Source organism: Malus sylvestris, chromosome 10 (genome assembly GCF_916048215.2).
Source record: "Malus sylvestris chromosome 10, drMalSylv7.2, whole genome shotgun sequence".
Taxonomy (NCBI): domain Eukaryota; kingdom Viridiplantae; phylum Streptophyta; class Magnoliopsida; order Rosales; family Rosaceae; genus Malus; species Malus sylvestris.
Genome location: NC_062269.1, coordinates 19,214,664 through 19,286,752, shown reverse-complemented (window position 1 = coordinate 19,286,752; position 72,089 = coordinate 19,214,664). Strand labels below are relative to the sequence as shown.

The 72,089-nt window shown below is 38.3% G+C and overlaps 3 protein-coding genes and 1 long non-coding RNA gene across 5 annotated transcripts in view; 1 reads left to right on the top strand and 3 right to left on the bottom strand.

The window, feature by feature from the left end:
* LOC126586166 (uncharacterized) overlaps positions 1–18,149 on the bottom strand; it is a 26,927-nt gene extending 8,778 nt beyond the window's left edge. Inside the window, exons 1-2 of one of the 2 annotated variants that reach the window (XR_007610760.1) lie at positions 17,550–18,149; positions 17,290–17,331 (exon numbers count right to left, since the gene is read on the bottom strand). This is a non-coding gene — a long non-coding RNA (uncharacterized LOC126586166). Of the gene's footprint in view, positions 1–17,289; positions 17,332–17,507 lie in introns of both variants that reach the window. The other variant, XR_007610759.1, reaches the window with a different exon arrangement.
* Positions 18,150–38,020: 19,871 nt separating this feature from the next.
* On the bottom strand, positions 38,021–38,912 carry LOC126584296 (uncharacterized). The gene is made up of 3 exons (XM_050248727.1): positions 38,546–38,912; positions 38,234–38,420; positions 38,021–38,063 (listed from the first exon to the last, which is right to left on the bottom strand). Exons 1-3 carry the CDS (start codon positions 38,910–38,912, stop codon positions 38,021–38,023), a joined length of 597 nt encoding a protein of 198 aa, XP_050104684.1.
* A 5,126-nt stretch (positions 38,913–44,038) lies between these two features.
* LOC126586535 (vacuolar-sorting receptor 3-like) lies at positions 44,039–50,500 on the top strand. The gene is made up of 12 exons (XM_050251389.1): positions 44,039–44,576; positions 45,140–45,832; positions 45,923–46,011; positions 46,914–46,983; positions 47,054–47,137; positions 47,230–47,306; positions 47,407–47,488; positions 47,717–47,799; positions 47,910–47,976; positions 48,853–48,981; positions 49,076–49,185; positions 50,002–50,500. The coding sequence occupies exons 1-12, from the start codon at positions 44,273–44,275 to the stop codon at positions 50,098–50,100; spliced, it is 1,887 nt and encodes a 628-aa protein (XP_050107346.1). The 5' UTR covers positions 44,039–44,272; the 3' UTR covers positions 50,101–50,500.
* A 9,052-nt stretch (positions 50,501–59,552) lies between these two features.
* Positions 59,553–61,775, bottom strand: LOC126585231 (transcription factor bHLH139-like). Its single transcript, XM_050249646.1, has 5 exons — positions 61,163–61,775; positions 60,739–61,038; positions 60,449–60,514; positions 60,289–60,354; positions 59,553–60,032 (listed from the first exon to the last, which is right to left on the bottom strand). The coding sequence occupies exons 1-5, from the start codon at positions 61,730–61,732 to the stop codon at positions 59,934–59,936; spliced, it is 1,101 nt and encodes a 366-aa protein (XP_050105603.1). The 5' UTR covers positions 61,733–61,775; the 3' UTR covers positions 59,553–59,933.
* Between the last annotated feature and the right edge of the window lie 10,314 nt (positions 61,776–72,089).

Genomic DNA, 72,089 nt, shown 5'->3' with positions numbered 1-72,089 from the left:
ACTTTTTAGGGGTTTTCAAGAGGATGCTTCCAAAGGATAATTTTCTGCCAAAAGATCATAAAAGTGCAAAGAAGGTGCTGAGTGGTCTTGGATTGGGATATGAAAAAATTCACGCGTGTAAAAATAATTGCATTTTGTTCTACAAAGAGAATAAAGCATTGGATAATTGCCCTATATGTAATGAGTCGCAATTTAAAATGACTTCTCAGAATATAACAATGAAGATTTCACAAAAGGTTATGCGTTATCTCCCATTAAAGCCTAGGTTGCAACGATTGTATATGTCGACGCACACTGCAAGCGACATGAGGTGGCATAAGGAAAGATGAGTGGGTGACGATGTTATGAAACATTCTGCAAATGGAGAGGCCTGGAAAGAGTTTGATCAGATGTACCTCGATTTTGCACGTGAGCCTCGGAAAGTTAGATTGGGACTTGAGACAAACTAGTTTTATCCGTTTAGGGTTCTAAACCAAAACCACAGCAATTGGCCACTCTTCGCAATTCCGTATAATTTTCCACCTTGGAAGTGCATGAAAAAAAAATATATATATGATGATGAAATTGTTGATAACGAAAGATTCAGGCACGTCTAGTGATGTTTATTTACAACCGTTGGTCAATGAACTAAATGATTTATGGAAAACCGATGTTCCCACGTATGATAAACCTACCAAGAAGATGTTCACTTTGAGAGTAAGAGTGATGTTGAATATAAACGATTTTCCTGCGTACGATATGATGTTTGGGTAAAGCACTAAGGGTTATTACGCATGCCTAGTTTGCAAAGAGAACACTACGTCTAGTAGGCATGCGAGAAAAGTTTGTTACCTAGGGCATCGTAGATGGTTACCGTGGGACCACCAGTGGCGTTAGAACGAGACAACCTTCTTCAAAGGCACATAGCTTCGACCAAGACCCAAAGAATGGTCTGGAGATGAAATTTTGGCTCAGGTGAATCATTTGGATTTTGCTCGGTTAGGAAAATCTGTAAATAAGACAAGACCAGAGACATCTAAACTGGACACATAAGACAAAGTTGTTCGAGCTCCTGTACTGGTCCAAATTAAAATTGAGACACAACATCGATGTAATGCATGTTGAGAAAAATGTGTTCGATACATTGGTCAAAACTATACTAAACATTGAGGGAAAAACAAAGGACACAATAAAAGCTCGGATCAATCTGGGAAAAATGGGCATTAGGCCAAGTTTATGGATGACGAAGGACGGAGACATAGCAAGAAAGAAGCTTGCATCATTTTCAGTGAAACCGGATAAGAGGAAAGTTTTTGCAGTTTCTATCTTCTGTACAGTTTCCGGATGGGTATGCTTCAAGAGTTTTGATTGTCATGTGATATTTCCATACCTTCTCCCAATGAGAATTCGATACCTCTTGCTAGAAGATATGGTGAAGCCGATAAGGGCAAATTGACCACTTAAAAAACTTGACGGTAGGGGGGAAATTGGCCACTTAAACATAGTCTAGAGGATCAATTAGCTAAAGAAAAAAAGGTTCAAGGGGGAAATTGACATTCACGTAATAGTTTAGAAGGTTAAATGGCAGTTTACCTTTTAAATTAAGCCACATAATAGGTCGAGACAAGCTAATCTATGAGCCCCCACGTTGGCTTGATGATAAATGTGGGTAATTGAAGCTTCAGTAACTGTCGGAGAGAGCATTTTGATGTCTTCAATTATTTGCCCGACAAAGGACAAATTAACCAAAGAATCCCATAGTGCATTGACAATTTGAAGCAAATCAGACTTGCATAAAATATTAGTAAAGCCCCTTTCATGAGCCCAAATCATGCCAATTCTAATAGCCATAGCTTTTGACTGGAGGAAACATCAAAGAAATTCCCACATTTTGCAGCAAAAAAAACCTTCAGTATCATTACGTACAATTAAACCAAATCCCTCTAAGCTTTTCTCACGATTCCAAAAGTAGTCAATATTAAGTTTGAGGCATCCATAATGAGGGACGCACCATTTTGCAAAAGATTGGCAAGAGGGAAGAGAGGAAATTTTCCCCTTATTAATCAACACAAAGCATTACCACCACTGGATTGCTCTAGCCACAATGACATCAGGAGGATCACACTTGTTATTCCACAAAATCTCATTTCTAGCTCCCCAAAGAGCCCAGTAGATCACCATAAAAACTCAAAGAGCGCCGGCTTGATCAGCTTCGCAATGACCATAGCCTAGAAAATGAATGATGAAGAGGAAGAACCTCATAACAAACTACCAAAGTGGGAAGACAATCAAACACATTTAGCAAAAAGGGCATTCCTTTAATAAATAGAAGATTGATTCCTCATGGTGGTTACACACCACGCACGATAAATCAATCATGATGTGGCATTTAGTGAGATCCGATTTAGTAGAGATAATGTTGTTATAAAGCCTCCACACAAAAACTCTAACCTTAGGAGGAACATTGGCATGTCAAATCTTGGTCCAGAAAACAGAAAGTTGATTAAGATTCAGAGGAAGAAGGAGAGCCAATGCAACAAGGTTGAACCACTCCTGCACAATATGGTAGGCACTCTTCACCGTAAATCTGATGTTTGTTTCATAGTGCCAATTTAGTTAATCATTAGGCTATCGTATGCTCACTAGGATATACTAAATAGAGTTCACTTCCTTCTCAAAAAAAAAAAAAAAAAACAAAAAAACAAAAAACAAAAAAGTCAACTCAGCATTCCACTTTCTAGAAATATAGTCAATTAACTCATTAAACGTCTAGAGAGAACAACTTACAGGTTTGGGTAAGAAAATCCGAAATAAGGCTGGTAATGGAATCCTGGGGCCATCCCAAATTCTCAGCGAGACACCCCTACCCACTTGCCACCTAGAGCCTAGAGAGATAATATTACGAGCAACATATATACTTTTCCAAGAATATAAGGCGTTCGCATCCACAGGGGCAGAGAGGAAATTAGCGTTGGAAAAGTATTTAGCTTTAAGCACCCTCGCAACAAAAGTGTGATGTTTCATTAGGATTCGCCATCCCTGTTTCGCCAATAAACTGAGATTGAATGCATAAAGATAAAACACCTTTGACTTTCGGTATACATAGCTTTTTCCAAGAGAGCCAATGAATCTTTTTTCCTCCATCATAATCATTCCACCAAAAGGATGCAATTAAGTGATTTAAGTCATCACAAAAGTATTTGGGCAACAGAAAACAATTCATCGTATATATAGGGATGGCAAGTGCAACGGATTTAATGAGAAGCTCTTTCCCAGCGGCACTAAAAATTTTCCCCTTCCAACTTTGAAGCCTCTTCCAAAAGTGTTCCTTGATGTACACAAAACACTAACTTTTATTTTTGCTCACTAGAGTCAGCATACCCAGGTACATGGCATGTTAGTCCACCCTTTGAACACCTAGCAGATTAATGGACTTAGATTGCACAAGATGCTTGATGTTACGACTAAAACATACCTCACTCTTGAGGAGATTAACTTTCTAGCTCAAAGCACATTCATAAGAAGTAAGGATCTCAGAAATTTGAAAGCATTCAACTTCGTTGGCCCGACAAAAAAGAAGACTATCATCTGCAAATAGGAGATGGTTCATTCACGAGGCATCAGAATAGATGAAGACACTCTAAATTTTACCTTTCTCTTTCTATTTACCAATAAGAGCGGACTTGCCATCTGCACATAAAATAAATAAGTAGGGCGATATAAGGTCCCCTTGCAAGAGACCTCGAGAGAGAAACACATATCCTCTTAGACGCCTGTTGATAATAAAGGAATATGAAACATAGGAAATGAACTCCATCACCAGATCAATCCATTTTAATGATAAACCTATTCTAGTTAATGCTTCTTAGTGCCATTTAATTATGTCGTAAGCCTTGCTAATGTCCAACTTTTAGGACAAGAAGCTCTTCTCTCCACGCTGTCGCTTAGAGAGAAAATTAGAAATCTGATAAACAAGCAGAGAATTGGCCGATATAAGTCTTCCAAGAACAAATGCACATTGGGCAAGTAAGATGATAATGGTAAGGATGAACTTAAGACGATTTGCCATAACTTTTGATGCAATCTTGAATATGACATTGAAGAGACTTGTGGGCCTGAACTGTGTAACATTCTTGGGTGCTTTCACCTTGGGAATGCGAGAAACATGGGTGTAGTTAATTCGCTTCAACACCTTGCCAGAATGGAAGAGACTTTGGATGGCGATAATCACATCCATACTGACGATGGACCAGAATCTTTGAAAGAACATTAGGGACATGTCGTCTAGCCCCGGTGCCTTGGAATGAAGCATCTGGAACAAAGCCACCCTAACTTCATCCACAGACATCGACATCTCCAAACACAGATTCATCTTAGGACTGACTCGAGTTTTATTAACTGGAGAACATCACCATCACCCAAGAGACCAGCTCGAAAAATATCCTCAAAATAATTTAAAACCATTATCTATGTGCCCTTATCATCAGTAAGCCAAGTTCCAACCCCATTGGACAATCCTTTGATATGATTTTTGGACTTTTTGTTTCTAGCTCTCTGGTGAAAAAAAAATCGAGTATTCATATCCCCCTATCGCAGCCATAAGGCATGAGACATTTGGCGCTAATAGGTCTCTTCCTGGCCGAGTAAGACATCCAAATGTACCATTAGATGAGCCCTTTCAATGATGGTAACCTCTGATAATGGTTTAGCCAAGATGGAGCCAAGTTTTGAGCAGACCTTATTAAACTCTTCATGATGCCCTTTGAAAACCACATGTTGCTACTTAAGAACAACAACTATAGTAGCCTTAATTTTATGGACTACTTTAATATTAAGCATATTGTTGTAGTCCTAATAGTTTAGGAATGTGATTGTGTAAATCCTAGGAAACCCTTATGGGATACTACCTTATCTTATACTTTAGATATTATCTTATTACAGTTGTAATCCTATTAGGGTAAGGAATTAACCTCCTTACTACTATAAATAAAGGCACAATGAGGTGAGAAATCACAAATCAAAATTCACTCAATTCTCTCTATGGTTGCCGCACCCTCTCTCTCAATTTCTCTATAATTCTTTAGTCAAATAAGCTTACTACAGGTTATTAGCACGCTCCTGACACTGCGCTAAAGAGAGTTTGTTCATCTTAAATCAAGGAATATTATGTTTTAATCATTCTTTTTATGATTAACTTATTATTTTATTGATCTATATGCTATTGATTCAATTTATTTTTCTATATTAACATGATACAACACACTGGAGATAGAATTCCAACTTTCTGAGAATGATCTTCTACAAATTCAAAGGTTCGATTGTTTTCTGCCAATCAGGTTCCCCTAAAATCTAGTTAGATATTTTTAGCGACCATAAAGTAGGAAAACATTCTACTTGATGCATGAAACCCCTATATTTATATTTACCTTCCTATATATATTGTATATTTCATATATTTGTCAATATATATATATATATGTTCATACATAACGCAAATATAAATTTGCTATGTGGAATTTGAGAGTCAAAGAATGGAAAGAAAATAGAAGCAATTTTGGATTTTTGAAAACCCTAGAGATCGAAAAGAAAATTTAGGAATTCGCGACTGAGCCATGCCACCGCATCGAGTCGACGATGAATCGTTGCCTAGCTGGCCTGAAGCCAAGTCGTGCCATGCTGACCATGCCGACCCATCAACTTTGGCCTGCACCATGCCTCTCGAATGATGTCGCCCCAACATCTAGAAACAAACGCGAAAGGAAGAAAAGAAAAAGAGGTGAGAAAAGAAAGAAAAAGGAGAAAAGAAAGGCTAGAGTGAAGATAGAGAAATATTGAGAGTTATCTTTGTACTCCTATTATTTCTTATAATGAAAGAAACAATTACGGCCACACCGTAGACATAGGCACACTTGATGAATCTTGTAAATACTGTGTCTTATTTACTTTATATTCTACTGCACACATATCCTCAATTTCACAACAATACGTGCATATTAATTCAATACATTGGCATGGCAATTACTTGTGGCTGTGGGGATTGATGCAAATGATAATATGTATCCCATTGCTTATGAACTGGAGACTAAAGAGTCATGATGTTGGTTTCTCCAATTTTTAAATGTGGACCTTGATCCAGTTAGTAACATGGTTGGACTTTTATTTCAGAACAACAAAAGGTAATTATTTGCCTTGTTGTAAAATCGACTGTGGGTGCAGTGGAATAAATGAAACAAGACACAAAATTTACGAGGTTCCTCTACAGTCAGTGTGACTGGAGTACGTCCTCGGGGCAGCAGCGGTGCTTTCATTATAATTTGAAATAATAGGAGTACAAAGATAACTCTCTCTATTATCTCCTCTCATCTTCCTCTATTCTCTCTCTTCCTCTTCCTTCTCTCTCTTCCTTTATATAAACAAAAGAAAGCACTATTCACTTTACAAATTTTCCACAAATGAATAGTAAAAATACTGTGCATAAATAGTAACAAACTATTCATGTGGACCATCCACATAATATTTACAACACTCCCCCTTGGATGGCCACAAGTCTTCGATTGACTCGTTAAAACCTTGATCTGTCTTGGATGCTCCCCCTGATGAGTATCTCCCCCTGATTTCAAATCATTTAGGTTGATGGTTGATCGTTCTGATTTAGTCTCTTAGTAAGAAGAGTTGCTGAAAGAGTTGCTCTACTTATTGTTAACTTTCCACAGCCTTTTTCTTGAACTGGGTTGTAGGACTTTCTGCTAGACTAGCATTGAAGATCGGAATTTACTCCTTTTATCTGGAGCGGAATTTGATTCAAGGGTGGTGGACACTTGATCTTGAATCGGACTTGTGATTTCTTCAAGGACCTTCGAGGCTTGATCTTGAATGAAATTGGACCATGAGGAGCTTCACGTGACAAGTGTTCTTCGGCTTAGTTGGGGATGCATCAACACGTGTTCATTGCACTTGTCTCCACATGCTTCAATGTATCATTTTCACTTTCCTTACTTGCTCCCCTGGCTTCAGTAGTATTTTCCCTGGTTTTCCCCCATGCATGTGTGGCATCTTCTCTTGTAGGATTTGTCCCCTGATGCATGAGTGGAATGCAAACCCTTGCATTTGAATGGTTCATCACTTCTTGGTGACTGGGGACCCAACTCCAACAACAGTTGAAGATGACTACTCGAGAGCAATACTAGGTAAGCAATCAGGAAAGGTTCCAGGCAATCGGTTCCTTACCGGGAGTTTGAGTGGAGGTTCCGACATATTGCTTTCTTTATCCTTGTCTTTGCAGGCAAGAACATGGACAAAGGAAAGGACAGGGAGATTGCATGATATGAGATCATCTTGCTCTGGTCCCTGAAGATATGTGATAATCTTGCTCTGGTGTGACATGTTTGAAGAGGTATTCTCGGAGAGGAAGAAAACTAAGTATTTCGAGATGCTATGTTGAAGATGCATTCTCGGAGATGAGGAAGAGTTAGGTATTCTTGCAGTGTTGCAGGTCTGCCTTGTTATGGAGAACAGAGGTCGACATATATAGAGATTTCTCAATAGCAAGTGGTGGTGCTGTGCTTTTACTCTTGTCAGCAACTGTGGTGTAAATAGAACAGTAAGATTTACGTGTTTTCAACTTTGTCAGAGATCTTTGACAAAATTGCACGCGACATCTGAAAAGCTGGGATTGCGTCTGAAAGATGCCAACGAACTTTATTCAGGAAAATCTGGCTTTTTGAAATTCGGAGAGCCGTGTCGCTTCGATCTTTGAACAAGCGGCTCTGTTGCCTCTTCTTTTATAGAGACATCAATTGTGTTCAAGAGTATGCTCAGAAAGTTGCTGCCTGTAGAAATTTCCTCTATCTTGCACTTCTGAAATTTTATTTGACCTCTGTTTTTCCTTCATCATTTCTGAAAAATGACTTGCCCATCTAACATTTGCTTAGATTTGAGTCTTAGGAGTGATACAGACGAGCAGCGTCATGATAATATATGGCGCCCGTCCTTCTTATCTTCTAATGGTCCTCTTACGGTTGGGGACTCTGTGATGAAGAATAACATAACTGCTACTGTGGTAGCTAGGAATCTTCTCACTCCAAGGGATAACAAGATCCTTTCAGAACGGTCTGAAGAGTTGGCCGTTCAAGACTCATTGGCTCTCAGTGTTCAGTGTGCTGGCTCTGTTTCCAATATGGGCCAACGCCTACTTGCTCAAACTCACCAAATTAAATCATTGATGGCGGAGGTGGCAAGTCTTAAACAAGAGATCAGAGGGCTCAAGCACGAGAATAGGGTGTTACACGTGCTTGCAAATAGTTACTCTACGAGCATGAAAAGAAAGCTCGACCAACTGCAAGAATCCGAAAGTCGGATTCAAAGTGATCACCAGAGGTTCGTTGCTAGATTCCGAAAGCAACTGATGCCTTCCCCTTCTGGTGTTTTGCTAAGTACTGGGGTGCCACATGATCAATCTCCAGTGCCTCCCCCTTCTGGGGTACTTTCGAGTACTGAGGCTGCACATGAGTAACCTTTGTGAAGGCTCCATCCTGTTTGTTTGTTTTAACTCATGTGTATGTATATATCTGTAATTTCTTGGAGATATTAATAAATAAACTTTATTTCATTCAATGTATTGTGCCAAATACAATAAAGCATATACTTCACTAAGATATGGTACTTCTGGACCAAATATTAATTTATCTTTACCCTCACGAAGATAAATGATTATTCTTAGTGTCTTCATCATATGAGTATTCAACTCATAATCTTCAATCCATATGATTCTTTTAATATCATAAATATCATGGATAAGATTCGTGTTGGTAGATTGTTCGATCTGCAGCTCGAGACAATAATTCCTTCAACACTTTATAATTTTTCTAGACTCTTCAGGAGTCCCAATTTAATATCATCAACTCTTCAAGAGTTCTAATTTAATGTCATTGACTCTTGCAAGAGATTTTAGTATGTTGCAACAATATCATAATGATAGTACTCACTAAGGCAATTTATATCATCCATTGATATTGAGTACATAATTTATGCTTTACCCTTCGGGGGCTTACTTCAAGCAATTTGAATCCTTCAGGGATTTTCTACACTTCATGACACATTTTCCTTTGAAATTTATACAGAGCAATTTGCTCCCATGTATATTTGAGGGATTTACTTATGGAGATATGATGTGGGTGACTCACAACCCTTCATATATAATTCTCCATTTATATGAACTCGTTTACAACCTTGTGTCATATCATGTAAGTGTATTACACTGTATTACAAATGCCCATTTATATAATCTCCTTGGTTCAACATCTTTTGGCTATTTGTATTACATTCAAATATATAGGTCCATTTTTCCACGTTCTTACAAAATTGTAATGGAATTGCCTTTCTCCATTTTGGCCAATAATTTTCCTTTTGTCGACGAACAAAAGAACGTGACTCAATATTAACACAGCTCATTGATGAATTTAGTAGCTACTTGTAAAAACCAAAATTACCATTGGTTATCATCAATCTGTGATCCCATATTCTCATGTGCATGCGCATGTATAAAAGCTTTTCATTTCTCTGGATATCCATTGCCTCTTCAAGGGCATTACACTATCTCTTCCAGGATAGTCATAGTTTAGAGAATGCGGATCATAACCTCTTCTTGAGCGTTATAGAGCTTGGATTTTAATCTCCACTTCCAAGAGTTGAGTCATTTAGAACCTATACGTCAATCATGCTTCATGCATGAGACATCAATATTCCCATGTTTGTGGATTGTCCTATCTGGGACGTGTATCCACGCGGCGACTGTCATGCTTCTGGCATGCAACAGTTATGCTTCGGGAATGCAATAGTTCAGTAGTGCCATATTATTCTTCTTTTGAATAACTGAACCTTTTGAGTTTAAAAATCTGCCACGCTTCAGGCGTGCAACAGATAAATCATTTACTGTCTCATTATTTTATCCAACAGAGACATCAATTCTTGTAGGCACATTTGCAGTAAGTATATATGATTTCATCACTTTCGTTGCATCATTCAATTATTCATATTTCATTTTCTTATTGATTGCTTCGTGAATCAAAATAAGACAAATTCTCTTCGTTCTTCTGGAACGGTCTTTTCTCATCATTCTTTTGGAATGATATTTTCTCATCGTTCTTCTGGAACGATATTATTTTCTCCCCCTAATGTCAGGAAAATTGTCTTATCAAAATGACAGTCCGCAAACCAAGCGGTAAATATATCCCCAGTCAAGGGTTCTAAATATTGAATGATAGATGATGAATCAAATCCAACATAAATTTCCAGTTTTGCGTTGATGCCTTATTTTAGTATGTTGTGGCAGTGCAATAGGCACATTGATAACACAACCAAAAACTCATAACTGTATAATGTTTGGCTTGTGCCCAAACACAAGTTGTACTGAGTAGTATTGATGGTTGGAAACTGGTCTCATCCGAACTTAATAATGCGTCATGTAAAATGACATGTCCCCATGTAGAAAACTGGTAATTTCGTTTTCATGAGCAGAGCGCGGGTAATCAATTTCATCCGCTTAATAAATGTTTCTGCTAAACCATTTTAAGTATGGACATAAGGAACTTCTGGTCCTTATTAAATAGTCTATGGACTGAGATTTTTATGACCTTTATTATAATTAAGTTGAGGCACTGTGGCACTTCAAACTTACGGTACTCATCAAGGAATTTCATATCCTGATCTTCAGGATCAAAGGACTTCATGCCTGATCTTTTTTGTATGATGGAACTTCGGGTCCTATCATTTTATGTGATGAGGATCAAGAAACTGCAGGTTCTGATCTAATCAAGGAACTCTGGGTCCTTGTTATACTCATTGTAACAAAAGATAAGTACAATAAATAAATTAAAGCAATAGACGGTAATTCCAGCCATAATGAATAAATTGCATTTAAGTAAATAAAGCTTGTGACAAGGGCTTTAATTCAGCACCATCAAAACTTAAAGCAATAGGCGGTAAAACCGTCCATGGTAAATAAATTGCTTTAAAGTAAATAAAGCTTGTGACAAGGGCTTTAATTCAGCACCATTCACATAAATATCAAAGCTTTAAAGCAAAGGGTAATAATTCTACCCACTTGTAAATAAATTGCTTTAAATAAATAGAACTTGTGACATGGGCTTTAAACCAACACCATGCACATAAATAAATACATATTTTTGTTTCTTATTCATTCACATGTGCCGTGTACCATCCAATAATCTTTGTTCTTTTCTCCTTTTGTGTCAACATCATGCACCAAAAATCCACCTTTCCAAATTTTTTTTTTCATCAGAATGGTGCAACTCACCATTCCAAAACCTTTTTGTTTTCTTTAAATAGTCCAACCGACACACCATCCATTTGCTCCCTTTTTCAATTTATATATATATATTTTTCTTTCTTTCCAACTATCCAAAATAATCACACTTTTCTTTGTCTGCCACTTATAAGAAGATCAAACCGTTAGATTTAACTCAAAATTTAGTATGATATGGATAAGAAGATACCAAACAACTTTCGTGAAGAAACAGTTTCGAGCTGAGCTTCTGAAAATGAAGGGTTGGTACTCATAAGATGGCTGTCCAGTTTTCTGGAAGTTGAAGTTTTCAAAGCTCATATGATTGTCGGATTTTCTGCCAATAATAATAACAATACTTATATAACCACATGTATGTTTACTTTAAGAAAATTAGTCATTTAGAGATATAAGAATGAAATGAAAAGATTTTCTTATCTGTGAGATTCCAGCCGATAGAGGTGAGAGGTAAGTAGTGCTTTCCACTGACATGAGAGCTTCTCGTGCTGATATCGTGTTGTAAAATCGACTGTGGGTGCAGTGGAATAAATGAAACAAGACACAAAATTTACGAGGTTCCTCTACAGTCAGTGTGACTGGAGTACGTCCTCGGGGCAGCAGCGGTGCTTTCATTATAATTTGAAATAATAGGAGTACAAAGATAACTCTCTCTATTATCTCCTCTCATCTTCCTCTATTCTCTCTCTTCCTCTTCCTTCTCTCTCTTCCTTTATATAAACAAAAGAAAGCACTATTCACTTTACAAATTTTCCACAAATGAATAGTGAAAATACTGTGCATAAATAGTAACAAACTATTCATGTGGACCATCCACATAATATTTACAACATGCCTTAATTTTTTTGGAATATCTTTATATAATAAATTGAAATGTTTTAATTTTTCGTTTCTTTCCTGAAAGTCCACCCATTCCATGACCCATGGAAACAAATATATAAATATGCATACATACATACATACATACATATGTATATATATGTATATATATATATATATATTCATAAAAAAAAAGCTTTATATCATTGATTGTTGTTAACTCCGCCGTGTAAGTTTATCTTACATTGCCGGTCCCAAGCCCGGATAAAGGAGGAGGGGGAGGGCGTCAGGTAGTCGACAGCCGGCACTCCATGATTACGTTGAATCCTTATGAAAATGAATCCAGAACGAAATCGCGCTAAAGCTAGGGCGTCACCCGTAAGTGGCGCGCTGTGTGGCCCGAGCACAGTGATAAGTGAGCAAGGGTCGCTGTATCTCCATCGGCACCCGGATGCAGTGTTAAATGAGCAAGGGGGCTATAGAAACTTCTTTTCGAACGACTCCACTCAAAGTTGTTTGGGAGCATATGCTCCTATCAACTTTACACGAGACACACAAAAGAAGTACTTTGATCCTATTAGACGGGGAAGGGTGAAGAAGCTAGGACAGAAGGGTAGAGTTCAAGAGAGCAAAATACGTTTAGGAACGTGGAATATAGGAACCTTGACGGGAAAATCTATGGAAGTAGTAGAAGTTATGGTGAGGAGAAGGATAAATATTATGTGCCTACAAGAAACTAAGTGGGTTGGTCGTAAGGCAAAGGATCTAGAAAACTCAGGGTTTAAACTATGGTATTCCCCCACAAATAGAACGAGAAACGGGGTTGGCATCATCGTGGACAAGACCTTGACACAAGATGTTGTAGATGTCAAGAGGGTAGGAGATAGAATCATGGCAATCAAGATTGTAATAGGACAAGAACTTATCAATGTAATTAGTGCGTACGCACCTCAAGTAGGGTTGGATACGAGTTCGAAGGAGAAATTTTGGGAAGACCTTGGAGACTTGGTGCAAGGAATTGCTCAGACGGAGAAGTTATTTATAGGAGGAGATTTAAATGGACACGTGGGCAGGGAGACAGGCAACTATGGAGGTTTTCATGGTGGCCATGGTTTTGGGGAGAGAAACGAGGATGGGGAAGCTATCTTGGATTTTGCAATGGCATATGATCTCTTCTTAGCCAACACCTTCTTTAAGAAGAGAGAAGAACATGTGATCACCTACAAGAGTGGGTCGTCAAAAACACAAATAGATTTTCTTCTAATGAGGAAAGGGGATCGTATAACTTGTAAGGATTGCAAAGTTATACCAGGAGAGAGCGTGGCTAATCAACATCGCTTGTTGGTGATGGATGTACATATCAAAAGAGTGAGAAAAAAGAACAAGACTTGGAAGTGCCCAAGGACTAGATGGTGGAATCTAAAAGAAGAAAAACAAGTCATTTTCAAAGAGAAAGTAATCACCCAGTGTGTGTGGGATAGAGAGGGGGAAGCTAACCAAATGTGGGATTTCATGGCTAGTTGTATCCGAAAAGTACCAAAAGAAGTATTAGGAGAGTCCAAGGGCTTTGCCTCACACCAAAAGGAATCTTGGTGGTGGAATGAGGAGGTACAAACAAAGGTGAAGGCTAAAAAGGAATGTTGTAAAGCCTTATACAAGGATAGGACCGATGAAAATGGTGAAAGGTATAGAAAAGCGAAGCAAGAGGCGAAGAAAGCTGTGAGAGAAGCTAAGTTAGCGGCTTATGACGATATGTATAAGCGACTAGATACCAAAGAAGGAGAGTTGGATATCTATAAACTAGCTAGAGCAAGGGAAAAGAAGACAAGTGACCTAAACCAAGTGAGGTGCATCAAGGATGAGGATGAAAAGGTTCTTGCTACAGAGAACGCGGTTAAAGACAGATGGAAAGGTTATTTTCATAATCTTTTCAATGAAGGACATGAAAGGAGTGCTTCGTTAGGGGAGTTGAGTAACTCAGAAGAGTGTAGAAACTACTCTTTTTATCGTAGAATCCGGAAGGAAGAAGTGGTTGTAGCTTTGAAGAAGATGAAGCATAGAAAAGCAGTAGGCCCATACGATATAACAATCGAAGTGTGGAAAGTTTTGGGAGAGACAGGTATAACATGGCTCACTGACATTTTCAATAGGATTTTGAAAACGAAAAAGATGCCAAATGAGTGGCAAACGAGCACTTTGGTGCCTATCTACAAGAATAAGGGCGATGTACAAAATTGCATGAACTATAGGGGTATTAAGCTAATGAGTCATACAATGAAGCTCTAGGAGAGAGTCATTGAGCATAGATTGAGGCAAGAGACACGGGTTTCGGACAACCAATTCAGGTTCATGCCAGGGCGCTCAACCATGGAGGCAATCTATCTCTTACGAAGATTGATGGAAAGATATAGAGATGGGAAAAAAGATTTACACATGGTCTTTATAGATTTGGAAAAAGCGTATGATAGGGTCCCAAGAGACATTCTTTGGAGGATTTTAGAGAAGAAAGGAATACGAGTAGCATATATCCAAGCTATACAGGATATGTATGAAGGAGCAAAGACTGCCGTAAGAACTCATGAAGGACAAACCGAAAGCTTTCCCATAACTGTAGGATTACATCAAGGCTCATCCTTAAGTCCTTACCTTTTTGCGTTGGTAATGGATGAGTTAACAGGACATATTCAAGATGATATTCCTTGGTGTATGCTTTTCACAGACGATATAGTGTTGATAGATGAAACTCAGGAAGGGGTAAATGCAAAGCTTAACCTTTGGAGAGAAGTGTTGGAATCTAAAGGTCTTCGCCTAAGCCGATCAAAGACAGAATATATGGAGTGCAAGTTCAGTGCAAATGGAGGCCAAAACGAGTTAGGGGTGAGGATCGGAGATCAAGAAATACCAAAGAGCGATCGTTTTCGTTACCTAGGATCTATCTTGCAAAAGAACGGAGAATTAGATGGAGATCTCAACCATAGAATACAAGCTGGATGGATGAAGTGGAAGAGTGTATCCGGTGTGTTGTGTGACCGCCGTATGCCACTAAAGCTCAAGGGAAAATTTTATAGGACGGCAATAAGGCCGGCGATGCTGTATGGCACAGAATGTTGGGCAGTGAAGCATCAACACGTACACAAAATGGGTGTAGCGGAGATGAGGATACTTCGTTGGATGTGTGGGCACATGAGAAAGGATAAGATTAGGAATGATGATATCCGGGGTAAAGTAGGAGTAGCCGAAATTGAAGTAAAGATGAGAGAAAATCGGTTACGGTGGTTTGGACATGTGCAAAGAAGGCCTACTGACGCTCCGATTAGAAGATGCGACTATGGGACAGAGGTTCAGGGCCGAAGGGGTAGAGGAAGACCTAGGAAAACTTTGGAAGAGACCCTAAGAAAAGACTTAGAGTACTTGGATCTAACGGAGGACATGACACAGGACAGAACACAATGGCGTTCTAAGATTCATATAGCCGATCCCACTCAGTGACTTGGATTTTCCAAGTCTCCAACCGAGAAGTTTTCCTCACTCGGGAAATTAAGGGAACACTACCTCAACCTACATGCCCCACTCACAAAGCTTCAACATACAAGCTTCAACAAAAGAAAATTCAAAGAACTTAGCGAAGAAGGCTTTGGTGTATTTAACACAATACGTTGAAATGAAGGAAAGCTTATTTATTGATATCCCCGATAAGTTACAAATATGTACATATACTTGAGTCAAATTAAACAAACAAGAGGGAGCCTTCACAAAGGTTGCTTAGGAGAAGTCTCAGCAGTCGGTAGAGCCCCAGAAAGAGAAGGCACCGGAGGGGGATCATTCGGAGCCTCAGTACTGGACAAAACCCTAGAAGGAGGAGGCATCAGAGGTTGATCATTTGGAGCTTCAGTACGCGGTACAGCCCCAGAAGACGAAGGCAATAAATGCCTTTGGAACAAACCCACAAATATCTGATGATCAAGTAAAACCTGACCATCAGATTCCTTCATCTGGTCAAGCTTCCTCTTCATGTTTGTAGCATAGTCATGTGCGAGCCGGTGCAACTGTTTATTCTCATGCGTGAGCCCTCTAATCTCCTGTTTGAGACTCATCACTTCAGCCGCCAATGATTCAACTTGGCGGGTTCGAGCAAATAGGCGTTGGGCCATATTAGACACAGAACCTGCACACTGAACACTGAGAGCCAGAGAATCCTTAACAGCCAACTCATCAGACCGTTTGGAAAGTAGTCTGTTATCTTTGGGAGTGAGAAGGTTCTTGGCCACTACCGCAGCGGTCATATCATTCTTCATCACGGAATCCCCAACGGTAAGAAGACCAGTAGGGGAGACGAATGATGGGCACCATATGTTGTCTGGAGAAGGCGGGGCTGCCTCTTCAACAAGGTTCAAGTCAAAACGACGGTCGGAGGGGCCAGACATTTTCAAAGGTGTTGAAGAGAGAAGGGGTCGGACAAATCAAGATCTTAGAAGTGCAAGAATTGAGCTTCTACTGGTGGATATTCAAGTGTGCTTTGGAACTTAATGTCAGCCCCTATAAAAATCTGCACTCGACGAAGCTTCAAAAATCGAAGAGGCACCTGCTCAGAAATCGAAGAGGCGTTTGCTTTCTCAAAAGCTGGGCTGCTCAGAGACCACGAGGGTCGATCTCAGAAATCGAAGAGGCGTTTGCTTTCTCAAAAGCTGGGCTGCTCAAAGACCACGAAGGCCGATCTCAGAAATCGAAGAGGCTTGCTTTCTCAAAAGCTGGGCTGCTCAGAGACCACGAGGGCCGATCTCAGAAATCGAAGAGGCACCTACTTTTCCAGCCTTGTCAGCACCTGTCACACGCACACTCAGCTTTGCGGAAATTATGGGCATTCTGTCGAAGATTTCTGGCGAAGTAGAAAGCACATGAATCGTACTGTTCAATCACCCACTTCCCACACGCAACAGTAGCTCATGGGTACCACAGATAACTTTGCCAAAGTTCTCTGACAAAGTTGAGACACGTGAAGCTTGCAGCTCCCACTACATCGCTCTGACCAAGAAGGGTAAAAGAATAGCAAAGAAACAACACTAACAAAGTTTAGACACATAAATTTTGAAGGTCTAGCTACCATATTATTACCCACAAGGGTAAAGGAACACTACCACTGCTGGATAATTGGAAAGTCCCGGTGTGTCAACCTCTGTGCTTCGTGGCAAGGTAGACTAGCAAACATGCCCAACCTTTACTCACATTCGAGAAAACACTCCCAACAAGATTGCTTGCTCCAAAATCAAAGAGGCACCGCCCTCCGAATCTCGAGAGCCAGACTCCCAACATGATTACTTTCTCAAAAATCGAAGAGAGGGTAAAGGAACAGTACCACTGCTGGATAATTGGAAAGTCCTTGTGTGTCAACCTCTGTGCTTCGGGGCAAGGTAGACTAGCAAACATGCCCAACCTTTACTCACATTCGAGAAAACACTCCCAACAAGATTGCTTGCTCCAAAATCGAAGAGGCACCGCCCTCCAAATCTTGAGAGCCAGACTCCCAACATGATTACTTTCTCAAAAATCGAAGAGAGGGTAAAGGAACAGTACCACTGCTGGATAATTGGAAAGTCCCTGTGTGTCAACCTCTGTGCTTCGTGGTAAGGTAGACTAGCAAACATGCCCAACCTTTACTCACATTCGAGAAAACACTCCCAACAAGATTGCTTGCTCCAAAATCGAAGAGGCACCGCCCTCCGAATCTCGAGAGCCAGACTCCCAACATGATTACTTTCTCAAAAATCGAAGAGAGGGTAAAGGAACAGTACCACTGATGGATAATTGGAAAGTCCCTGTGTGTCAACCTCTGTGCTTCGTGGCAAGGTAGACTAGCAAACATGCCCAACCTTTACTCACATTCGAGAAAACACTCCCAACAAGATTACTTGCTCCAAAATCGAAGAGACACCGCTCTCCGAATCTCGAGAGCCAGACCCCCAGCAGGATTGCTTTCTTAAAAATCGAAGAGGCATCGTTCTCCGAATCTCGAGAGCCAAATCCCCGACAGGATTGCTTGTTCGAAAACCGAAGAGGCACCACTTTCCCAACTTCAAGAGCTGTATCTCCTTGGATAAAGCTTGTCTGTAATATTCACACACAACATCAGCTTTCCAGATACCACAGACCACTTTTTCAAAGTGCTCTGACAGAGTTAAAACATGTGAAGCTGGCAGCTCCCACTACCGTGCTATGACCAAGTAGGGTAAAGGAATAGCATTATTACTTGATGTTAGGGAGACTCCTATATATGTCGACCTCCATCCCCAACGGACAGGCAGACCTGCAAAAATGCTCAACCCTTCCTCTTATCTGAGAGGGCACTCCCAACGAAGCCTTTCGAAATATTCAGCTTTCTTTCCCCCCGATAATACCTCTGTAAACAAGCTATACTAGAGCAAGAATATCTCATATCATCAAGGTTAAAAGCAAGAGTATCCCATATCATGCTTTTTCCCTATCTTTTCCTTTGGCCTTGTTCTTACCTGCAAGACAAGGAGAAAGAAAGCAATCAGTCAGCACTTGGAATCAAGCTTCCAGCCAGGAACTGACTGCCTGGAACCTCTTACCTGATTACTTACCTGGCATTGCTCTCGAGTACTCATCTTCAACATCTTATGCTTCTAGGGAAGATACCGCATCTGCCTGAGGAACAGATAGGGCAAGTGAGAAGGATACAAGGAAGCATGTGGAGACAAGCGTAACAGCACACGTGCCGATACATCCACTACTCTGTCAAAAGCAAAAGTATCCCATATCAGCAGGGTCGAACGTACTCTAGATTTGATGGACTTGTTTTGACCCTCAAATTCTTCAGTCGGCCTTATACTCTGGAGGAAACCAGAAAACCCTCCAGCCCAGTTCAAGAATAAGCCTGTGGAAAGTTACTTCTTCAAAAGCAAAAGTATCCCATATCATCTCTTCCCATTTTTCTTCTCTTTATCCTTCATGCTGCCTGCAAGATAGGGAGAATGTGAACAATCAGCCGGAGCTCTGATTGCTTACCTTGTCTGTCACCTCTTTCAGCAGATCCCCTAGCTCGGCGACTTGGGGGACTTCTACTACATGGTTTGTATCGCGCTTGACCAAGCCTGAAACTACAAGTAAGCTTCAAGTGAAATTGATACATTACCTTGTGCATCTCCACCAGTTACAGATACCACCCCTGGATGGAGGAAGAGTACTTCCAGAGAAGATGCCACATCTACCTATGAGACAGATAAGGCAAGTCAAGACAATACCACACTCCGGTACTTAGAAGTTTCGTGGTTACGAGATCATTCTCCCACAATATTTCCTAATGTCATTTGTACTAAATCATTCACTTGTACTCACTAAAGGAGAGCTTGAACCTATGTACTTGTGTAAACCCTTCACAATTAATGAGAACTCCTCTATTCCGTGGACGTAGCCAATCTGGGTGAACCACGTACATCTTGTGTTTGCTTTCCTATCTCTATCCATTTATATACTTATCCACACTAATGACCGGAGCAATCTAGCGAAGATCACAAAAAGTGACCGTTTTCGCTACCTAGGATCTATCTTGCAAGAGAACGGAGAATTAGATGGAGATCTCAACCATAGAATACAAGCTGGATGGATGAAGTGTAAGAGTGCATCCGGCGTGTTGTGTGACCGTCGTAGGCCACTGAAGCTCAAGGGAAAATTTTATAGGACGGCAATAAGGCCAGCGATGTTGTATGGCACAGAATGTTGGGCGGTGAAGCATCAACACGTACACAAAATGGGTGTAGCGGAGATGAGGATGCTTCGTGGGATGTATGGGCACACGAGAAAGGATAAGATTGGGAATGAGGATATCCGAGGTAAAGTAGGAGTAGCCAAAATTGAAGGAAATATGAGAGAAAATCGGTTCCGGTGGTTTGGACATGTGCAAAGAAGGCCTACTGACGTTCCGGTTCGAAAATGTGACTACGGGACAGAGGTTCAGGGCCGAAGGGGTAGAGGAAGACCTAGGAAAACTTTGGAAGAGACCCTAAGAAAAGACTTGAGTACTTGGATCTAACGGAGGACATGACACAAAACCGAGCGCAATGGCGTTCTAGGATTCATATAGCCGACCCCACTTAGTGGGAAAAGGCTTTGTTGTTGTTGTTGTTGTTGTATCATTGATTGTTGTTAGAGTTATGTCTATAATGTTAAAAGAAAAACTTCTATGTTGCTTGATTGATTACCAATGGTGTACACTGTATACCTTCTTATGCATATAGGGGTTAGATAAGGCTTTTCCATCAGTGGTCCCTGAAGAATCTCATAGATAGTGTGTGAGGCATCTCCATAGAAATTTCAAGCAACTTTTTAAGGGTCTAGTGCTGAAGGGTAAACTGTGGAGTGCCGCCATGTCATCAAACGAAGTAGATCTTAATTGTGAGATGGAAAATTTGAAACAGTTAGACAAAGAAGTCAATAATTGGTTGAAAAAAAGGGATTCAAACTTGTGGGCTAGCCATAGGTTTAGTTCGAGGATCAAGTGTGACATATTGCCGAATAATTCATGTGAGAGTTTCAATTCATGGATTTTGGGTGCAAGGGATAAACCAATACTTACCATGCTTGAGGTAGTTTAGTGTACAATAATGATTACTCAATTTGAGGGTCCAATTTGTCCCAAGATACAAGGCAGGTTAGATAAAAATATGACTGTCTCATAGATTCAAACCACTGTATTGTATTGACCAAAAAAATAAATTAAAAAACCACTGTATTGTGGCAATGAGTGTTCTAAGTGGGGGATTAATTGGTTGATCAACACTTCGGTAAATTTGCGGACTAGAGCTTATAGTTGCAAGATGTGGGAGCTCAATGGAATATCATGTATGCACGCAATTTCTTCCATCTTCCATAATAAGCAACTAGTTGACGAGTTTGTGGATCAATGTTACACTCCATATGCTTATTTAAGGGATTATTCCCCAGTTATATATCATGTCAAGAGTATGAAGTATGGGCCAAAAGTTAACCAAGCACATGTCCTACCTCCAATAGTTAAAAAAGCAGCCTGGAAAACCCAAAAAAAGGAGAATAATAAGGTATCCTGAAATGGAAAAGAACAAAGATCCCACCAAATTGGGTAAGAATGGGAGTAGTAAAACATGAAAAATTTTGGGAGAAGGGACACAATAGAGTTGGATGCAAAAATCAACGTCGAGAAGCTTCAACTGGGGTTTATATAGACAAACTATCAGCTTATCAATTTCATAAAAATGACAGTCATGGTAGGTGTGTGAACAATGAAGGTAATAAAAAAACTCATCATACTCCTCCATATCAATGCTCCAATGTACAACAAAGTGGTGAAGTCATTATGCCCTAGAGGAATGTAAATGGAAAGTCATTAAGACATGCTCTTAATAAGAAGAATGCAAGACCATCTGATTTGCAAGAAAGGAATAACATATTGACTTGTTATTCTTCAAATTAATATTTAATATTTTCTTTGTTGTTAATTTTTACTTGTGAGAGGTGAAGCTTTGTTGTTAATTTTTACTTGTGATAGGTGAAGAAAGTTACAGAAAAAAATGGCACAACACTAAAGACTTCCCAACCTAAATACTTCAATCCTGCTGATGTAAGTTCTCTTATTACATTCATTGCTTCATTTCCTTAACAATTAGCAACGTACACATAGATTATCAGATATAGTTGTTTAATACTTACATTTGCAGTTCCGTCCACCTCAAGATTTTGTTCAACCAACCATCACCAGAGGCTCTAGAGAGGGCACTTTCATTACACTTGAGTCAAGGACACCAATTACACGTCAAATAAAAGCAAGGCCAATTGCAACCAAACCTTCTTCGCTAGAAAACTTGCTTCCAATGCCATTAATAGTCATATGCTCTAATATGTGCATGCCTAGAGGAGACACTTTCATTATACCAAATGTGCTAGAGGCAAGTGCAACTCCAACTTCCTTGTCAGCTAGGTTTCCATTGCCACAAGCTGTCCTGGGCTCTAGTATGTACAACCCTAGCATATCTAGGCCTAGCATACGAGCCGCACCTTTAACTTCAAGTACATTTGGAACTTCACATCCATGGAAACCACCTGGCAAAACTGCTTATACAACGAAAACAACTACAAGTTCAATGAAAAAAAATATTTGAGTTGTTTTAGTATTTTGTTTGGTAGTAGGGATTCGGTTAAGTTTTATTTATGGAATGAGAAAGACCATGTAGTACTTGTTTTTGGGAGAGTTCAACTTCATTATGTACTGTTTGGAATTAAAGCATGGGTTTTGTTTTCTTCGTTTACAAAATCATGGAATTTGTTTTCTTTGTGATCTTGGTGGAGTTCAATTTCAAGTTGCTTTTTGTTTTTGTGTGTGTAGATAGGAATGTACTTGTGACCAAGTTTATGTGTAGATGTAATTGGAACAACAGTAGTCTTATTTATTACTGAAAGGGAACAAGAAGTCAACAATAATCTCATATTTGAATGAATTATTTCTCTGTTTATATGATTGTGACTAAGTTTAGTGGGTGTACAATAAAATTACGTTTTTGTCTTCTCATGTGTCAGGCACATGTGTCAATTTTAACGTCTTTTAATGGATTGCTTAATTAGCTAATGAATGTAACACGGAGATCAATTTGGTCAAATTGAAATCACAGAGACTAAAATGGCCAATAGAGGAAGACAATGGACCATTTTGACAATTAGGCCTATTTTTTTGTTTAAAATATGTTTTCATTTTTTAATTTAAAAATTAAAGAAATAAACAAAAATAACATTTAATGGTACAAGTGTTTTAGCTGCTAGATTCGATTTTCACAACTATTTTTGTAGTACAACGAAATATTTTACACTAAGGAGGGGAAGGGGAAGTTCGGTTAAGCCACACAATGAGCAACCTAATTTGGCATTGAATTTATCTTTGGCGAGAATCAAACCTAAAACCTCTCACTTACAAGTGAAGAGGAATACCACCAGACTGTAGTACTAAGTGACAATTTTCACAACTATTAAATCTTCTATTTTCAACTTACCTATTCACTTTTTGTATTATTTAATACTATGTACTATTGAATAATCTAAAAAAATCTACTTAGTTTGTTAGTTTTGATTTAAAAAAAAATCAAAATGATGTCATTTTACTATTATATCATTATAAATTAATTATTTTATTTTTGAAAACCCTAATTATGGAGGGGCATTTTTTGGTATTTTGAATGATTCACCCAATCCTGTCTCTCCCTTTATATTCAAGTTGTCTCTTGCCACACGCGTACGTCTATGACAATTGGACTTTTTATGTTAAATTATGTTTTTAAAAATTTTAAGCTTATAAAAAAATTAAAAAAATATTATTCTTACTATCTATTTGTACCATCTCTCTAATAGAGATGAGACTCACATGTCTTAATGGGTCTAACCTCTATTAGACAGATAGTACATATAGATGATAAGTGTAACAGTACTCTAAAACATTATTCAAAATGTTATGAATTTCTAAAATTGAAGGGTATCGGATGAAAAAAATTATTAAAGGATATTTTCTGATATTTTAAATACTTCGCCATTTTGTTGTTCTCCCATTATATATATATAGAAGATACATAACAAGATTTGAAAAAGAAAAAAGAAAAATGAGTTTGATCTTTCAAACATGGGATAAGATGAAATGGACCAGTTCATGGCCTATAGACGGTAGACCTGTCCAAACATGGGATAAGATGAAATGGACAAGTTCTCCAGCCCAATATTTTTTATTGTTTTTGTTGCTGCAGTCCAACCCAACCCCACACTTTATCCAGTCTGTTTCCAACTCTGTAAAGCATAACGGTTTTAAAAACCTCTCTCCCTCTCCCAACTTCTATGGTAACTTTATAGATTTCCCATAGCACAAACACTTCCATCACACACAACAAATCCGGCATTCTCTAATCCCAGTCCCAAATTAGCCCCAACCTCTTTCTTGTGTCCTCTAACTTTTTGTAACAATTTCATCCTTTGAAATTTCTTTCTGTTTCCGAATTTTAGCACCTCAGTAAGATATTAAAATCCGGTTAAAAAAAACCATTTTGTATTTTAATGCTTTCGACGCAGTCAATCTTGGGTTTCATAAAAAAAAAAATTAAAGAAATTGATTTGTGAAAATACTATTCTTTTTACAGAGAAAAGATTGAAACTTTTTTCATTTTCTTTATGCCCAAGAAAATGTCAACTTTGGGTTCATGTGTTCTTTTAAAGCTGGTTGAAGAAATGGGAAGTCACGAAAAGTTCTTGAGTGATAAAAAACCGGTGTTACTGCAAATTCGAAGCATAATCCTTGTGTTAGTAGAGGGTGATCTTTGGCCTAATCAAGGTTTTTACTTGAAGATTTTAGATTCTATGCATGCCATGTTTGCTTCTTTGCCTCAAGAACAAGATGACATGGTTCTCTACAACCAGTTGCAACTCGGGTAGTTGTTATTTGTTGAAAAGTTGGAGGCAGCGCATTCGGTGCCAATGCTTAAAGGAATTGGGCCTTTCCAGGGTCTATTTCCTTGTGTTGGAAACCCTGAAGATCTTTTTGCGATAGATAAGTTGGCGGATTCTGAAGGGCATCTGATTTACTAATGAAGAAGAGAAGGGATGTGGAGAAGACGCCTCAGGGCAGATATCGATCTTTAATTGCATCCAATTCCTGCCCGAGTGAGATGAAAAGGGCCTCCTTTAGGTCTGAAAGTTGTGATGTTGTCGAGAGGGAAATGTGTGTTGTGACAAAGGGGTTTAGATAATTAAGCTCCAGTTTTATTGAGAAAGATAGTGATTATGATTGTACAAGAACATTGTCTTCTTTTTCGTTTGCACTGATAGCTAATCGAAGGAAATGGAATGGGGCAGAAGTTGCAGACACCCCAGTTGTCAAACATGAGATGAAGCCAACTGATAGCTATTCTTCAGTGATGATCAATTAGTGAAATTTTGTGTAGATTTACTACAAGCCATTTTGTTTTTTGTTAATCAGTAAATTTAAAAGTAGATGACTGAAGTATAATTGAGAATTTGACTTAACCATTTTCAAGCCAGAGCGCTATCATTTGGGATAATATTTCACTACGAATCTATGTCGGCGAAGAACTGTGAGCAATCCTTATATTCACCAGTGATGTTTAATTTGGCTGATGATAACAACTGGTTAAGAGTAAGATAGAAACATACTGTGGAAGTCCCAGTCCCCAACATTAGAGAAACTTGGCAAGGTATTGTTTGATTAATTTAATTTTACGAGGACGTTCTGACGGTTGATTGATAGCCTGCTGTCGAGCTATAAGCTTAGAACTGTTATATATGATATGCAAGAAGTATTAAGACATAGAGATGTTGCTGTGCTTGCTGCAGTTGAGGCTTTGCAAGAGGCTTTTGTTGCTGAGAGATTGCTCAAATGCCTCAGGTGGGTGGCACACTAACGTACACTCATGTAGATTTTTGCCAGACACTGGTCTTATACTTCTAATGTGGAATAGGACTTTATGAGGAAATATGAAACATAAAATACAAACCTCACGTCAAAATTTAGCATTCAGATCAAGTAAAGGTGTCTGTTTTGCATGTTTCACCTGATTTGGTATCTATTGTGCATGCTTCGCCTGACTTTTATTTTCGTTGTTACTTTTTTTAGCACATTCTCATAACTCCAATCATCCAAGGAGGAACAGCAGGCATCATCAGTAAACAAATTTTTCGACCTTCAGGATGACTTGGCTCAAATGCAATTAATTGTTCAGTTATTCACCAACATCAGTCCACTAAGGGCGCGTTTGTTTGACCTCGTTAAGTTTCATTGGACTGGCTAGGATTACTAGTCAGTGTAATCCCATGTTTGTTTCTTGCATGGACTAATTCAATCAAGAGGATTGGGGAGAGATACGTGGAGATGATGGAATGATATGAGGAGATGATGGAATATGTCTAACACCCCTCGCAAACTGGACGGCATTGGGTGTACCAGTTTGGAGCAAATAACGGTGTGATGGTGCTTGTGCAGTGCCTCAGTGAGAACATCTGCAGGCTGATCGATGGAGGGAACAAAGTTAACGTGATGACTACCAACAACAACGTTTTCACGAACAAAGTGGTAGTCAAGCTCAATGTGACGAGTGCGGGCATGGAAGACGGGGTTAGCAGCCATATAGGTGGCGCTGAGATTGTCACAGTAAGGATGAACAGGAAACTGTATGGAGACACCAAGCTCATAGAGAAGATAAGATAACCATGTTGTTTATGAACAAGAGTGAGAAAGAGACCTGTACTCGGACTCAGCACTTGATCGAGCAATAGTGAGCTGTTTCTTTGAGCACCAAGAGACAAGATTCGAACCTAAATAAATTAAGTAACCACTAGTAGAACTGCGTGTATCAGGGCACCCTACCCAATTGGCATCTGAATAAGCACAAAGGCGGGTGGTTAGAGATTGTGGTCGAAAAACAAGACTATGATCAAGGGTCCCTTTGATGTACCGAAGAATACGCTTTGCGACAACAAGGTGAGGAACACGAGGGGCACTCATGAACTGAGAAACTATGTTCACTGCATAAGCAATGTCGGGTCGTGTCAATATGAGATATTGAAGGCAACCAACGTGTTCGCAAAATGCGGTTGGAGAAGGAAGAAAGGGACCGTCGGTATTTAATAATACGACCTTGGCAACGATAGGGGTGGGTTCTGGCTTACAATGTTCAAGGCTATGCTTTTGTAACAAATCATTAGCATACTTCAATTGATTGATGTGCAGGGAATCACCATGAGTTAGAACCTGTAATCCTAAAAAATATTGAAGAGGACCAAGATCTTTGATGTCAAAACCACAACCCAATACATCAACAAAACTTTGTAGCAAAAAGTTATCACTTCCAGTGAGAACAATGTCATCGACGTATAAGAGAAAAAATATTGTGTGATGACCAAATCGATAAATAAAGAGGGAGGGATCCGCAATATTCTGTGTGAAACCTGCAGTAAGTAGGAATGAACTGATGCGATAGAACCACGCCCAAGGCGCTTGTTTGAAACCGTAAAGAGATTTGTGAAGCTTGCACACATAATGTGGACGAGCGGGGTCAATGAAACCTGAGGGCTGAGTCATGTAAACATCCTCTTGTAAAAACCCGTGAAGAAATGCATTTTTGACGTCGAGTTGGCGAAGCGGCCAGCCACGGGAAATTGAAACACTTAGAATTGTTCGAATGGTGGTAGGTTTTACAACTGGGCTAAAGCTCTCACCATAATCAATTTCTGGTTCTTCATGAAAACTCTTGGCCACTAAATAAGCTTCATAACGCTCAATAGACCCATCAGGTTTTCGTTTAATTCGGAACACCCACTTAGAACCAACTGTGTTATGATGAGAGGAATGGGGAACTAGAAACCAAGTATTATTTTTCAGAAGGGCATTGATCTCTTCAGACATCGCAGAGCGCCTTTCGTGGTGTTTGGAGGCTTGAGAGAAACAAGTGGGCTCAAGGTCCGAGAGTGTCGTGATAAGAGCTTTGGGCAGAGGTTAACGCACGGTGCCATTAGTGGGTTGCTTGGGCTTGGTGATGCCAAGTCGTAGGCGTGTGACCATGGGATACATAGAACTTGATGAAGTTGAATGAGTGATGAATCAGGAATAACATGTGTATCGGGGGCTAAGCTGTCGGCATGAGATGGCAATATGGAATCTACATGGGATGCATGCCATGGGACATCAGGAAGAGTAGTCGGTGCACCATCATGTGGTGTAAGCGGTGGAATGGATGCTGTCAGTGGAGATGGCAAGGTGATATGTAGAGGTGTAATCAGTAGGGCTGCAGGTGATGTAGCAGCTGAAGCCCGCGAGCTGGGTGGTGGGCTCGGCAGGTAAGTAGGTAGGGGAGGGACCTGCGGATGAGGATAATGCATCTGTAATGGTGGGCTCGGCAGTGGGGACTGCGGATGTGCAATTAGTTGAATATCCAACAAAACTGTTGGAGATTCACAGGAAACCTGCAAGGTAGTAAAAGGAAAATAATCTTCTTGAAATATGACATGACGAGAGATATAGACATGACCGGTAGAAAGGTGGAGACACCTATAACCTTTATGATTCGGACTATAACCAATGAAAACACATTCTAAAGAACGAGGAGAGAGTTTGTGGGATGTATAAGGACTGAGGTTTGGAAAGCATGAACAACTAAAGACACAAAGATGAGAGTATGATGGAGAGCGGTGGAAGAGTTTGGCATATGGGGTTTCCCAATAGAGGAGAGGTATAGGAAGAAGATTGATGAGATGGATCGCGATGAGAGCCACTTCTGTCTAATAGGATGATGGTTAATGGGCAGTATGAAGAAGAGTGCGAATCATGTCTGCAATATGGCCATGTTTACATTCTGCTACGCCATTTTGTTGAGGGGTGTGAGGACATAAGAACCGTTGTTGGATACCCAAAGTGTTACAAAAATGGGTGAAAGCATTGTTCACATTTTCAGTACCATTGTCACTTTGTAAGATTTTAATACTTGATTGGAATAGATTTCTTGCCATAGCAACAAATGTTTGAAAATGTGAAAACACTTCCGATTTACGACGCATAGGGTAAATCCAAGAATAGCATGAAAAATCATCCGTAAAAAGAGCATAGTATTGAAAACCAGTAATAGAGGGCACATGGGACATCCAAACATCGGAGTGAATGAGGTGAAAGGGAAATAAGACTAAAGTAGCACAGGTCGAAAACGGTAGTTGAGTGGATTTGCTTATAGCACAATCCTTACAAAATGTCTTATTAAATTTTATTTCTTTGCCTAACAAAGGCCCTAGGTGAGAAAGAACGGAGGACGATCAGTGACCGAGACGACGATGCTAGGTAGAGGAGTGGAGAGTAGCAAGAGCTTGAGGAGCAAGAGGTTGACGGATGGAGGAAAACTTGAGAAGATATAGGCCATCTTCATAGGGGCCTTGAAATAAGTGTGCACCGGTAAGCAAATCATATATTTGATAAAAGTCAGGTGCAAAAATGAAGAAGACATGATTATCTTTTGTGAAACGAGCAATGGAAAGTAAATTTGTGTGAATGATGGGAATGCGAAAGACATCACAAAGGGTGAATTTGGAAGATCCCAAAGATAAAGGAAGATTACCGGTGTGGGTAATATTCATTGAATCACCATTACCCATAAAGACATTCTGATTACCATTGTATGGATACGGGTTCTGAAGGTATGTGTCAGGACCCGTCATGTGGTGAGTGGCGCCGGTATCGGGATACCAAATAGGATCAGCCATAGCGGCTTGGGCCGAAGGGGCAGCTTGGGATTGGACCATATGGGCACCGGCGAATGGAGAAAATTGGGCAGGGTCGGTGTATCGGTGCAGGCAGTGGGCCTGACTATGTTGATTAGTACTGCAATTAGGACACCATGGTGGAAAAGGGCCTAACAAGCCTTGATTTGAAGTAGACCATGAATGTGGACGTAGAAGCCATGGTTGTTGACTTTGCTGCTGGTGTGGATGAGGGCCATTATACTGATGATTGGTATACCGGCAATTGGAGTTCCAGTAATTGTTGCGGTAGTTACCACCACGACTGGAATTGTTGCGGTGGAAATTTTTAAGGTTATGAGGCTTATTTCTAGGGAGTTGTCAATGTGGGTTTTGGTTGGCTGAGGCTTGTGGTGGTGGGTGATTATGGAAGAGAGCATGGGAAGGTGGAGTTGATGTGGTAGGGTTGGGGTCTTGAGCTTCAATTGAGAGCGAAGTTCGGTAAAGGTCAGGAGGGAAGAGTTTTGAAGAATGGCGGTTCGAAGCATAAGATATTCCGGACCAAGTCTTCGAAGGGTGAGAGTAACTAAATACTCGGGATCCACAGGTTTGTTGATTGCAGCTAAGGAGTTAGCAATATGCTTAACTTAGAGCAAGTACTCATTAAGGGATTTGGTCATTTTCATGATGTCGAGAAGTTAAAATTGGAGTGATGTAGAGCTAGCGATGGAGGTTTGGGAAAAATGGTGTTGTAGGCATTCCTAGATGGCTTGAGCAGTCTCACAACCAATGGTTAGAGAAATAATTGGTTTGGTGAAAGTAGTGATGATATAACTCACCATAAGTTGATCTTGTTGAATCCATGTTAGCAAGGCGGGATTAGGGATATGAACAGGAGCAGGAACATTGGTTGGTGGAGGAGTGGTGGGAGGCACGGCAAGAATGATGGCTGGAGATTTTAGGTGAGAACCATCAAAGAACTTGTAGAGTCCTTGGCCAATAAGGAAAGGTTTCATCTGTCTTCATCAAATTTGAGAAAGATAGCAATACTGGAACCAGAAGGAGTAATGGAGGTAGCCATGCGAGAAAGAGAAAGGATCGGCTAGGATGTTTCGAGAAGAATGAGCCTAGACCTAGGCGATACCATGTAGAAAATGATTTTATGTATTTCGTTCATTCCCATTGTTACATGATATATAGAACACAATTGATACAATAATTAATTACAATTGAAATCATCAAGTAAACCTTATACAACATTCTAAATTTAACTCAATCAAGAGGATTGGGGAGAGATATGTGGAGAGATGGAATGATATGAGGAAATGATGGAATCTGTCTAACACTATGTGATAGGAGCATATTTATGCGACTGAGTTAGCTTGTTCTCATACATTTATGTTGTTATTTCTTAGTAAATTGTGTATTTTAAGCTACTTTCGTGTGTTTATAGGTTCATAGGCCTAATAAAGCAATAAGATGCATTTTGGTGCATTTTGGACCAGTTTTGGGCTTGGAATGAGTAGCACATGCATGGAGCAAGGTGGATGGACGAAATTGAAGACTAAAGAGGCTAGGAATGTGTTAAAGAGAAAGAAGAATTAATGTTAAAAGGACAAAGAGTTCAACCACAAAAGGGTGTCACTCCACCATTCACCTTTCCATCATTGTCGTGCACCATCATTGCACTCCCTTTGGATTCCTATGCCGTGCATCATCATCCATGTTCCCTCCATTGACTCATTTGTTGCATCATTCCACTTCCTTTCCTTTATTTACCATGTGCACAATATCCTTTCACCTCCTTGCACTCATTGATTCACCCCTTACTCACTTTTCCACCCATGCCATGCATAATCACCCTTGTTCCCTCCATCATTTTAGATTTCATGCATCATTACATTGAATCATTGCACTCAATTGCTACATCATTCCTTGTTCCCTCCATCATTTCAGATTTCATGCATCATTACATTGAATCATTGCACTCAATTGCTACATCATTCCTTGTTCCCTCCATCATTTCAAATTCATGCATCATTACATTGAATCATTGCACTCAATTGCTACACCACTCCATGTTCCCCTCCATTGCCATGCACTTCCTCTATAAAAGGAAGTGTGTGTAACATAAATGGAGTTCATACTTGGTTAGATCATTCACTCTCATTTCAACACAACCTTCATCCAAACACATCCATTCATCTTCACATCTATTCCTCCATACAAACAAACCTTCAAACACTCACCAACACCTTGTGCCGTAGCAAAGGAAGGGAAGAAGTGATTGGACGTGATTGCTGTCCAACTTGGATCGTTGAAGCGTTTAGGTGTTTTCTTTCTTTTGTTTCTAATGTTTAAATTCATTTCCTTTCGTTTTGTTGTAAATATGAGTGGCTAAACCCCTCTTGGCTAGGGGTGATTTCAAAGCCATGATTATGTGTGCAATATAATTTGATAAATTCCAGTTATGAACTCTTGAATCGTGAATGCAATTAGCTTAACTATTTGATTGATAACTTATTTGTATTTGTTAATTAAGGGTTTACACTTAATTGGCATGCATAAATCCGTTGCTAGAATATAAGTTTCACATAATCGTTACAAACTTATATTCACATGTAGTGAAGGTCGCTTATAAACGATCGCGTTAAGTTCAATTCCTAGCATGAGTGACATGATGTCATAGTTGCAAGTGCTTTATCAATGCTTATGATTTTCATTAAACGTAATGATCTTTGATTGTATCTCTATTATGATGTCATGTAGGGAACTTTAGAAGAATGTTTTGGGTTGTCGAATGATGTCATCCAATCCAATAAAACAAGAAAAATATGAGAGTTAACTAGTGATGTCACGGTTAATTTGGAGCATTGTCGTTCATAATTCAATGAAGTAGTAACTGGAAATCGAGTTATTTGCATACATGTCATGTGTGGAGAAAAAGCCTCTAGCTATCCCATCCATCATCTTATTTGTCACATTCATTTTACAATCTGTCTAGTTTTTCATACTTGTTGGTTTGTTCCAACTTCATCCAAATCAAAACCCCCCTTTTAGTTTCTTGTTTCAAAGTGTTTCAAATCTGTTTTAGTTTGTGTTTTTTAAGTGTTTTGATTCAAGTAAAAGTCAATTTTCGTCCAAAGTCATTCCTAGTGTCTAGTTTAAGTTTATTTGGTTGTTTTAAGCTGTTTTGAGTAATTTAAGTTTGCTTTGAGTCTTGTTAAGTGTTTTTAAGTTTAGTTTTATGTTTTTGAGTCAGTTTAGAGGTTATTAGCAAGCCCTCCTAATCCCCGGTCCAGAACGATCCCTATTTATACTTGTACTACAATTGTTAAAAGAGGGTTAAATTTGTGTGTTAAGATAATTTTCGCATCACTATGTCTTCTTTTTCGCTTCATCCATCCCCCCGTACTTCGCTCTATGTCGACAGAGACTCCACGGTTGGATCGATATTGCGGCTCTTATGGCCTCGTCGCATTGGATCTGGGTTCGTCGATTGTCTCAACGTGTTGAATATGGGATCAATTTTCTTATGGAATTGCCCTTCTTTATATGTTTTGTTGATTGAATTGTTGTGGGTTTGTTTTGGATTGTCTTATTTGGGGATTTTGGCGTCTAGGTTGGTGAAGTTTTGTGGGTTTTTGTACTTGGGTTTTGGTAGTTGAGGCAAGAGTACTTCTCAGACTTTCAGAAATTTTGGATGGGTTTTTGGAACAGATGGGGGATATGCCCTGCAATTCGATGGGTTTGGAACATATGGATTTTGGAACAGACGGGGTCGAAGTTGCAGAGTACCTGCAATTCGAGAAGAATAAGAGGGATATGCCATTTTTTTATTCATATATTAATTTTGATAATAATAAATTAAAATATAATAATAATTTTTAGTTAGTCCATTTTCTTAGACCGACACTAAACCAAACGCCTTACTAAGTTAGTCCAACTAAGTCTATTCTAAGCCAGTCCAGCTTAGTCCCTTAGGGTGCGTTTGTTTGCCCTCTTTAGCTTTCACTGGACTACACTAGACTAAATGGTAGAGTAATCCTATGTTTGTTACACACGGGGACTAACTTTAATGAGACTCGCTCCGACTAAACCGGACTACGAGCTTCGCTAGAGGGTCTTAGCGGGACCCCGTAAAATTGAGCGGACTGTTAAGCCCAACTATGCAACGCTTAACCCCTCTAATCTACTCATTCCTTGCCTTCTATAACCCTTTCAAACCGAGATCCCGCAAAATTCGAAACAAAAGAGCAAAACTTTTTCAATTTTTCCCTTTTCAAAACCAAATCCAACTCTCAAAATTTGAACCCATAAAATAAAAAAACCCATAAACCCAAACCAGATTCAACCCCTATCTCCCACCTTCGAGCCAATAACACATGCATCCCACCCCTAATTCAAAATTCAACCCCTATCTCACACACGGAGGCAAAGAAAAAACAAAGGGAACAACAAAAGCAAGAAGCAACCTGGTATAGAGAACAAGAGGGTGAAATAAAGGAGAAAAAAGGGAGAGGGGAGGAAGATAGTGGTGGAGAAAACAATAGGAAAACATGATTCTAGAAAAGAACAAAAGAAAAAGTAGAAGTAATAATATAATATTAATAAATATAAATTAAATTAATAATAAAATATTAATAAGTACAAATTAAATAATATAATATTTGAATCATGTTTCTTAGTCCGACACTACGCCAAACGCTACACTGTAGCTTAGTCCCTGAAGCTAGTCCAGTCCGATACAACAAACGCACCCTAAAAGCTACTGACACAAATCCAAGCAGCCCTAGCTCTATCAAGGAAGCACTAGTACTTGCATTCAAGTGAAAAGTTCAGTGAAGGCTACAAACCCTACTCATAATCAAGTAAAACTCGTGGTGGAAAACGTAAGGGCACATGTAATGTGAAAATCAAGCATAAAAATGATTATCGTTTCAGATTGGCGGTAGAGAAGGAAACTTCCTCAAAGATTGGGTGAAGGGAAGTGTTTTATCTGCAACCGCAAACCTGGAAAAGTCATTGCATAATGAATGCAAAAGATTGTTTTTGACTAGCTTTGAGAGCGACTTGAATGAAGTGCTTGTGAGCAAAAGCAGTTCCATGGAATCAGACAGCCATGTGGCTGAGATGATGTGCCAAATTAAGAAAGTTGGTGACTGGTTGGAAGCTTGTGGGAGGGTCAAAAAAAGATTTATGGGGGTGTTTTTGAAGCATGTGGAGAGGACTTGCATGGTTTTGGATCACATGAATGTAGTGATTGGAGATCGGCAACTATGAGCTATATAATTGGAGATCGGTAACTATGAGCTATACAAAACCGTTGACTTAAAATTAGTAGAGATGTGGACGTAGGCGAGTTGGCTAGCATTAGCGTTTCTCTTATATACTTAAGTTAGAATTCCTTTCCCCTTAGTTTAAATTTTAGAATTAGCGCATGAAAAATATAATTAGTTTTCTTGAAATACCATGTGACTATAATGTTCTTTTTGTTAATGTAGAAAGAGGAAGATCGAAGGAGAAGATCAAAGTTCAAGAAATAGAGAGAGAGAGAGAGAGAGAGAGAAAGCTGTAATATTGATCTTTCTTAGTCACAAAGTAATTACAACGATGTACTTATATGAAAGACTAACTGTCTAACTAACTATCTAACTAAGTTTCACAACCTTTGGACATATGACATAATCCTAGCCACTATCTATATCCTTACATGCCCCCGCAAACTCATGAGGGGATAATCCTAGCATGAGGTTGAAACAATGAGACTGAAAAAGAGGAGTACTAAGACCCTTAGTTAGAATATCTGCAAACTGTTCGCGAGATAAGACAAACTGAACACATAGTTTCTTCTAAACAACCCTTTCACGCACAAAGTGTACATCGATCTCAATGTGCTTCGTGCGTTGGTGTTGGACCAGATTAAAGGACAAGGCGATAGCAGAAAGATTGTCACAAAAGAGAACTGGAGGAATAGCAGGCTTGACATGCATAAATTCCAGCAGTTGCTGAATCCAATCAAGCTCAGCTGAGGTAATAGACGTAGCCCGGTATTCTACTTCCGTTGAGGAACGAGAAACAGTGTGTTGTTTCTTTGAGGACCAGGAAATAGGGTTATTTCCCAAGAAGACAACCAAACCAGTAGTTGAACACCGATCATTGGGATCACCAGCCCAATCGGCATCAGTAAATGCTTTCAGTAGTAAATCCCCGCGAGTATAAGAAATGCCAACAGATAATGTTCCCTTTAGATACCTCAAAATCCTCTTTACGACTGTAAAATGGGACATCATTGGAGATTGCATAAACTGACAGACTTGATGAACTGAGAAGGCAATGTCTGGGCGAGTGAAAGTGAGGCATTGAAGGGCGCCAATAATACTCCGGTATGCAGTTTGATTAGTATAGGGAGTGCCATCATCTTTAACTAACCGATTGTAGGGTAAGCATGGAGTGTCACAGGGCTTACAGTCAACCATCTCAACTTTCTGCAACAAATCCAGTATATATTTGGACTGAGACAAGAATAGTCTCGTAGCAGTTTTGAGAACCTGAATTCCCAAAAAACAATGAAGCTCCCCCAAGTCCTTGATGTCAAATTCAGAGGTTAAAGAGTTGATCACCTGTTGAATAACTGAATGAGAACTGCCAGTAAGAATAATATCATCGACATAGAGGATGAGTACCACAATGTCATTGCCAACAATCTTAACAAATAAGGAAGAATCAGCATATGTGGATTGAAACCCAAGAGTGGGAAGAAAACTTGTAAATCGTTCATTCCAGGCTCTAGGGGCCTGTTTCAATCCATAGAGTGACTTATGTAATTGACAAACCAATTCAGGATGTGCCGGATCTGCAAAACCAGGAGGTTGAGACATGTACACTTCTTCATTTAACAAACCATGCAAAAAAGCATTCTTGACATCCAATTGACGAAGGTTCCAAATGAAGTGAGCAGCCAAGGCTAGAACTAACCTCACAGTGGTTGGTTTAACCACGGGACTAAATGTTTCACCATAGTCCAATCTAGGTTCTCGACTAAACCCCTTAGCAACAAGGCGAGCCTTATGTCTAGCCACTGTCCCATCTGAGTTCTTTTTGAGTTTGAAAAGCCACTTACAACCAACAAGGTTCTTGTAAGGAGGCAAATGTACAAGACTCCAAGTATGTTGTTTATGCAATGCATCAGCCTCTTCCTGCATCGCTTTATACCAAATAGGGACCTTCATTGCAGATTTATATGTTGCAGGTTCCACCAAAGTTAAATCCACATCATGAGATTTAGTCACTTGAGTGAAAAATGCCTTCTTTTTTATGATGCCATTCTTACTTCTAGTTTGCATAGGATGCATATTAAGTGGAGTAAGTGGTAACACCACTTGAAGTAAATTCGGACTAAAATCAGAGTCCACAGGGAGTTGAGAATTGAGAACTTGTAATAGTAGTAATGGACTAAGAAGAAGTACTAGCTGGTGAAACTGGGGATAAATGAGGCAATAGAGAAGAAACTGATGGAGAAGACAGTATTTCATTAGATGGATAGCTGGATGGTAGAGGTGATTGGGGTGAGTTTGGTGGAGATGAAACTAAGGTATTATTCATATTAGAAACTGAAAGTGATGACAAGGACTGAGAAGAAGAAGATGGCACAGGTTTGTGCTTAGACAATGCAGACAAGTGAGGGTAGGGAAATCTAGTCTCATCAAACACAACATGTCTAGAAATGTAGAACCAACCTTTTAACACATCAAAACAAATGAATCCTTTATACTTTGAGGCATACCCAAGAAAGACACACTCTGTAGTTTTGGCTTGCAACTTGGTCTGAACATAAGGTCTTAATAGAGGAAAGCAGGAACACACAAACACCTTAAGATGTTTCAAAATAGGAGGAATGCTAAAAGTATTTCAAAAGGTGAACAATTATTCAACACTGGTGTAGGCATTCGATTTATAAGATATACAACAGCTTGACAAGCAAAGGTCCAGAAGGAAGAGGGTAATTTGGCAGATTGTAACAATGTGACAGTGGTTTCAACAATGTGTCTATGTTTTCACTCGGCCAAACCATTTTGTTCGGGAGTATGGGGACAAGATTTATGGTGAAGGATACTTTTATTGGTAAGAAAAGTTTGAAGTTTATTGTTACAATATTCACCACCACCATCAGTTTGTAAAGTTTTAATACAAGTAGAAAATTGGGTTTGCACAAAGGAGTAGAAGGCAACAAAGATGTCAAAGAAATCTGATTTATTGACAAGAGGAAACAACCAACAATATCTAGTGCACTCATCAATGAGAGTTACATAATACTTGTAACCATCAATGGAATTCCATGGAGAATGACCCCAAAGGTCACTGTGTATAGTTTCGAAAGGAATTACAAAGTTGTGCACACTAGACTGAAACGGCAATTTAGTAAATTTGCCTTCTAAACAACTATGACATAGCCTAGGAACAATGTCCTTTGTACAAGAGATATGAGACTTAGTAAGCATGATAGAAGCGATGGTATTTGAAGGATGCCCTAACCTACTGTGCCAAAGATTGGAGCTAACAAGCTATCCAAGCAATGCAGAAGCTTTAGAATTGCCTGGAGAATGAAATGATTGATGATTGGAAAGTGATGGAATGGGGAATAGTCCATTACTGCATTGTCTTTTGTACAAGATCCTCCCTGTGACTTTGTCTTGAATCCAGAAACAATAAGCATCAAAGACTAACCAGCAATTGTTATCAAGACAAATGCGATGAACTGATAACAAATTTTGAGATAGCCTAGGCACATAGAGGATGGAATTCAATTTTAGTGGTTGCACATGTGTATGAATGATGGAACTACCAATGTGTGAAATTTGCAAACCTTCACCATTAGCAGTTTGCACTGTCTCATTAGAGGGATAAGGAGATGCCATGGATAAATGACTGAAATCAGCAGTCATATGGTTTGTAGCCCCCGAATTAGTAAGCCAAATCTGTGATGTAGGAGCTGAAGAAGACTGAGAAGATATTGTGTTCAGAGCCTGGATATTGGATTGAGGAGAGAAAATAGGTGCTAAATGAGTATATGCACTAGTAGGCATTGGAGAATAGTGTGGACCACCAAAGTTGGGACCTTTATCATTGAAGAAACAATACCAGGTAGTATGATTTGTCTTGCCACAAATGTGGCAACCTTGTCATTCCAACTGTTTTGAATGACAAAATTGAGCAGTGTGACCAAATTGATTACATAGTTGACAAGGTATTTGCTGGAAAGAAGAACCAACAGACTGTGATGGAGAAGGTCCAAGAACTCCAGAGAAAATAGGTGCTGAAGGAGAACCTCAATTGGGAAACTGCTATCTGGGACTAGGATTAGAATACCTATATCCTTGATTAGTTTTACCTTTACCCTTCTTAGTGAAATGAAAAGATTAATACCCACCAGCAAAACCAGGATGAGGACCTGAAAACCCTGGATGATCACCAACAGATTGATGGGATTTAGGACCAGAGGTATTAGCCACCATGGCAGACAAAAACTGAGAATTAGCATTACTGTCCCCAATCAGTTTTTCAACAAGAAGCTGCACCCTAAATTCTTGGAGAGAGATTACATTCTCATGACCCCTTATAACACTACGAAACGTATTATACTCGGGAGGTAATCCATTGAGAGCAAGGATAACAATATCCTCATCTGCAAAAGCAACTATAACTGCAGACAAGTAGTCTCAAGCTTCCTTAATCCGTTACAGATATTGAGATACAGAATCAGTCCATTTCTTGATTGTTTGAAGATTCAACTTGAGTTGAAAAACACTAGTCTAAGATACAACAGAGAATTGTTCCTTTAACCGGGTCTAAAGATCATAAGCACTTGTACTTCCAATAACATAGGAAATCGCAACCGGTGACAGAGTTGCAGTAATCAACTACATAAGAGCTCGATCATGCATCTTCCAAACAATGTAGTCTTCATTCTTAGAGGGAGTGGACAATTTGAAGCATCAACACCATAACACATAACATATTGAGATGGACAGGGAGTAGAGCCATCAACAAACCTCATGATCCTGTGTCCCTCAAGTAGCATTTGCATTTAGAAATGCCAATTCAAGTAATTAGACTCATCAAGCTTCACATTCACAGATGTAGAAATTGTAGAAATAAGACCAGTAATAGGCGATTGGAGAATTTGTAATTGAGATGCAGTAACCATATTTGCAGAATGAAGATAGAAATGTGAGAGAAGCAATATCACAAACACCTGGTGTGCACAAATTGATAGACACAAAATGAAAGCAATCGGGAAGTGTAGAAGCTCGAGAAAATACAGAGAAAGAGAATACCAGAAGTTGACCAAGAATACAGCAATACACGATCAACAAAAGAAAACAAATTACAAAGCAAGAAGATGAGCGGAAGCAGTCGAAGGATCGACGAACATAGCGCAAGCAACAACGGCGATTGATACCATGTTAATGTAGAAAGAGGAAGATCGAAGGAGAATATCAGAGTTCAAGAAATAGAGAGAGAGAGAGAGAAAGAGAGAGAGAGAGAGAGAGAGAAAGCTGTAATATTGATCTTTCTTGGTCACAAAGTAATTACAACGATGTACTTATATGAAAGACTAACTGTCTAACTAACTATCTAACTAAGTTTCACAACCTTTGGACAGATGGCATAATCCTAGCCACTGTCTATATCCTTACACTTTTGTGTGTCAATATTATGGTTCACTGCGCAAAATGAGAAAAATTGAATTAATGTTGAAATAATATCACATTATATAACTAATTCACAAGTTATAATATAGGTAACTATCGGGATTATGCTTGAAGGTACAGTTTCAGTAACCAATTCTTATATCATCAGACGAATGAATTGATTATACCACAATACTTTTTTGTAGAATTGAGGGTCTGTATTGTATTTATCATGAATTGAAATAATGGACTTTGAATAGCAGTTTCCCAAACTAGCACTCCGCTCTGCTACCCGTTCCATTGCATGGGAGGCAATGCAAATTTATTATCTGTCATAGCCTGTCCCGAAATAAATTATCGATGACGTGAGTTGACCATTTTACCCTTGGACGTGAGTGTTGTGGTGTGTATTATGCATGCTAGTGGTGGTCCAAACTTACATTTTTTCCTTAATTTTTGGACCAAATTAGAACTTAGTTTTGTGGTTTTCGTTGGTGACCCACAGACCACTCACACACACACAAACTATTCCTCTCTCTCTCCTCTATCTAGAACATCCTACCATTTCCGTACAAAACGTACGAACGAACATCAAACCAACCATTTAATGCACGGATTGACGTCAAGAAGGTAAGATTCTAACTCCTTGCAAGTCTCTGAGTTGATTTATACCATTTTTAGATCTTAAAACCTTTAAAAACCTCGAGAACTCGAACCCCAGATTTCATGCAATGTTCATGCACTAATTAATGTGAGGTTTTAGGAGTTTTTAAGGGCATATGAAGCTTTAGATTGTCTTCATGAAGCTCGGAGAAGAAAAATTAAGTGATTTGGACATCGGAAAGTTGAGTTTCGACAAGTTGTAGGTTGCTGGAATATAGAAGGATTTTCCAGCGAGTTCCGTCGGTTTTAGGACTTTTGAAGGGTAAGGTTTTGTTCTACTTGTCCTAAGCTTCAAATTGGTTCAAGTTTCATGGAATTTGGTTAAGAATTGGACGAGATATGAAGGTTTTCGTATTTTTCCAGTTTCCGGCGAACTGCGACGGCGACGACCGGCGAGGCTAACCGGAGAAGAAGATAGAATATTCCGTCAAAGTTGACGGAATATTTTGACGCCGTCAGGTAAAATTAACGGTTTCCGTTACTATTTAACGAAATATTCCTAACCGGGGTTAGGGGATTCTGTGGGGTCCCTACGCGTGGCCACGCGTGTTGCAGTGCCCTTGCTGGGGCGTGGCGGCGCGTGGGACGTCCAAAAATTATTTTAAAAATATGGGGATGTTCGTGGGGTTGTGTAGATCATGTTGGTATATTCAAACACCCCATTTGAGCATTGTATGAGAAGTTATTAGCTAGTTTTGTCTATGTGCTTTAAATAACGTTTATTTAGTTATTTCGCATATAGGTGAGATCTATCCAGAGGACGAGCACAGTCAAGGGCGACTCGGGGGTTACAACCCTTCGATATACCAGTGAGTGGGCTTTTGGTTTTAAGTATATACTTATATACTTGATATTTTCCCAGAAAATGCGTTTAAATGAAAGTATGCCTTGAATGCCATGCATATAAATTTGTATTTTGTATATGAAATAGTATATGATGCATAATATATAATTGTGGTGTTGTGGACGCTCAGGTAAGCCCAGGTGAGTTATGAATTGTGAATGTGATTTAAAGTTGTGATTAATTGAGAAGCATTGAGCTCATAAACTTGCACCCCGGGTGATTGTGAATTACTAGAGATAGAGTACATGCCTGTTTTTAATGTCACCTCATGTACCATATGCTCATATTGGATCCAATTTAGGTGCACAATCTTGTTGTACAGACCATCATAAGTGGTTCTGACTCGTAGATGACTAGCGATTTATCGCCCAACTATTATGAGAGAGTAGTATTGAGCATAATTATATTACACCCAGTCTTGTTGTACAGACCCCTTTTTAGTGGTTCCGACTTATGTGCAGTGTAGTGTCGTATAGGTCATTGTAGTGACTCCGGCTAGATTGACTAATGAGCTATGAATTCAGCCGTACAGACTTCTACAGGGGTTCCCGCTAATATGTTATTTTCCATGAATTTATTCTCACCTGAGTTACTTATACTATTTTTTATGTTTTGGCATGGCATACTTATGAATATGGTTATGTGAAGCATGATTTGAATTGAGATATTTATATATACATTTATGCATATGTTTATATTCTATTTCTGGGAAAATTATACGTGTTTTACGGCGAGGGGTTAAAATTTTTGATAAATGAAATGGTTTTGTAAAACATTTGTTTTTGCCCACTCACGTTTTCTGTTTTGCACCCCTCCAGGTATTAGGTAAGCTTATTGTTGGTGGCATTGAGGACTTCGGCGGTTTTGACATAATAAAATATTTGTAGGATACCTTCTGGTATTGTATAATTAGTACTTGTCCTACTAGACTGCACCTAGACTTTCTATGCTCTGATTAGGAGTATTTACTTTTGTATCTCACTCCTAACACTTCCTGTTTATTAGTACACTTTAGTAACTTTCGGTTTTTATTTATTCGTATATTTATTATCCTTATTGCTTCCGCACTGTGCATATAGCTACGTCACCCTCACGTGATGGTGAGCATGCCTCAATCTTGATCGGGATGTATCATTATCTGTACGTTATTTTATTTTTTTAATAAAAAGAAAAGTATGTTATCTTTTTCGATAATGTTGAAACACTTGCATATCTACATGGAAGTCGGTAGTACAATTAACAAGTCTCAGTTGAATATTAATGCCTTCAATTACACTCTTAATATTAATATCCACTTGTGGGTTAACATATTTTATGTGGAGAGGGACAACCAAATTAACTATTAAGTGATTGTAGTAAGAATATATAATATTGTGTTTGGAATAACACGTGATCATGAAATTGTAAATTATAAAACTGTGTTTGGAATCTAGATATATATGTATGCATTTTATTAATTATATAGGCATGTTAAAATACGCGAGTTGATTGTGATTGTTAATGTATATGGAATCTAATTTTATAATGCATAGTGACAATATTAATTTTTACGCACGTATAAAGTGATTGTAAAATAGTCATGTTGTTCATGCATTGTGAATATAGCGAGTTAAATTGACAACACCATGAAAGTGAAAATATAAAATTGTATTTGAAATCTATTGATCGTGATCATTCATACATATAAGACATACAATATATTATCGTTCAAATCTTTTGGTTTTTTGAACAAAAACGATATTATCTATAATAAGGAGGAGGGGTGAGCTTAGCTTCACAATGAGTTAGCAATAATATGGTTCAAACTCCGAAAATTGAACCTAAGATCTCTCATTTACAAGTGAAGAAGAACATCATTAGACCGTAATACTAAGTGGTTTCAAATCTTCCTATTTAAACGTGCATAATTGACCTTATCACTACTTTCAAGTAGATGACACCCTACTCGTAGAGATGCATGCCAATGAAAATCCTGACAAAGAGAGAATTAAACATCTAGAATAAGTTTTCCTTTAAAACGAAAAAGTCATTGAACACTAAGATCTAATAGCATTACCATCTGTTTAAATTGCGATGTTTTAAGTTTGAATGATTTGAAGAGCGAATTTGATACTACTTTTTATTCATCGACTTCCTTATTATATATATATATATATATATATATATATATATAATGTAATAAAAAACCAAAAACCAACAACAAGAATAAAGGGGAGAGGAAAATCGTGAGAAGCAACACGTTGAAGACAATTTTGGTCCAAGGGAAAATGCTATGTGACAGACTCCAGACACTGTGGATTTCACTTGAACTGACCAAACCACCATTCAATCCTTTGGCGTGATTTATACGTTTCAGGGGCAATTTAGGAATCTCAAACAACGTCATAAGCTCCACCTGTAACTAATCAAATTTAGATTAATTTCCATTAACTATAAAATTAAGAAAAAGTATATTAGTGGGAGTAAAAGACGTTGATGCAGAGCAATAAACGACAGTGGAGATCTTGTTAGCGTTTCCAACTTCTCATACATATTTCAGAAATCCACAAATTCACCAAAACCCAGTTTCTATTTTTTTCTAAAACCCAATAAATTATGATAAATTGAAAAAAAAAGGAAAAAGAAACGAGCTTTATATCTGTGTTTTCAGTAAATTCGATTCCCAAAGCCCCTTCTTTTTTTTTCCCGCTATTCTCTGGAATGATGGAGCTTCAGAGTTCAGCAGCGCTGGGATTCTTTCTAGGGTTTCTGCTGCTGTCTATGGCGAATGGGAGATTCGTGGTGGAGAAGAACAGCTTGAGGGTCACATCCCCGGATAAAATCAAGGGCACGTACGACAGTGCCATTGGCAACTTCGGGATTCCTCAGTACGGAGGCAGCATGGCCGGCGCCGTGCTGTACCCGAAGCAGAATCAGAAGGGATGCAAGGAGTTCTCTGAATTTGGGATTAAGTTTGAATCGAGACCCGGAGCTCTCCCAACTTTCGTTTTGGTCGATCGTGGAGGTACCCATTTCGTAATTTTCGATGGTTTGATTTCTTTTGTGAGTTTTGAGGTTCAATTTGATTGCTTTGGTTAATTTAGGAGGTGCCCTTTTTGTATTTTTGAGCAATTTGATGAGTATTATGAGTTTTGGGGGTTCAATTTGCTTGTTTTTGTTAAATTTAGGAGTTACCCTTATTGTAGTTTTGGTAATTTGAATGTTATTTTGAGTGTTTCCGGTTTGAATGGTGTGTTTCGGTTCATTTTGGGGTGACTTTGAGTAGTTTGTGTGCTATTGAAAAATATAAGCTTCAATTGGTCTGTTTTTGTTGGATTTGGAGATTCCATTTTTGGCAAGTCTGAATCAGTTAGCTCTTCTTTTGGTTAATCTTGCAGACAGTCATTTCATATGTCAGATTAATTTGGTTTTTGTTAGCAGAAATTCTTTATTGTTATTGTTTGTATCTGTAAAAGTTACGTATATTAAATTATAATCCTACGTTAGTGATTCTTTAATGTACATATACATAGCCCCCCTTTTTAAGTCGGCATTTCTTGTGTTAAAACTGTTGCTCGTGCTTTCCAGATTGTTTCTTTGCCTTGAAGGTTTGGAATGCCCAGAAAGCTGGGGCTTCTGCAGTTCTTGTTGCTGATGATATTGAGGAGGCATTAATAACCATGGACTCACCTGAAGAGGATGGTTCCACTGCCAAATACATTGAGAACATAACAATACCGTCTGCACTCATTGAAAAAAGTTTTGGCCAAATTTTAAAGAAAGCAATCAATGCTGGTGATATGGTCAATGTGAATCTCGACTGGAGAGAAGCTGTTCCGCATCCAGATGATCGTGTGGAATATCAACTGTGGACCAACAGCAACGATGAATGTGGGGTTAAATGTGACATGTTGATGGAATTTATGAAGGATTTTAGGGGTGCAGCCCAGATACTTGAAAAAGGCGGTTACACTCAGTTCACACCTCATTATATAACTTGGTACTGTCCTCAGGCATTTACCTTAAGCAAACAGTGCAAGTCTCAGTGCATCAATCATGGAAGATATTGTGCTCCTGATCCAGAACAGGACTTCAGCAGTGGTTACGATGGTAAAGATGTGGTTCTTGAAAATTTAAGGCAGCTATGTGTTTTTAGAGTGGTAAATGAGACCAAAAAGCCTTGGGTATGGTGGGACTATGTAACTGATTTTCAAATTAGATGTCCCATGAAGGAGAAAAAGTACAACAAGGAATGTGCTGACGGTGTCATTAAATCTCTTGGTAAGTCATTATATATTGCATCTGATGTTTCTTAGAAGATTAATGATTAATGTAGAATGAGCTTCTAATATTCATGTGACGTGTTGTCAGGGCTTGATATTAAGAAGATTGAGAAGTGTATGGGAGACCCTAATGCAGACTCTGAAAATACTGTTCTGAAAGAAGAGCAAGATGCTCAGGTATTTGTTCTTTCCCTTTTATTTTCTATTTTAAGATTTGCAATGGTCCTTGTAGATTTGGAAAAGCGTATGATAGTGTCTAAGATAAATTTTTTTTGGAGGATTATAGAGAAGAAAAGAGTACGAGTAACATATATCCAAGTAATAAAGGATATGTAGATGGAGCAAGTTTAGTGGGAATGGGGGCCCAAACGAGATAGTGGTGAGGATTGAAGATCAGGAAGTACCAAAGAGTAAACGATTTCATTATCTGGATCTATCTTGCAAAATACGGAAAATTAGATGGAGATCTCAACCATAGAATGCAAGCTGGATGGATGAAGTGGAAGAGTACATCGGGTGTGTTGTGCCATCGTCATATGCCACTATAGCTCTAGGGAAAATTTTATAGGACGACAATAAGCCTAGCGATGCTTTATGGCACGAAATGTTGGGCCGTCAAAAAGCAATTCGTGCAAAAAATGAGTGTAGCGAAGATGAGAATGCTTCGTTGGATGTGTGGGCACACGAGAAGGGGTAGGATTAAAAATAAGGATATCCAAGGTAAAGTAGGAGTGACTGCAATTGAAGATAAGATGAAAGAAAATCGGTTAAGATGGCTTAGACACGTGAAAGTACAAATGCTCCGGTTAGAAGATGCCACTATGAGACTTAGGCTTAGCCCACAAGGAGTAGAGGAAGACTTAGGAAGTCTCTGAAAGAGACTATAAGAAAGGATATGGAGTACTTTGATCTAACAGAAGACTTGGCGCAGAACCGAGCGCAGTGGCATTCTATGATTCATACACCAACCCCATCTAGTGGGATAAGGCTTGGTTGTTGTTGGCTCTACAATGTGATTCTTTGAATTGGTGATATTAGTTTAGTTATTTATACTTGCTTGACGGGAACACTCTTTGTAGGTTGGAAAAGGATCAAGAGGTGATGTAACCATATTGCCTACCCTTGTTGTCAATAATCGCCAATACCGAGGTTTGTCCTTGTTTTTTTGTTTCTCAGATAACAATTGAGAAGCTTCCATCTCTAAACTATTTGCTTGCAGGCAAGTTGGAGAAAGGTGCAGTTCTGAAGGCCATCTGTTCTGGGTTTGAGGAAACTACTGAGCCAGCTGTTTGTCTGAGTACTGGTATGCCCCTTTCGTTATCGTGGTGTTTCTTATCTCTTTCTGATTGTTTTTATTCCAAAATTAAGTTCTGGTTTACTATTTATTCATGGTAGATGTGGAGACGAATGAATGCTTGGATAATAATGGTGGTTGCTGGCAGAATAAAGCAGCCAACCTCACAGCCTGCAAGGTATAAATTGTAACCTACTGGCTTATCATTTATCTTTTGAAAATTGAAAGAAATGGGTATTCTAACTCTTGCTTTTGGTGACTATGGTTTGTTTCCTCAGGATACATTTCGTGGAAGGGTATGTGAGTGCCCTCTGGTTGATGGTGTGCAATTTAAAGGAGATGGTTACACTACCTGTGAAGGTAACAATAAAAGATACCCTAAAACAGCCATAAAATTTAACTAGGGAAGCCAAATTTGAGGGAATTAATCTGCACATATTTTCTTTTATTCTTCTTCATTGTAATAAAAGAATAGCTCAGGTTCACCTGAAAAAAAGGATAGCTCAGATCCTTCCTTTTTTTCCAAACATATTTTTCCTTGTTCTGCAATATGACTTTTTGTTGAGGAATATTACCTTTCATTTCCAGCGAGTGGGCCTGGGAGGTGCAAGGTAAACAATGGAGGTTGTTGGCATGAAGCTCGAGATGGGCATGCATTCACTGCTTGCACAGTAAGTGGTTTTGTGCATTCCCATTTTCTGTATAAGAAAACTCTGACTGCCATTGGTTTTTATTTGCGTATCAAATGATTGAATTTTAAGTAAGGTTATTTTCTGGACAGGATAATGGAGAGGTCCAATGTCAGTGTCCTCCTGGGTTTAAAGGCGATGGTGTTAAAAGTTGTGAAGGTAAGAAAAATTATCACCTTGGCATGTCCTGTTGATGGTTTTCAGCTCAGAATAAATCTACTATGTTGTATACATCTAAAAAGACGTAGTTCAGACCACTCGAAATTAAGTATGCGCTTCCTTCTTATTTGTTTTATTTTTTTTAAGTTTCATTCTGAATCAGCATAAACTTACAAATGGATTAATGTCCCAGTGGTGCATCAAGACAATCTACAGAAGTTGTTAACCTTGCTATGCTATATTGAACTGAATGGTTTGCTTGTATATGCTTATGCATGAAAGATCTACTGGAGTATTCTTCTATGACTTCATATTTTAACCGGAGACTATGGCCTTGCACAAATAGGAAGTAATGGGACTCGCTACCAAACTGCAGTAATATGTAGAACCCATGAATTTTAGGTCACAGCAATTATGCCCCTAGCACTGTATATTTATTATTCTCCTTCAGATGCTTTGGTGTTTAAGTTTCGAATGATTGAGGATGGGCAAACAGTAAAAGTCTCTACAAGCTAGGTTTTGGAGCTTCTCATTCAGTTGGTTTGCCCTACTGGTTAAGTTATACTTGAACCTGTCGTAAATTTTATAAATCTACATGTTATCGATAATTTAGTGAAATTTAGCTTTATCCATATCATTGTGGTAAGCAAGTGGGTGATCCATGTCAAGCAAATATCCATTTGAATGGTCATTTAATTTTGTTCTACATTTATGCGGTCAACTAGAGATCAGTGTAGAGGTTTTGTGGCATGCTGAACTTCTTAACTTGTCATTAATCAAAGTAGCCAATATAACATAAAAGTAGATCATCATCCAGAATCTTTGCAATGAAATATCTTGGATCTAATTGTTGCTAATTTTTTTTTTAAAACTTAGATATTGATGAATGCAAAGAGAGGAAAGCCTGTCAGTGCCCTGAATGTAGCTGTAAAAATACCTGGGGGAGTTATGATTGCTCGTGCGGTGGAAATCTTCTGTATATCAGGGACCATGATACCTGCATAAGTGAGTCCAGCAACTCGAGCTTTTAACGTTTACGAGTTCTGAATATATATACTGTAAGTGCTTATTCTGATGTACTCCCCTTGGTAATCTGCAGGTAAGGCTTCTGGTGGGGGAAAGTCTGCCTGGGTTGCTGTGTGGGTTATTTTATTAGGCTTGGCGATGGCTGCTGGTGGGGCATACCTCGTGTACAAATACAGATTACGAGTGAGCTTTCTGTGCTTTGTTTCTTCATTGCAGACTTCATGTATATCATTGTTAAGTCTGGAGTCTCCTATTAATTGTGGTATTATTGGATCATCTTTAGTGGTTGTCCTGAGGTTGATAAAATTGTATTTATCGATGATCAATGCATCAGGTGAACTCTGGTTGTGCATGGGTTGTGATGCAATTGTTTTAATTTTTGAATATCTAAAACTTGAACATGTTTTAACCAAAAAAGAAAAGATAGAACATTTCCATAGAAGTATGGAACTCATGGTGAAATACAGTGGAACCATTTATTCTCAGTGGCAGGGCTGCATATTGATGGGGTGTTGACCCCAACCTATTGGCAGGGAAATGGACTGTCGTGCATTAGAATTGTCTGTGTTTAGTGAAACCCCATAAGTTACCAGTCGGATAATGGAACAAATTTGCTTGCGTGTACATGGGTTTTTGTATGTGGGTAGATTTTAGGGTCAAAATTGACAACAATCTTCCTACTGTCTTTAATTATGTGTCTTGTGTGGTTGACTTCAATGTACATGAGATTTACGATAGTATGAGGGTACTAACTATACCTATCACACTATTGATTTTGGTGTGTTGAAACCTTCATGGTTAAAGACTGGCTGTGTCTCGGACTACGAAATCTACTTTGATTTGCATTCACAAGTCTTTTAATCAACTTTTTAACCTGTGAGGACTGCTATAGTTAGATGATGATTTTATTGTGGGAGTTGATTAAAGTGAGGATACAAAACTCTTCCACTTTTTTGTTGTTGATTCAGGTTGCTGATACTTTCAATTATATTTTTGCAGTCATACATGGATTCGGAGATAAGAGCTATAATGGCACAATATATGCCTTTGGACAGCCAAGCCGAAGTTCCAAATCATGTGAACGAGGAGAGGGCATGAAGATGGAACTCCATTATTGCACGTTGAGGATTTTATATGGCGCAGCATGGATATGGATTGTTATACATCTTTCTTTTGTAGTCTCGAATGTTTGTTTGAGCATAATCTTTCATATTCCTCTACGTTGTATCGGACTGTAAATGAATGCAGATTAGAACGTCTTGTTTCGTAGGACTGTAGCATGCCAATCCCTTGGAGTAAGGTAGATTGCAAGGAGTGTAGGTCTAGTGTCAGAAAAAGTCTCTTCCCATCCTCAAATATTGAATCCTTTCCATTTAGTTAATCTGTTGTTATTCTGTAACTTGCTATTGCCTGAAAGTTGAGACTGACTTCATGTTATAACTTATACCTTATTCATGTTATAGTTATAATTTTTATGCAAGAAACAGTTTTGTTTTGATGTTCTTTGCTTGCTGTTGTTGTGGTTTCCTAAAGGTCCGTTTCATAACCATTTCGTTTTTAATTTTCATTTTCTAGCTACAAAATTGATAGGATTAAACAAAGGTTTGTGAGTGGAGAAAAGGTGTGATAATTGTTTTCCTGCCTAAGAGCATCTCCACCATCACCTTTGAGTACTCATTTAAGGACTTAAAAGGGAATCTTTGTGTCCCTAAAAGAATATTGCCTTCAATGGGTGAGTTTTTATATTAGAATTCCTAAATTTGAAGCTTTAATAGATTTTAGACGATAATTTGATTAGGTGCATATTTTTTGTTTATGTTAACATTTTTTGAATTAATTAAAAAGAAAACTAATGAAAAAGATTTAAAAACTTTGAGTTTTAACAATAAAAACAAAATAAAGGGTAAAGTGAATAGTACCAGGATTGATTTTTTAGTGTAAAAATATGGTTTTTCGTTAAAGTAAACAATACCGAGAGTTTTTTTTTGTTAAAGTTCCCTTACTTAAAGGCTTAAATGTGAAAAATGGTTCCTGTGTTTTACTCTATCACCCAATTTAGCTCTTGTGTTTTCAATTTGGCCAAATTTGTCCATATGTTTACATCTGTTAGCTAATTAAAGACAATCCATTAAATGGCTGTTAAAAATTGATATGTGCCAAGCACGTGAGAGGACAAAAATGTAATTTTATGTACACCTACTAAACAGATACGATACATATCTTTAGAAATTGATGCTTCGTTCAATTCACTTGAGTACTATGCAATTTAGGACAAGTCAATTTTAACTGTCTTTTAACGGATTGTCAAGAATTGACTAACAGATGTAAACAGAGGAACCAATTTGGCCAAATTGAAAACACATGGACTGATTTGGTCGATAGAGTAAAACACAAGGATCATTTTGACATTTAAGCCTTAATTAAAAGCATTAAAAGAATTAAAAGCTTCAATCAAGATTGTGAGCCCCGTTTTCAACTCAAAGTTTTGTCCCTACACAATCTTTATATGTGCGTAAATATACAACGTATTCAGTGAGTCCATATACTTTATGATCCACTAGAGATTTATTTTGTCCATATATTTGTTTTATAATTAATTTATACGGTGGTTGTCCCTATTTAGAGATTCTACTAAAAATGATCTAAGTGCATATGGGTGTCTAATTAATATAAATTCAAAAAAATACCTAAACTATTTGTACAATCAGGATAATTGATCCACAAATTCTCAGGCACTCTATAAACTTTATTTTTACGTTCTCTCATGTCAATTTTCATTGAATATTTTAAGGAAAAATCGAGCACATGAGCTCAATTGCATAGACAAACACTGGTAACTAGTTGAGCTACAAATTACTTGTATCTTTGTTGTGTCAATTAAGTTTACATACGGATGCTGAATGGTCAGAAATGCAAAAAGTTAGCTGTGTTGACTCATAGTAGTTGACATTGACTCCGACTCTTAACCCACAAATTCTTAGGCACCCTGCGCTTCTCAGTGCTACTGCAAATAAAAAGGAAGGGAAATTTTATTTGAACCCATGTTATGTATCTCTACACCCAATTAATAATTCTTTCCTAATAAACTACCAAATGTGCCCTTAGGTGAATGGAAAAAAATAATATTAGAACACAAAACTCATCAACCATCAACACAATTGATCTTTACACCCAGTCCCTCATTTTTGTCGGTGACCCCAAACCCAAACGCAGTTAACCACCATTGCTCTCATCTCTCTCTCTCTCTGTCTTTCTTTTTAGGTTAACTTTTTCCGGTGCCTATTAATTTGATAAACTAATATATATGGAGCATTATTATTAAGTCAATTCGGTCAATGTGAATTAGTATTTTGGTTTTGTTATCAACCGAGTGGGATTAAACGTCAACAGCTTGGGGAATAAACAACAACTAATGAAGGGAAGCTACAGGTTCCAATCGACGAGCTGATGGAGAAAGAGAGAGAGTCCGTAAGGAAGGGAGTTGGCGCAGTAACATACATCGAAGTCATTGTCGACAGCAAAGCCAGTGGAGTATTGCAGTTCCATTCGGTTCAAGAGGAAAGAGAAAAGAGGGAGCGGAAATAAAAATAAAAAGGAGGAGGATGGTGGCCGTCGATGACATCGAGGAGAAGTGGTTTGGTTCACCGGAAAAAAAATGGAGGAGTGGATCTAAAGATAAACAAAGTGTATCGACGGTCTATGGGTTTTGAGTTCTAATAATTTTTTTTCCTTTTCATTTTCATCCATCGAAGGGCAAAATTGGTAGTTTGCTAAATAAACTTTTTAGTTGAGTGTAGAGATACATAAATTGGGTTCAAATAAAATTTCTCAAAAAGGAATAGGATTGAGGAGAAGTTGGAATGAGGAGGAATCAGAATTAGATTTCTGTTGAAAATGTTTACTTGAATGTTCTGGAATCGGAATAAAAATAGCATTGATTTCATTTGTGCTGTTTACTAGTTCACATAAATCCGAATGAATACCACTATGATTACTAAAATACCCTTATTTATATAATAGTTAATTGGATTATTTTTTAAAGTAAATTAATTATATTATTATGACCAAGAACATGACAATATTGATTTTTAATAGACTTGCTTTTGTTGGAACATTTATAAAATTTGAATTCTTTTTTTTATGGGTTGGTTAAAGAGAGAATAAATTTGAAGATAACATAACCAGCACAAGAGATGGAGACTGAATGGTGCTGGGTAGTGGGAATGGGTGGGCGGGGAAATTGAATCTCCATAAATTATTCAAAGGTATAATGAGCAAGACAAGTTGATTCCCTATTCCGGGCTTCTCACAAAATTGAAATACTACCTTCATCCAAGGAATTCAATTCCTCCACTTTGGAGGAATTGAATTCCTAAATTTGTGTGGACCCCATATATTTTTTTATTCCCTAATATTTAGTAAACGCAAGAGTAACTCGTAATCAGAATCCAACTCTGCCATTTGATTCCAATTACGGTTATGTAAACACACGTAGTTAATGCAACCTTAAAGACGAGCATTTTATTCGGCCGTGACGCCCTCGTTTGCTCTTACTGACTCATGGCGACTGCTTACAAATGATTGAGGATGGCATAATGGTCGAGTGCCTGTGTGTGTCTGGTCAATCATGAACTCGATCGGTTTTGTTGACTTTATCAGTCAACTTTCAATCATTTTGTAGGTAATATTGCATTAGAAATAAGGGTTTGAATATAGACATCCAACAATGCATAAGGATTTGAGGAAAACTGAATGTATGTGAATTGGCAATGTCATCGAATACATTTATATAGAATTACCATATAATACATTGAAGAACACATGGTGTATAAGGATTAGCAATAACACGTCAATGTTTCTCGTGTATTTGTTCCTGTAGTGTATGCAGATTGAGAATAACAGGTCAATAATACGGATTAGAAAAAGCGGCAGTGATCCAAGGCGGAGACGACAGGTGAGATGTGATGGTTCAATGGCGGCCGTAGATGCATGGTGTGGCTCAAGCAGGAGGTTCTGATCAGACAATGAAAACAGGGATGATTTCTGGGTTTCACGACTTCGTATCCTACAAACCTTTTTTTTTCACAAACTAAACCGAAGAACAACTGTATCAGAACAAACAACGGCCAAGACAACAAACAAACTGCAAGTGGCCTTTTACCATAGTAGTAGAAAGGTGTTGAGTTCTTACATGACGGCGTGTGTTCAAACCCGTTAGTGGCTAATCTAACATCTAATCCAACAAAATCTATCGTTTGATAAAAAAAAAAATACACAAACCAATACAAAGAAGAGGAACGTGACAAGACAAACAAACTAGCTACCAAGAACAAATTCAACCCTGAAGGATAAACTTGCTCTGGTACCAAGTTGAATATTAGAGTACGCAACGAATAACTAAACTAAATGAATATAAAATTTTATTAAATGGAATTGTCAAAAATGCTATATGAACCGAAGAGACTATAAAGGGCAATATTGTAAATGAATCTTCTTAGTTGTTAGCTTAGTGGTTAAGATAACATGTTAGTTTGTTGTATATATATACCTAAGCTGTAACATTATCAAAGAGTGAAATGAAAATATATTTTACCAAATATGGTATCAATCGCCTTCTCTGTCTAACGACTCCCGTTCTTTGATCCTACCTTTTCTGCTTCCCTTTTCTGCATTCTTGATCGATTCTTCGCTCGTGTTTGAAGATCTTTGATCGTGCTCTCTTTCCTCCTCATCCTTTTGACAATGGCGTCTCCTTCGTCGGAATCGGCGTCTCCTTTGTCGGAATCGGCCTTTCCAGTTCATCCCCTTCCGACTGAATCTCCCAACCCTAATTCTTCAAATTCTACCTCAATCACAATCCAAAATATTGGATCCATGGTGCCAATCAAGCTCACTACCACAAATTACTTGACCTAGAGTGCTCTCTTTGCTCCGATTTTTCGCCGCTACAACCTGACTGGTCACATTGACGACTCTACGGCAGCGCTGGTTCAATTTCTTCTTGATTCCTCAGGAAATCGCATTCTTAATCCTGCTTATGTTTCTTGGTATGAGAATGATCAAAATATTCTCATCTGGCTCAACTCCACGCTCTCGGAATCCCTAATTCCATATACTGTTGGTGTGAATTCAGCTCGCGATCTTTGGGCAAAATTGGAATCTCGACTTGCCACGGCCTCTCAGTCTCATATTCATGAGCTTCGCTCTCGACTTCGTAATCTTACCAAAGGAAATTCCACTGCTGCTCAGTATCTTCAGCAAATTGAGGCAATTGCTGATGCTCTTGCCAGTGCCGGCTCTCCGGTTGACGATTCCGATCTGATCTCTGTCATTCTCCACGGTCTTCCCTCAGAGTATGACTCATTTGTTGATGATGCTCAATTTCGTCTCGGATCTACAACAATTGATGAATTACATGGCTTGCTTCTTAGCAAAGAGATTCAATTAGCCACTCGCAAGAAAAGTATCTCTGAGATGTCCTCTTTTCAGGCTCTTAACACCTCTACAGGCATTCTTCCTCTTCCTGCATCAAACCCCCACTCTCAGGCTTTTGTGGCTCATTCTCCTTCTCCCTTCAGTCATCAAAGTCGTGGGATGGATCGCTCTCATAATCGCGGTCATTTCAATCGTGGCAATTACAGATCTTCTAACAATCCGAGATCTTTTACTCCTCGTGGCAATAATCAGCGTTATAATCGTGGAAGTCGCAACAATTTTTCTTCCTACACCAAGAAACAACCTTGTCAGATTTGTCATCAATTTGATCATGAAGCATGTCATTTTCCTCATCGCCTCAATCTCGCTTATAGTGGCAAATCCTTTCTTGCAGCGATGGTTGCTAATGCTTCTTCATCCAATCCTACTTGGATTGTCGATTCTGGCGCCACATCACACATGACCAACTCCTATGCAACTCTGCAGAACCTTGAAGCATACACAGGTCCAGAACAAGTGTATATTGGTGATGGCAAAGGTTTGCCCATCACTCATTCTGGTTCTACTACTTTGCATACTTCTACTAGTGCTTTTAAACTTAATAAAGTACTTTATTTGCCTGCTTTGAAACATAACCTTCTCTCTGCGAATCAATTTCTGCTTGATAATCACTGTTCATTGCATCTTTATCCCTCTCACTTCACTATGAAGGATCTTTCTTTGGGGATGATGCGTTTTAAAGGTCCTGTTCAGCAAGGGTTCTATCCTTTTCATTTTCCCTCATCTGCAACTGGCAATCATAAGGCTCTCACAGCTACTGCAAAAGCTTCTAAGGATGTCTGGCATCAAAGATTGGGTCACCCATCAGTCAAGATTCTTCATAAACTTGCTTCTCAATCTTGTATTCCTGTTTTGGCTCATACAACTAAGTCATTCTGCTCAGATTGTGCATTGGCTAAAAGCTCAAAGCTTCCTTTTGTATCTACATCTTGTACAACTAGCAAACCTCTAGAACTTGTCCACACGGATGTTTGGGGACCATCACCTCTAGCTTTTTCTCAAGGTTTTCAGTATTATATCATTTTTGTGGATGACTTTACTAGATACTGCTGGTTTTATCCTTTGAAATGCAAATCTGATGTACTGTCAACTTTTATGGAATACAAATCTCTGGTTGAAAATTCTCTGTGTACAAACATTATCACTTTGAGATCTGATTCTGGCGGAGAGTACTTGAGCAATCGTTTCTCTCAATTCTTGGCTGCACATGGCATTCATCATCAACTCACTTGCCCCCACACACCTGAACAAAATGAGTGTGCAGAGCGCAAGCATCGTCACTTGGTTGAAACTGCTCGCACTCTTTTGACAGCTTCCAAAGTACCCCACATCTATTGGGTGGAGGCTTTCACCACTGCCATCTATCTTATCAACCGATTGCCCACTGCATCCAGACAGTCTCCTTGGGAATCTCTATATCATCGAGCTCCAAACTATGAACTTCTCAAGGTCTTTGGTTGTGCTTGCTTCCTATGGCTCAAGCCTTATTCTTCCTCAAAACTGGATCCTAAAAGCAGAGCCTGTGTCTTTCTTGGATACAGTTTAAATCACAAGGGCTACAAATGCCTTGACCCTGCTACCCACAGAGTGTATATTTCCCGACATGTCCTCTTCAATGAATCCAGTTTTCCATTCCATCATTTCTTCCCCATCACACCTTCAGCTTCCTCCCTGCCCCCTAGGCCTACATCACCTATACCATCCACCCTTACTTTTACTTTTCCTATTTCTTCATCCTCTAGTCCTACAACCACTTTGCCTCGATCCCCCTCCAATTCACCATCCATCTTCTCCCATAACAATTCCTCACCTATTCACTCTAGTCCTATAGTGCCAGTTCAAGATTCCATTCCTTCCATTCCTATTCAACCCCCTAACACCCATCAGATGCAAACCCGATCCAAATCTGGCATTTTCAAACCAAAAGCACTCACTGCCACTAAACACCCTCTACCCTCTCATCTCTCAGTGGATTACATACCTCAAACCTATCTCCAAGCTTTAAAATATCCTCATTGGTGCCAAGCTATGCAAGAGGAAGTCACTGCTTTCATCAAAACTGGAACTTGGTCTCTTGTTCCCCAGTCTCCATCACAAAATATTGTTGGCTGTAAATGGGTCTTCCGCATCAAAAGAAAGCCCGATGGCACTATAAACCGGTACAAAGCTCGGCTCGTTGCCAAGGGCTTCAATCAACAGGAAGGTCTAGATTATACTGAAACCTTCAGTTTGGTAGCCAAGCCAGTCACCATTCGACTCATCCTCACTCTTGCCGTTCAGTTTGATTGGTTCTTGAATCAACTCGATGTCAGTAATGCTTTCCTACATGGGACACTCAATGAATCTGTTTTCATACAGCAACCTCCTGGATTTGAGGATTCAACTCAACCATCTCATGTCTGTCACTTGCATCGTTCGTTGTATGGTTTAAAGCAAGCTCCGCGCGCTTGGTATGACAAGCTTCATGGTGCTCTTACTTCTCTTGGCTTTGTTGGATATCCCAGTAACCATTCATTGTTTATCAAAAAGGGTTCAGATATGATTTTCATTCTTGTCTATGTTGATGATATTTTGGTTATTGGTCCAAATTCTACTGCCTGTAAACAAGTTATTCAGCAACTTAGTTCCTTGTTTCCCATCAAGGATTTAGGTCCGCTACACTATTTTCTTGGTCTTGAAGTCAAAAGATCTTCTTCTGGTATCTTTCTCTCTCAGACCAAATACATTTTGGATTTGTTATCCAAGGCCAACATGACTGGAGCTAAACCTTGCAGTACTCCTCTCAGCACCTCCAAACTTGATTATGATTCTCCCTTATGTGCCAATGCTTCTGAGTATCGTTCCCTCGTTGGTGCTCTGCAATATCTCACCTGGACTCGTCCTGATCTCAGTTTTGCTATTAATCTTGTCTGCCAATATATGCACACTCCCAAACTTTCACATTTTTAGGCTGTTATGCGTATCCTCCGATACTTAAAGGGATCTCTTGATATTGGTCTCTGGTTCTCCAAGTGTTCCACTCCTCCTACTCTTATTGCTTTCTCGGACGCTGATTGGGCTGGCTGTGCTCTTGATCAACGATCAACTGGAGGTTATTGTATATATTTGGGCAATTCTTTGATTAGCTGGAGTGCTAAGAAGCAACCGACTGTTGCTCGATCTTCCACCGAAGTAGAGTACAGATCTCTTGCTAACACTGCGTCTGAAATAACCTGGCTCTGTCAATTATTGGTGGATATTGGCTATTGCTTACCTACAACACCTCACCTCTGGTGTGACAACCTTTCAGCTATATCTCTAGCAAAAAATCCTGTTTTTCATGCTCGGACAAAGCATGTAGAAATAGACTATCATTACATTAGGGAAAAAGTCCTTGCTAAACAGATTGCTGTCCATTTTGTCTGCACTCAAGACCAAGTAGCTGATATCTGCACCAAGTCCCTGTCCAAGCTTCGATTTCTCTTCCTTCGTGACAAACTTCAACTTCGAACACCCAAGTTTAGTTTGAGGGGGGATATAAAGGGCAATATTGTAAATGAATCTTCTTAGTTGTTAGCTTAGTGGTTAAGATAACATGTTAGTTTGTTGTATATATATACCTAAGCTGTAACATTATCAAAGAGTGAAATGAAAATATATTTTACCAAATAGAGACTACATCTCGACTGAGTTGTTTCCCAAATTATATTACAAGCTATCTTTATAGAGATATAAACCTAAAAAAACCCTAATGTGTAAATGCCAAAAATACCATGATACAAAATCAAATCAAATCTCTAATTAGTTTTCTAAATAAACCTAATAAATTCCTACATTTAAAGCAATAGGGATTGCAATGCGTTGTAATTTGAGGAAGGATTGGCAATGACACGTCACTTTTTAACAAATTATTTGTCTTTTTTTTTTTTCACTTTTAGAAAATTGACAAATTTTGAATTTGGACTAATAAGTCATGTTACTAATTTTCATTGACAACTGTTATCACATACATCATAATAGAATATAAATCCTCAATTTAAAACAAACTTCAAATAAATGTATAAATATATGTGCTTAATTAGGAAATCACAATGGTTAAGTCAAATTGGAGACTTCCACTAGATTTTTTTTTTTTCCAACATCACCTTTATTATCATCATTCTGAAGTGGAAGAATAACATCTCCAGAATAACCATCCTATCACAGTAACATGAATCAAGTCATTCAACCAAAATTGAGTAAATTGTAGGAGATCTAGTTTTGGTAGTGGAGCTCACAGCTCAGTTGCTACGATTCGATAAAATAATTAGGACTTTACTACTCTGCATAACTAATTCTTTTTTATGGAAAATGCTGTAGAACCTGACTTCTTTGCGAACAGTTATCTCAACTTTGTCACATAAGTTGAGAGTTGAGAGAAGTATAGAATTCCAAAGCATTTTCCAATCTCAAAATTTTTATGATTGCTGTGGTGTGGTGAGCTTCAGATCAAGTCCTAGGTTCATTCCACTGTAATAGATGGGAGCATACATCCACGTATCATCAGAGCTTAACAGCTACAAAACCACAAACAAGGGGACAAAAAAAAAAAAAAAAAAAAACCAATATCAGTATCTACTCTCAGATAGAGTAATTGCTCTATGGACACATAAACCGACATATTTGCTGAGACACTCTACTGCAGGAGAGTTCTACGTCCAATAGAAAGGCCCAACCATACTTTAGTGTCATTTTCGTGTTTCTTTGAATAGAATTATTGTTTCAGATTTCATTCTAAACCTTCTTAATTAGACCATTTGATTTTGTTATTACCTTAATTTGGAGTTGTAAAAATTTCACATAATGGACAGCTTCCTCAAGCATTGTGCTAATATCAACCTGCATTTTCACGCATCAAAGTTAGATATTTGAGAATTCAATCTGCATCATGTTTTTTTGGACAAAATATTATGTCTCAAGGAATTATGCCTACCTTTGTTCCATTGGGGATAAGGCCCTGCAGGACTCTCAGCCTCGCATTTATTTTCTCTCTTCTTTTCTGCACGACAGAAGAAAAATAGAAAAATGAGCTATTTTACAAATGGAAAGTGATTTTGGGACACCAGGTTTATTTCTGGTCTTCGATTGAATAGATTATAAAAAAATCAAGAGATAAAAATAAATAGGAATGTGCAAGTGGAGAAAATTGGTGTGCATATATCATTTTCTTAAAGGAAAATAGACGCAGTCTATAAAACCTTTTTATAGTGTATAGGAACTCACCCTTGCATAGAGGCTTTGGGGATCAGTGGCTGACCCCCTTCTAGCTCTTGATTTGCCACTCAAGTTGAGAGCTGCAACCTCTGTTGGACTCAAGCTTGAAGTTGAAGTAATACTAACTCCTCCACTCAGCTCCTGAGAATTCTCATGGGAATGTGAGGCAACAATATTGGACTGATCATCTCCTGAGCAGCAACTGTAGCTCTGTCTGTTGAGCCCAGCGGCATTACCGTCTTCTTCATTGTTGCTAGCTGTCACCTGCTGGCTTTTCTTTGCCCTTATGTTCCTCTTCTTCATTTGAACCTGCATTGTATTTATGATCAAAAAATGCTCAAATAAACCAACTCCTGTCTTATTATTATATTTTTAAGAAATGGTAACAATTAAGTAAATAATTTTGACAGAAGGGTGAGAAAAATATACTTACATTTTCTAAGCTTTGAGATACTTTCAATGAATTCTTGGTGGGGTTAATTTCCTCCATGGATTGTTCTTTTACTGCAGTCATATCAAATCTCTGATTGCCAAGGGCCACAGCTTCAGCCGGGTTTCCACCACTCTCTTCTGCATTGCCATCGCTTGTTTCTTGGTTCAAGCATTGATCATGATCTCCTTCAATGAGAGAGGAATTTAGGGTTTTGATCACATCTCCAGCACCAAAATCAATAGACATAGAGATTTTGCTGTTGTTTGTTACCAACATGGGGTGAGAAGATTCACTCAAGTAGTAACTCTCACTGCTTGAAGTGGGGTAAAAAGTCCTATTACCACCACTAAAATTACCCTCCAGTGAATTTGAATAAGATGTTTCTGATGAATAATAATTTGAACCTTCATAGTTGCCACCAGACCAAAAAGCATCCGGAGTTATTCCCATGCTTGATGTTTGGTTTGAAAATTTTCCAAGCAACTGGGACATGAAATCTACCTCCTCAGCAATGTACATCCCACTGAGAGAGGTCCATTCTCCCTCTGAAACAGCTTCACTATGCTCCATTTTTGCCCAAGGAACAAAAAGGATTGTCTTTATTCTAAATTAAGGGATGCTGTATGAATGAGTGGTGGAAATGAAATTAAAGTGACTATATTTATACCCAACTGTGAACTCAATTATAATAATACAGAATGATGTCATTAATCATATCCAGGGTTTAGTTAATCTGAACAATGCCATAACAAGTCATAATTCTTTGAAAACCAATTTGCAGGATTCCCTGCTGGGGCCAAGACAGCTCAGATGGAATCAAGGTAAATAACATAACTTTAAAAACAACGCAGAAATTATGGTTCGAGAGTGAAGGGAATAGTACTCTGTAGTGTCATGGACAAGTAATTATCACTATATGATTAGTTAGTAACTTAAAAAAAGGGTTTAGTATGACAATCACGCACCCACATAGTATTACCAACAACAACAACAAAGTCATATTCCACTAAGTGAGGTCGGCTGTATGAATCTTAGAACGTCATTGCGCGCGATTCTATTTCGTTAGATCCAAATATTCTAAATCTTTTTTTAGAGTTTCTTTCCAAGTCTTCTTAGGTCTTCCTCTACCCTTCGGCCTTGAAACTCTATCTCGTAATCTCATCTTCTAACCGGAGCGTCTGTAGGTCTTCATTTCACATGTCCAAACCACCTTAACTGATTTTCTCTCATCTTTCCTTCAATTTCAACTACTTCTACTTTAACTCAGATATCCTCTTTCCTAATCTTATCCTTTCTCGTGTGCCCACACATTCAACGAAGCGTTCTCATCTCCACTAGACTCATTTTATGTACGTGTTGATGCTTTACCGTCCAACATTTCGTGCCATAAAGCATTACTGGCCTTATTGCCATCCTATAAAATTTTCCCTTGAGCTTTAGTGGCATACGACAATCGCACAACACACCCGATACACTCTTACAGATATTATAACACATGTATTTTTTATCAATATTAACCCAAGTTCAAGAAATATATATATCTAACTTATCTTCAACCCATATTATACTATGAATAACATCACTAGTGCTTATGAAAAGTCTGATATTTCTAATTTAATACTAATATTTAGCTTAAATTTGTGAGAAACAAAATTTTAGCCCATCCTAAACCTAATTTGCACTCTATGCTCCAACAAAAGAAAAATACTAACCCATTGCTATGTAAATTCCTAGCTCCGCATCCCTCTCCACCGTCGCACTAAAAAATTACTTCTGGAAAGAGAGATGCTTGCTTGAGAGAATGATATTTGGTGAAGTTGGGGGAGAGAGAATCACACATGGCAACCAACCAAAAGAACGTGGGAGTAATTAAGAAGCATATATATATTGGTTCAACTGATATTGATAGCGACATGAACAAATAGGCTGCTGAGATCATGCTAAAAGGGTCTAAAGTCTAACATTCTCCAATATTTTCTGGAACCAGACGGTGTTATCTGCAGAGTGGATTGTTGTCCCCTCTCGATGTTTTTATAACTCATAATCCAATGACATTGATCCACATAAGTGTTAGAAAAGATTCCATAACTGCCGTCTACCGCCTCCCCTAATCATTACAAGTTTGGATTTCAGGCACAACTCTATTGGATAACAAATTGAAAGTTAGAAACTCAGTGACTTCATTTCCCTTACGGCGATTGGATCTCAATTCTGACGTGGTGCCATTGACTTCATGGAACAAACCTGGAGTAGCATTTAGCCATTTCCATGGAAATGCTGTAATATTTTAACTAGTTAATATTGCAATTTCTAACTAAGTGGTGGACTGCCTTAGTGAATGTCTTTTCTTTAACACTGTTTGTACCCGTTTTTGCACCATGGACTTATGCATTTTAAGCCACTGGATAGAGAGATTGTTATGATAATCTTTCAAATATTATTGTGATTTTAAAGTCATGGTAATCATCTCTGAGAATTCTGATGAGATTAACTTGATATCTCTTTGGATGGTGGACATCAAGTTAAATTTGATTGGGATTCTTAGCATGTGGACGTCTGCAGTTAATAAGGAGATATCTACGGATTGGTGATGCGGGAATAGGGCTGGTCCTGAGATTTTTTAGGCTTGGGACGATGTCAGAAAAATGCGTTCTAACTTCATATAAAAAAAATTATTTGTTTTCACACGTAAGGTTTCAATAAAATATACTTAGAAAAGTATTTCAAACTCAATATTTTAGAAATACAAAAAAACTAATTTATTTTGTATCGAGAGCAAACCAAAAAACTTGTTTTCCTTCTGTGTGAACTTTTAAAATGTTTTTATTCAAATTGTGATGTGTTTTTTTCTTATTTACTAACCTTACCAACATGGGACTAAAAAAATAATGATGTTTTTGAGTCTTTAATTGATATGTATAATCAATGAATGAGCACTAAATTAAAACTATAGGTGACACGTCATATGATTTGCAAATGTGATCTACAAATTTGGTTTATGCACTACTCTTTAGTGCAGGTTAGACTTGAATTGGAACGAATGTTTAAAAACTGCAACCCACATAGCTACTAGCTAGTAATTAAAAGGAAATTAATAACCACACATAAATTCGTAAAAATTGAAAAGAATAAACATTCACATAGCATGTTGAACTTAGGACCTCTCGTTACTTTTAAACAACAAAAACTATTGCTTATATTTAAACTTCTTGATCATTTAGCCAAGTTTCATAAATTTAAACTTCTATGAAAAGAAATTCGTAAAATTGGTCTTTCAAACCCCAAACCTCCTTGTTAATTTTAAATTACGTAAGCCACCACTTCTGATCAAACTTTTGATCATTTGGCCAAATTTTATAAATTTTACTCCTATGAAAAGAAATTTGAAAAAAATAGAAAGTAAATAAACACACATGGTGTTTCGAACCCAAGGCCCCCTCTTTAATTCAAAAACAAAAATCATCGATTCTAGATAAATATTTATGTAATTTTACCAAATTTTGAAAATTTATACTCTTATGGAAACATATATGAAATACCACCGTAATAATTTTGGTGCCCCCAATTTTTTTGGATCCTGGACGGTTGCCCAGCTTGCACTAGGCCTGGGTCAGCCTTGTCCAGTAATTAAGAAAGCTTGGCTATATATACAGGAGAGTTGACATTGTGAAAGGGACCTTCAAATCAACGCTTGACGCAAACCTTCTCATCCATTTTGAGAAAATGCAGTAATTGCTTTCTAACCATCAACACGAATACAGTTTGGTTAGATAGATTTAGGTTGGCAACTGACGAACGACGACCATTGTTTGGTTACATGAGGTTTTCCAAAGGCAACCAGCAAAGGCGACAACATGGTTAGCATACAATAGAGTTGCAGAATCAATTTGGATTAGGAGTCTTGATTGCTTGGTTAGACGGTAAGTTTCTCAAGTTTGACTGGTTATTTATCTCAAGTCTCACCTGGTGAGTCTTTGATTCATCCCCTAAAAAAGGTCACTTCAATTAGCTTTCTTGACGAAATGAGGTGTTACCCAAGTTACATTAAGTGTTCGGCACGCAGAAAGCCGAATTATTATTGAATTTCAAAGCAATAGGCATAACCTTGTCTTCAGGTTATAGCACCTAAGGCCGAGAGTGTTCCTTCTATTGTTGAAATCGCTCAGGTTATAGCACCACCAACTAAAAAAATATTTGCCTGACTGAGCTTGTAGCAAAATGGCAAACCCACATCAACAATCAATCATCGAAAAACTTAGTTAGCTCCGTAGTTACTTCGGCATGCGTGCCAGTAGGCTATATAATTTTTAGGAGCAAGTTCAACTAACCCACTGCGTTTTGAATTTGATCATATCGCCTCCCTATAATCTAATTTAAAATAATAATTTATCTTGCAATAAAAATATATATATTGTGACTATATGCTTTCAGAATAGGTCAGATTAGGTGCATAAGTTTTCCTCGTTAACTACACTAGCAGTTGATTCACCTATCAATACTATATTTGAGAAAAAGAAAATAATCACACTGTTTTTCTCCTCTCCACTCTCTTGCCTCATTCCTATCTTTTGATTCATTCGGCTTTGATGTATTCAACTATCCGATAAGATTAAGTTTCCAACAATCCCAAAATCCCTTTATTAATTAGTGTTGTAGAAGAATTTAATCAAATAAAACAAAGAAATTTTAAATAATAAAAAAATTCTTATTTACATGTACTCTTAACTATTCGCAAGTGCAAGTGGTCATTTACCACAGTAATGGAAATGTGTTGAGCCCTTACATGACGACGTGGGTTCAAACCCTGTCGGTGGCTAATGTAATATATAATTTAACAAAATCTATTGTTGCCACTTAGTACTACGGTTTAATGGTATTCCTCTTCGCTTTTAAGTGAGTGGCCTTATATTTGATTCTCGTCAAAGGCGAATTCGAACCGCATTATTGCTAGCTCATTATGAGGCTAGCTCCAACCCCTCCCTCTTGGAACTCCGAAGTTAAGCGAGAAAGGGGCCCAGAGCATTCCCAGGACATCCGATAAAATTATCACATCCCGGCCCCACCTCCGCCGTAGCACGATATTGTCTGTTTTAGGCACCTATCACGCCCTCACAGTTTTGTTTCTAGGAACTCACGCGGGCAAAACTTCCCAGTGGGTTACCCATCCTGGGAATGCTCTGGCCTATTTCTCGCTTAACTTCAGAGTTCCAATGGAACTTGAACCTAATGAGCTCCCAAAATGCCTCGTGCTATAGGAGGTGGGCATGTACATATAAGGCACATCACCCCCTCTCCATTGGTCGATGTGGGATGTTACAATCCACCCCCTTTAGGGGCCCGACGTCCTCGTTGTCACATTCGCACCGAACGACAGAGTGGCTATGATACCATTCTATCACATCCTAGTCTCGACTCCATTGTAGCATGATATTGTCCGCTTTGGGCAACGACCACGCCCTCACGGTTTTGTTTCTGGGAACTCACTCGAGCAGAACTTCCCAGTGGGTCACCCATCATGGGAATGCTCTGGTCCCTATTGCTTAACTTTGGAGTTCCAATGGAACCCGAAGCCAATGAGCTCCCAAAAAGCCTCGTGCTATAGGAGGTGGACATGTACATATAAGGCACATCACCCCCTCTCCGTTGGTCGATGTGGGATGTTGCCTAACACCTTTTAGAACCTTATTTTAGTCAATGTGGTGAAAATAGGACTTACACGCAAACCCATATAGGGGTCTCCCCTTTACCAGGTAATCAATTTGATGAATGATCAAGTAAGACAAAAGTCATAGAATGATATAATTTCAAAACTTTGCAAAACGAAAATATTGAAACTTCATGACTCATTTTTACCTAAGGGGTGTAGAATATAATTAGCTCTAAATTAGTCACCGAAATAAAAATACGGATAAGTCTTAACCCTTTAAAGAGCTTTTAGAGTAATTTGCATAAAAGGGAGAGTTCAAATTTGTGATGAAAGTAAAAAACAGAAGAAAATTTCAAAGAATAAAAGTAGGACTTTAATGGCCCGTCTCTTGGGAGTGTTTGCTTCCTCATCTTCTTATTGGAGTGCAACTCTTGTTGACATGTTGGATATCATAGCATTTCCTACAAATAACTTTGATCGTAATGGAAGACAAACAATTAGTTACAAAACAAATTTGTTAATGATTCTAAATAGGATAAAGCTATGGAGACTAAATTTGAAGATTAAATTTGCAAACTAAATGATGTGTCACCAATTGGAATAAGCACATTTATCAACGTTTTAAGTAATAAACTAATTATTAACTTTCATGTCTTTTAGTTTCCAAGACTTTGTCTACAAATTTAGTCCTCCTAGCATTAGCCTTCTAAGTAACCGAATTACAATAAATAGTTTTAGTTATGGGCTTTATGATTCATATCAAATACTGTTTTCGTATAATTATTTATCCTTGTTTTTGACCAATGTGCCGGAATGAGGCAAACTAAGACGCGAAGTTAAACTTTAGGGAGTCAAGTGAAACATCTTGAGTTACAAGGGGTAAAGTGAGATTAAGATTATGCACACGTGCTAACATATGAGGAGGAGGCTAGTGTATGCAAATTTAATGCTCTTAATAAAATAATTATGCAACAAGTCACTAATTAACAAATGAGTTAATTATTATGGCAAGCCATCATGGAGTCATCAATGATTTCAAATACTTTGCACACACGAGTAAGTGAAGACCTTCAGAACCAGTCCTTCATCTATTGCCGATAATCAAAATCCCAAAACTAAGATCCCGGCGATCTTCACGCTCATTCCACGCGTACAAACAAGACCAAATCATCCATCCACTTATATTATTGTAATGCATAATGCATGCTCTGCTCTGAGTGCCGCCCAATCTCGCACGACATGCTAACTAAGCTAACTCAGCTTTGAAAAATTATGGAACAAAATCTCTTTTAATACTTCCAACCATAGTAGTAATCCAAACCCTTTTCATTACAAATAATAGAATCATAATTAAGACTATTTGATACCCTTTTAAATTAGTCTGATTTCGTTCTCTGCATGGAAAATATTTATACTCTCATATTTTTCTTTCATTTCTGACATACTTGGGCGGCTAAGCATCTTCTTCTTTTTTTTTCTTTTTTTTTTTTTTTTTTTTTTTAACTCTAAGTGCTGGAAGTTGCGCGGTACAGCCAGCCCTGCATGCCATGGCCATTCACACTTCATAGAGGCCAAGAGGCAAAAGCACACTTCTCACGCGTAATTTAAACTATTTTCGGACTTCAAATTAGAAATTGTTCGTGTGGCTAATATTTGTTTATTATACATGATTGAAAATATTGAAGCTGAAATTTTCCGAGGTAGACCTAATGATTGTTACGTTATGGTTCATTATGAGCACTTAATGTCCCACATTTGAAAGAATTTGATTTAAACAAGTTATAGTAGCCATATGTATAATGCATGTACTTATAAGAAAAAACTGGTTGTAGTTGAACTAAACATGGTACATACCAAAAACATATAACACAATATTTAGGAATTTTTGTTTATACATTAATTTTGAAAGTGGTGTACATACAATAGTTACAATTGGTATTACATATGCACTTCGTCAACGTAGGACAACAAACTACTATTTACACTTTCACTAATATATAAATATATAACTCGCTACACTCCCTAATCAAGTTGAAGCAAAGATGTCACGCATGCCCAACTTGTCAAGAGAGTTGAAAAACACATTATTAGACACAGCTAGTAAGCACATCAGCAAGTTGATCTTTAGATCCCACAAACGGAAAAATAGTAATCCCAGCATCCAATTTTCCCTTGATGAAATGCAGATCAATATCCATATGTTTTGTTCGGTCATGTTGTAGTACTGGATTATGAGCAATCTCAATAGCAACTTTCTTTTATCACAATGGAGTTTCATAGTACCCTTGAGTTTAAATCCAAGATCCCTCAACAATTTTTTTTCAACCACAACAACTCATATACACCATGAGACATACCACGAAGTTCAACTTCTGCACTTGACCCAACAACCACTTTCTGTTTTTTGCCTCTCCAAGTACTATATTACTACCCACAAAAGTAAAGTATCTAGATGTAGATCGTTGGTCAATGATAGAACCCATCAATCTACATTTGTATACCTTTCTACATTTAAATGACCATTCTTGGAGAAACCAAGCCTTTGTCAGGAGCCATATTCAAGTATCTCAAAATACAGATTACTACATCTATATGAGCTTCAATAGGCGAGTGCATAAACTGACTTACTACACTAATTGTATAAGTAATGACAGGGTGAGTGTGAGACAACTAAGTTAATCTCCCACAAGCTTCTGATACCATTTCTTATGAGTAGGAACTTGATCTGAAAATAAGCCCAAACAATAATTCTGCTCAATCGGAGTATTAGCAAGTTTGCAATCTAGCATACATGTTTCAGCTAACAAATCAAGAACACACTTCTGTTGAGACAGAAAAATACCATGCTTGGATCGTGCAACCTCGATTCCAAACAAATACTTCAATTCACCTAAATCCTTCATCTCAAATTCAGTAGCTAGGTACTTTTGAAGGCGTTGTGCCTCATTCTGATCATCACCAGTCATTATCATGTCATCAACATAAATAATCAATGCAGTTAGCTTACCATTTCGTCGCTTTAGAAACAAAGTATGATGTAAATGACTCTGGAAATACCTAAACTTTTTCATCGAACTTGTAAACCTCCCAAACCATACTCTAGGAGATTATTTCAAACCATACAAAGCCTTTTGCAGTCTGCACACAACACCTTTTTTCATGAGTTATTTCGATACCAGATGGGAGATCCATATAAACTTCTTCCTTGAGATCCCTATGGAGGAAAGCGTTCTTAATATCAAATTACAATATGGGCCAATCTTGGTTTGCAGCTAAGGACAGCAAAGCATGCACAATATTAAGTTTGTCAACAAGAGCAAAAGTCTCCTAATAGTCTACACCATAGGTTTGTGTATAACCTTAGCAACTAAACTGGCTTTGTACCGGTGAATCTACTTTATGCCGGTTTTTTATTTTTAACAAACGATATTATATATACTAAGAGGGAGGGGAATGGGCTAGCAATGATATGGTTCAAATTTTCCTTTAGTGAGAATCAGACCTACGAACCTAAGACCTCTTACTTACAAGTGAATAGGAATACCACTGGAATATAGTACTAAGTGGCAATCTGCTTTATGCTTAATAGCGAACACATATCTACATCCAACAACTTTCTTCCTTTTTGGGAAAAGAACCAAATCCCAAGTTGAATTCTTTTCCAAAGCTTCAATCTCAACATTCATGGCATTAACCCGCTTAGGATTAGACAAAACATCCTGCAATTTTGTTGGAATAGATACACTAAATAGTTAACGTGTGTAGGATGCATATGGTTTGGACAAGCGATAAGTAGACCCATAACTGTTGATAGGATACTTGGCTTTAGCATGCATATCATGCTTATAAGTTGGAGGAAGAATCATCATAATTTACCTCATGTGTACCACCATCTTATACCAATAATTAGAAGAATCATCACCGGATAAACCATCAGCAAGCAACTTGTTAGACATACCAGCATTATGTGACTGGTCATCAATGGACAAAGACTTTATATTCATGGTATCACACATGGGCGACCAATTGTTGGGTGCATCTGACCGGTCATCAATTGATATAGTCTTGGGAATGACATTCGGTTGATTGCTATGTATAGTCGATTGGTTAATATAACGCAGCAGAACAACTCTGCCTATAACACATCATTTATACCATTTCTTCAACTCTGCACTTCATTCCCATTCTCGCCCTTAAGTGGGGAGTCAGAAGAGAGCTTCACAAAATATGGAACTTCCTCGTGGGGAGTCAGAAGAGAGCTTCACAAAATATGGAACTTCCTCGTGGAAGGTGGCATCCATGGTAATATCAGTTTTCTAAGTCGGAGGATGATAACATAGCCTTTTTTATTGTTAGCATACCTAATAAATACACATCGAACATCACATGCATCAAGTTTACTCCGCTGATGAGAATAGACATGCATATACGTCACACACCCAAACACATTCGGAGGAAGTTTGGATACAAAGACAAGAGAAACATGTTTTTGTAGCACATCAAGTAGTGTCTAGAAACCAAGAACGTTAATTGGAACACGATTTATATTATACACAGCAGCCAAAATAGCATGACCCCGTAAATGATTAGGAACACACTTATCCAACATCAAGGAGCAAACAACCTCCATTATTTGATGATTCTTCCCTTAGCACACACCATTTTGTTAGGGTGTAAATAGAGTAGTCATTTAGTGAATAATATCCTGATCACAAAAGATGCATGCCAAAAATGTGATTCACATACTCTCCTTTGTTATTAGACCTAAAGACCTTAACTTTGGCCTAAATTGAGGAAACACCATTGCACATAATTCTTGAAGAAGCGAAGGGACATCACTCTTATTCTTCATCAAGAACACCTAAGTGAATTGAATACATTCATCAATAAAAGAAACAAACTAACAAAATCCATTAGAAGTAACCCTCGTCGGACCCCATACATAAGAATGTACCCAACCAAATGACAAAGCAACTTTAGAATCACTTACAGGAAAGGAAACACGATGACTCTGAGCCATGGCATATGTTTCATACTTGAACTCTGAATCACTACAAGTGCGAAATAAATAAGGAAATAGATGCTTCAGATAACTGACGAATGGATGTCCAAAACGTTGATGCCACAACCATATTTGATGTTTATCATCCACTTTAGCACTTAGAACTTGATGATTATTTGGAGCTGAAACAATAGTTTCATAGTCAAGATGTATAAACCCCCAATTCATTTACCACGACCAATTATCTTCTAAGTTTGAATGTCTTGAAAATAACAGTA

Bases quoted from the DNA above. Each gene is read 5' to 3' on its own strand.
- LOC126586535 (XM_050251389.1), top strand. From the start codon at position 44,273: ATGATGGAGCTTCAGAGTTCAGCAGCGCTGGGATTCTTTCTAGGGTTT. The intron at 46,984-47,053 runs GTTTGTCCTTGT...ATTTGCTTGCAG, and splicing joins CAATAATCGCCAATACCGAG to GCAAGTTGGAGAAAGGTGCA. The intron at 47,977-48,852 runs GTAAGAAAAATT...TTTAAAACTTAG, and splicing joins TGGTGTTAAAAGTTGTGAAG to ATATTGATGAATGCAAAGAG.
- LOC126585231 (XM_050249646.1), bottom strand. From the start codon at position 61,732: ATGGAGCATAGTGAAGCTGTTTCAGAGGGAGAATGGACCTCTCTCAGT. The intron at 61,039-61,162 runs GTAAGTATATTT...AATACAATGCAG, and splicing joins TATCTCAAAGCTTAGAAAAT to GTTCAAATGAAGAAGAGGAA. The intron at 60,355-60,448 runs GTAGGCATAATT...GTGAAAATGCAG, and splicing joins TTATCCCCAATGGAACAAAG to GTTGATATTAGCACAATGCT.
- LOC126584296 (XM_050248727.1), bottom strand. From the start codon at position 38,912: ATGCTAATTCTCAGTTTTTGTCTGCCATGGTGGCTAATACCTCTGGTC. The intron at 38,421-38,545 runs CCACATTTGTGG...TAGCACCTATTT, and splicing joins CAGTTGGAATGACAAGGTTG to TCTCTCCTCAATCCAATATC. The intron at 38,064-38,233 runs GCAAATTTCACA...TCTGGATTCAAG, and splicing joins ACTGCTAATGGTGAAGGTTT to ACAAAGTCACAGGGAGGATC.